Here is a 72,089-nt window from a genome sequence, read left to right on the forward strand (position 1 = left end):
CAACAACTATCTCCACTCACTATGTCCACATCTCTACCCAACAACTATCTCCACTCACTATGTCCACATCTCTACCCAACAACTGTCTCCACTCACTATGTCCACATCTCTACCCAACAACTCTCTCCACTCACTATGTCCACATCTCTACCCAACAACTATCTCCACTCACTATGTCCACATCTCTACCCAACAACTATCTCCACTCACTATGTCCACATCTCTACACAACTATCTCCACTCACTATGTCCACATCTCTACCCAACAACTATCTCCACTCACTATGTCCATATCTCTACCCAACAACTGTCTCCACTCACTATGTCCACATCTCTACCCAACAACTATCTCCACTCACTATGTCCACATCTCTACCCAACAACTATCTCCACTCACTATGTCCACATCTCTACCCAACAACTATCTCCACTCACTATGTCCACATCTCTACCCAACAACTGTCTCCACTCACTATGTCTACATCTCTACCCAACAACTGTCTCCACTCACTATGTCTACATCTCTACCCAACAACTGTCTCCACTCACTATGTCCACATCTCTACCCAACAACTGTCTCCACTCACTATGTCCACATCTCTACCCAACAACTGTCTCCACTCACTATGTCCACATCTCTACCCAACAACTGTCTCCACTCACTATGTCCACATCTCTACCCAACAACTCTCTCCACTATGTCTACATCTCTACCCAACAACTCTCTCCACTATGTCCACATCTCTACCCAACAACTATCTCCACTCACTATGTCCACATCTCTACCCAACAACTCTCTCCACTATGTCTACATCTCTACCGACGGCCATCTAGCTCCACCGTGCTGTGTGCATGCCACACACAGTTGGCCCCCGGGGTGTGTCTACCCATGCATGCGAAGTCTGGATCCGGTAGAATCTGCGGAAGAAACCTAACGGTTCAACGGAGAGGAAGGCGGATACAGCAACGCACTGTGGAGTGCAGAGAGCAAGATGAGACACCGAAAGGATATCTTGGTCATCCACTGCATCCGTGCTCATCCTCCAGTTGTCTCGACTTAGTCTTGCCACTGGAAATTGGTGGACCCGGACGAGAGAGTGAGGTCGACGTTGCGCAACTCCTCTTCACTTTAAACAAACTCATCGCGCAAGTCATCAGTCATCCATACTGACCTTTCATCCTTCATCATTTCATCACCCCCAAGTCCTGTGGCGACAGGCGAGCGACGAAACGACAGGTGTGGGTACACTGGCAGTCGCAGCCGCAGACCTGCACGCAGGCGGTTCAGGCCATAGGGTCGTTCTTCATCGACAGGAGCAGTGATGGAGCTCGGCAGCCGTCTGAGCGTCTGAGCAGCCCTCTTTAGGAATGCACTGCTCACCTCCCTGGCATGAGGAAGGGGCTAGAAAAGGTGCCCTAAAAATTGCCTGCTCCATATCGCCCTGGCCAGCATACCGCGGCTGGCGGGGACCCTACATCAGCGGTCGAAACAAAGAGAAAGAAAAGAAAAAAACAAGGATCGTTCCTCTCACCATTGGTGCTTGGAACATAAGGACTCTCCTGGACAGAGATAACGTGGACAGACCCCAAAGGAGAACGGCACTAGTTGCATCCGAACTCGCCAGATACAACATCGACATCGCAGCCTTGAGTGAGACTCGGCTTGCAGGCGAAGGTGAGCTCTGTGAACGGGGATCTGGTTACACCTTCTTCTGGAGTGGACGAGGAAGCGAAGAGCGACGTGAGGCTGGCGTTGGTTTTGCAGTAAAAACAGCACTTATCAGCAAGCTAGCAGGAATCCCAAAGGGAGTCAACGATAGGCTTATGACCATGAAACTCCCACTGGCATCTGGCCAGAAGCACCTCACCATTGTCAGTGCCTACGCCCCAACCATGACCAACCCGGATGAAGTGAAGGCGAAGTTCTACGAGGACCTTCACTCTGTCATTGCTGCTATCCCTAAAGCAGACAAGCTCATCATTCTTGGGGACTTCAATGCTAGAGTTGGCTCTGACTACATCTCCTGGGATGGAGTGATTGGAAAGCATGGTGTGGGCCACTGTAACCCAAATGGATTGCTTTTGCTTCAGACCTGTGCAGAGCACGAACTGCTGATAACCAACACAGTTTTCTGCCTCCCTACCCGTAACAGGACGTCATGGATGCATCCTCGCTCAAAGCATTGGCATCTCATCGATTACGTCATCGTCAGGAAAAGGGATAGGCAAGATGTACGTGTGACAAAGACCATGTGCGGCGCCGAGTGTTGGACAGACCATCGCCTTGTAGTCTCGAAGCTGAATATTCGAATCCAGCCCAAGAGACGCCCCCAAGGCCAGAAGGCTCCAAAACGGCTCAACATTGCTCAGCTGAAAAACATCACCATCAAACAGACCTTTGTGGAGCTGCTGGAAGATCGTCTGGAATCCGCCTCTCTGGACAACCAGAATGTGGAGTCTGACTGGAGGACCCTGCGCGAGATGATCTATAGTACAGCTTCAGAGACCCTGGGACCCATGACCAGAAAGCACAAAGACTGGTTTGATGAAAACTGTGAGGAAATCAAGCAGCTTCTGGATGAGAAACGCCGTCTGCATCAAGACCACCTGAGCAACCCAAAGTCCACATCAAAAAAGGATGCGTACAATGCCATCCGCAGGACTGTTCAGCAAAAGTTACGTCAGATGCAGGATAAGTGGTTGAGCGACAAAGCCGATGAGATCCAGGGATATGCTGACAGGCACGATATGAAGAGGTTCTATGATGCCTTAAAAGAAGTCTACGGTCCCACATCCTCAGGATCATCCCCCCTCCTCAGTGCAGATGGGAATACCTTGATCACCGAGAAGGAGAAAATTCTCAAACGCTGGGCTGAGCACTTCAACAGGGTCTTAAATCGCCCTTCCTCCATAAATGATGAAGCCATAGACCGGCTCCCACAAGTCCCCATCAATGAAGCACTGGACGATCCGCCAACACTTCTTGAGACCCAGAAAGCAATCCGTCTGCTATCCAGTGGCAAAGCACCTGGCTCAGACTCCATACCAGCAGAGGTCTACAAGGATGGAGGCACTGTGCTGACTGAGAAGCTCCATCAGCTGTACTCACTCATGTGGAAAGAAGAGACGATCCCCCAGGATTTCAAAGATGCATCTATCATTCACCTGTACAAGCGAAAGGGGAACCGGCAAGCCTGTGATAACCATCGGGGCATTTCCTTGCTCTCTATCGCAGGCAAGATACTTGCCAGGATCTTACTAAACCGCCTCACAGCACACCTTGACCAAGGTCATTTGCCTGAGAGCCAATGTGGATTCCGGAAAGAGCGCGGAACCACCGACATGGTGTTTGCTGCAAGGCAGCTGCAAGAGAAATGTCAGGAGCAAAATGCTGCTCTGTTCTCCACCTATGTTGACCTCACTAAAGCCTTCGACACCGTGAGTAGAGAGGGACTGTGGAAGATCATGGCCAAGTATGGATGCCCTCGGAAATTTATTTCCTTGGTCAGCCAATTCCATGAAGGCATGCAGGCTCGAGTCCAGGACAATGGTGAAACATCTGCTGCTTTTCCTGTCACAAATGGTGTCAAGCAAGGCTGCGTCCTGGCTCCAACACTGTTCAGCCTCATGTTCTCTGCAATGCTTACTGATGCCTTCAGAGATGGCGATGTTGGAATTGGCCTAAAGTACCGAACAGATGGCAAGCTGTTTAACCTCAGAAGGCTTCAAGCAAAAACGAAGGTCATGACAGACATCATCAGAGACTTTTTGTTTGCTGATGATTGTGCCCTCAACGCTGGATCTGAAGCTGACATGCAACTCAGCGTGGACAAATTTGCCACTGCCAGCAGGAACTTCGGCCTTACCATCAGCACGAGGAAAACTGAAGTTCTCCATCAGCCAGCCCCAGGGAAACCCCACGTTGAGCCCAACATCACAGTCAACGGTCAGAGACTCAGTGTGGTGGAGCGGTTCACATACCTTGGCAGCACATTGTCACAAAATGCGACCATTGACGATGAAGTGAACGTCAGGATTGCAAGAGCAAGCGCAACTTTTGGTAGACTCTATGCAAATGTCTGGAACAGAAGAGGCATTGGTCTTGAGACCAAACTAAAGGTGTACAGAGCAGTAGTTCTCCCCACACTACTGTATGCCTGCGAAACTTGGACAGTGTACCAACGACATGCCAAGAAGCTGAACCACTTCCACACAACATGCCTAAGGAAGCTACTGAACATCAAGTGGCAAGACAGGACCCCAGACACGGAGGTGCTTGCAAAAGCCACCCTTCCCAGCATCTTCACCATCCTGATGCAGTCCCAGCTTCGCTGGGCTGGACACGTGGCGCGCATGCCAGACCATCGGCTGCCCAAAAGGCTCTTCTATGGCGAGCTGCAACAAGGGAAGAGATCACACGGAGGTCAGAAGAAGCGCTTCAGAGATACTCTGAAAGTCTCTCTGAAAGCGTTTGATATCAACCCTGACTCCTGGGAGGAATCTGCAGCGGACCGTGACAAATGGCGCACTGCTGTGCACAAAGGTGCCAAGTTGTGCGAGGCCAACAGGACTGCTGCAGCTGTTCAGAAGAGGCAGGCCAGAAAGTCACGGGCAAACAAGCTCCCTGACAATGATATGCCTGTTCTTGTCTGCCCCAACTGTCAGCGAACATTTCGTGCGCAGATTGGACTATTCAGCCATCTGCGCACTCACAGATAGATTCATGAGCATCCCCCCCCCCACCACCCTCCCCCCATCCCCCAGCTGGATGACAACGATGGTCATCATCGATCTCGATGGACACACACCACCACATCTCTACCCAACAACTATCTCCACTCACTATGTCCACATCTCTACCCAACAACTATCTCCACTCACTATGTCCACATCTCTACCCAACAACTATCTCCACTCACTATGTCCACATCTCTACCCAACAACTACCTCCACTCACTATGTCTACATCTCTACCCAACAACTCTCTCCACTATGTCTACATCTCTACCCAACAACTATCTCCACTCACTATGTCCACATCTCTACCCAACAACTATCTCCACTCACTATGTCTACATCTCTACCCAACAACTATCTCCACTCACTATGTCTAATCTCTACAACTCTCCATGCTGCTGTCTGCACTCTGTCTGCTTCCTGTCACACAGAAAAAAAAAATAAGCGTCAACAAGACGGGCTCTGTCAACCAGGGCTCCAGGAGAGAAGAAACAGTGATGGGATTTCTACATCTTTTCAGAGCACAACTAGAACCACCTGCTTTTGGCTGAGTGAGACCGCTTCTGATACCGCTGGACTGGGATTACCCAAGGCATCAGTCTGTACAAAACAAAACAAACAAGAAAGGCAAGGCCTTCAAGACTCACTTGTGATACACTTTTTAAAAAAATCCAAGCTTTTTATGTATTGAGTATAATGCATTTACTGTTATATTTATATTTTTTGTATTATCTAAACTTGGCACTTTGATCTGCTATTCTACCCAACCAAAGATCTATCATTATTATCATTTTTTGTTCAAACAGGAACTTCTTTTGCTAAGCGTGGAAGTTTTATTTATTGCAAACGTTTTGGTGTAGGCAGTAAAACAAGGGAAATTACTCTGCTGGGGAACTTAGTTTGCTTTAAACTGATCTTTCTCATCTTAAACATTACATTTTGAAATTATACTCAATACATAAAAAGCTTGCATTTTTTTTTAAAAAGTGCATTACAAGTGAGTCTTGAAGGCCTTGCCTCTCTTGTTTCAAAATGTAATGTTTAAGATGAGAAAGATCAGTTTAAAGCAAATTAACTCCACTAGCATTACATAGTAATTTCCGTTTTTTTCTATCTGCACCAAAACGTTTGCAAAATAAATAAAGCTTCCATGCTTAGCAAAAGAAGTTCCTGTTTGAGCCAAAAATGATAATAATGACTGCTCTAGCTGTTGGGTCAGAATATCAGATCAAAGTGCCAAGTTTAGAGAATACAAAAAATATAAATATAACAGTAAATGCAGTTTGCATATAATTAGGCTTCATTCTTTATTTTTTTGTGCCCATCCCAGAAGCGCAATATTGTTTTAAACAAGATGACTGGAAAGAACTGAATTTTTCCTATTTTTATGCCAAATTTGGTGTCAACTGACAAAGTAGTTGCAGAGAAAATGTCAATGTTAAAGTTTACCACGGACACACAGACACACACACACACACACACAGACAACCGAACACCGGGTTAAAACATAGACTCACTTTGTTTACACAAGTGAGTCAAAAAAAAAGTTCTACCGGGAACGTCACTGGCACATCAGGTAATATTGGTGACAGATCAAACTGTGTCGCTTAAGAGCCAAGCTGACCACAAGGGGGACATGTCAAGTCTGCTCACTGGTGACACTGTGAGCACATAAACATTGGAAAGAATTAGGCAGCAAAGAAAAATAGAATCACATATATGCATGCAACAAAACAGCTCAACAACAACAACAACAAAAACATGTATGTACATAACAAAGCAGCTAGTATCAATGAGTATATAAACGATTAAAAAAAAGTTGTCAGTCACCATTGCCATCACGATAACAAAATCAGTCAATAAATCAAGAAGGCTCCCTCCGATATCAAAAACCAGGCTTGCCCACAATATATGGGAAAAAAAAAAAAAAAAAAAAAAAATCTGCACATTATCTTCAATGTGAAAACATACAACACCTGTGCATCTACTTCAACCCAAGGAGAACACCTCCGTGTGTAGTGACACTGTGGCCAGTTTGCTCCTGTTCCACCTACCTACCCAACTACACTGCTCACTGTCTGTGTGTTTCACAGGTTACACAGACGTCAGCGTACCCAGCAATGCATCCCCGGTGGAAAGTGGAGCCACTGACATGATGTAGCTAGGGTAAACAAGGACGAACGAATGCTATCTGTTGTCCACCTTCAGTCATCAATACATTTCAACATGCTGGTGACAAGAAAAATGCATAAACACTGATGCCTCCGTCACTCAGCTGGGGGTGGGGGGGGGGGGGGGGGGGGGGGGGGGAAGAGGGGGGGACATGTGTGTAGTGTTTCAATGCCTCCCTGGGAGCACATAAAAAATATTTCTTGTCTTGCCTTGCCAGGATTTATTTGTTTAACTTTTTCTTTTCTTTTTTTTTGTCTCAAGGCCTTACTAAGCATGCTGGGTTACGCTGCAGGTCAGGCATCTGCTTAGCAGATGTGGTGTAGTATATATGGATTTGTCCGAACTCAGTGACGCCTCCTTGAGAAACTGATACTGATGCTGCCAGGATGGTGAAGACAGACCACCACAACTGTCTCTGGTGTTTTTTTCAACATGGGCCAAATGAAATCTCTTTTTGTTTTTAACCCAGTCAATAAGACAGTCACCCCCCCCTTTCCACATGGTGATGCATGCTGAGCATGCTGACGTCTTCATTATTCAGTTCACACTAAATGGTTGTCTTCAACAAGTGTGTTCAATACTCGGCACGTGTGTGCACACACAAAGAGGATCACGGCACCAGTAAGTCTGCCCATCTGATGCACATTTGAAATTTTGAGGCCAATTCTTTTCAGCTGTTCGATGCACCTAGAGCCTATAGGGCAAATCAAATTACGATGAATGCACACCCCAACCCCAAATCCACAGCACACTTCGTGTTTTAAACAGAAAAAAAGTCAGCAATGACACCCTGCCCTTTGGTGTCACAACGTACCACCTGACAATGAAACCAGCACCTACCACCAGTCTTCATTTCAAACTGAATGGGTGGTTGTTTTTTTTTGTTCTTTTTTTAAAGAGTCCTTGAGGTAAAGTTTTCTGTTTCCAAGTTACCACAGCATCTTGGAGAGGTGGGGGGAGGGGGCAGTGCATGTGTGTGTGCATGTGTGTGCGTGTATGTGTGTGTGTGTGTTGGGGGGGGGGGGAGGGGGGGGGGGGTAGGAGAGGGGAATGAAGGTAATCCATCTGCATGTGTAACTATATGTGTGTTTTCACATGTATGCTTCTGTGTGTGTGTGTGTGTGTGTGTGTTCACACATGTTTCCCTGTGTGTCTGTCTGTATACACATGAATGTCTCCCTGAATGTGTGTATATACATATCTGTGTGTACACATATATGTTTCTATCTGTGTGTGTACACATGTGTTTCCGTCTGTGTGTGTACATGTATGCTTCTCTGTGTGTGTGTATACATGTATGTTTCCCTGTTTGTGTGTTTACATATGTTTCCATCTGTGTGTGTATACATGTATGTTTCTGTCTCTGTGTGTATACACATGTATGTTTCCGTCTCTGTGTGTGTACACATGTATGTTTCCCTGTGTGTGTGTATACAAGTGTGCAAAAGGGGGAAGGGGACTGCAGAAGAGGACATCATCAGTTCCACACCTGAAGTGCACTTGGTGAAGTCAATAAATACATGGGCTTCACTCACACCACACACACACACACACACACACTTCTTCTGTCAAACAGGATCTGGACTTTCCAACCAACCACGCATGATTTTACACTCAACCACAACACACAAATCTACAAGCTGCTACAGCAGAAAAAATAATCAGTTCAATTCTGTCACTTCTCTTCAACGGATTGCTGGGGAACATGAACACATGAGGCTTCCATGGTATTTCCCAACTACTCTCAAGGTCAACAAAGCTATCTGCTGACTGACGCCTGACACAGGAGAGATCAAACAGAACTACCAGCACCAAAGTTTGTGCGCCTGCCTCCCCTTGGGACAGGTGCGGTCTGCAGACAGCGACGACAACATGTACAGAACGTGCAGGGGAAGCGACAAGAAGAAGAATACAATAACAAGTGTCATTATTCCCTTAGTTATAATCCAAGGAAAAGGAGACAGAGAGATCAGCTGGGCCTGAGCGTAAGAAACCAGAAGCTTTCTTCTCAATTTTTAACTTGACTGCTCTGCACGGTAATGTTACCAGCAACCCGAAACACAGCTTGCGTGGTTGCGACGATACTGGGTTTGCCAGTGGTGAATCGACAAGCCTTCCACACCTTGTGATGTTCAGATGTGAAACAATCTTCGCCTGTATCCACACACCAACCACTGCCAAGACACCCATAAACAACGTTGGCACCTCCCATAAACAATGCTGGCAAAAAAAACGGCTAAACATATATATATATATATATATATATATATATATATATATATGCGCATATAGACACAAACATTACGCATGCATCTGCATTCCAATAAATCAAACAGTGACTTGGAAGGCGTAGAACACAAAAGGGCAGAGAAGCCAATGTTATAAAAAAAAAGATGGCAGAATACACCTTGGTACTTTGGGACCAGAGCGTCCATCTATACTTCCCACATTTGTTCTCACAACTGCTGAACAGATACATTTCAAGCATATCACCATAATATTTGACAACGATGTATGTTTGGTAGTTAGCCATGTTCAACTAAGACCGTCAGAACAGCAGAGGAGGCAACTGCTGTTCCAGCTATCTGGCCTAGAATTTCATTACAGCAGACAATGTCTTGCTCAGGTTACATACCCACTCTCTCGGTCAAGAGAAGAAGGCTTAAGGACATTGGCTTTGGGAAGGTTCCTAAAGGCCAGCTTGCCCCCAAGGCTGCAGAACTAAGAGCAAGTGCAATCTTGCCTCCTAGTTTGAGAGTCACAGCCTTCAGAAAAGTCTTAGCTGTAAATGACTTTCCATTGCAGTGGAGAATGCACTGACAGCTCTCACTGTGCTGTTGGCCCCACTGTAAGCTTCAGTCAATCTGTGATATAAGCTGAGCATAGACTATGATACTTCACAGCAAATATTGTGATAAATCAGGGCCATAAGTCAGTCTTCATGTCATGTGCACTTTAGCTGCATGCATCCATGTCTGACTGGATGCCTGTGGGAAGGTATGCTGTTGTGCGTACATGGTGTGTCACTGTGCAAGCCTGCACACAAGCACCAGTTTGTGTTGTTCACCGGTTTCAAGCTGATGCTGTAGTCTAAATAGTGGTGATGCATGCATGAGATCACGCATATCTACATGCACACATACATGTGTGAGTGTGAGTTAGTCTTCATGGATGTGTGCATGTGAGGTTTAGTCTTCAAATTTTATGTCTCTACACTGCAAGTGATATAAGATGGATAAAATAAAATCAAAAAAGGGTTTGGGTTTGGGTTTGTGTGTGTGTGTATGTGTGTGTGTACGTCTGCATGTAAGTTTGCATGTATGAGTGTGATACCAGTTGCATGTATATGTGTGATACCACTTTTACTAAACCTCTTCATGCCAAAAAAAAACAAAAACAAAAACACACGCACACACACACAAAAAAAAAGCCCTTTCAAACAATGACCACCAAATCATGCGTAGAAGAACATGCCCAGTCAAGAGCCTGAACACAAGTACTGAATAAATAACAGTCAATCTGTGCAGACTGGACACAGGCATTTCAGCATATTGGTATCAACTATCAAACCTGCAGCCGGGGTCTCCTCTGGTGTGTGGCCTGCTGACGCTAAGACTGCAATAGACAAACCCGGGCGTGTCTGTGTATGGAGGACTCAAAATGGCCCATCATGGGACTAATGTCATTCATATGATGGGAGAGCAAAAAACAAACACACAAAAAACAAAAAAAAACAAAAATAAAACGCAGTAGGCAAACACCAGTTACACTTCACTTGCATCGGATCATGTGTAACCTCACCCCAGCTGGTGACAGGAACATTTACAGGTCATGGTTTTGTCAGTCCATTGCAAGGTGGGACAGAGGGAAGTCAGGGGGAAACCCAACACCCACATTTCTATTCAACAACACACAAAAAAGGTTCTGTTACATGTGTTCGTTATGTACTTTGGAGATGTGTGACACCATGTGCTATTTTGTGACCAGCATTAAATATTGCACCCACTGTTGGCTCCACTGACACAGTGGTTTGTCGTAAATATCACTGGTTTGTTGGTTGACTGGCGTGCATGTGCGTATGTGTGAGTGAGGGAGTGTGTGTGCACGTATGTTGTGTGTGTATATATGTGTGTGTGCGTGTGTGTGCGTTGTGTGCATGTGTATGTGAGTGTGAGTGTGAATGTCAGTATGTGTGTTGTGTTGGTTTTTGCATGAGTATGTACAATCGTTTCTCCTCACAAGCAAACTTCAAACTGTGATTACACACAACTGCTAAAAATAGCCCGCAAACATCATCACATTACTGCCCTAACACATCACAATCCCAAACACAAAAGCACACTTGAACATCTACATTTCCACGCTCTCTACCTCATGTAGGGGTATGCGCACTTCAAGGCAGAAGCAATCCCAAGCATAACAACACTACCCATCTGACCTACACACTTACAAAAGACACACACACACACACACACACACAAAACCAAAACCAAAGGGAGAACCAGCAAGCCTCTAGGATGCAGGGCGACTGTCTGTCTGTGCTGCTGGTTCTCCTGACTGCTGATCCACAGCGGTCGTTGCATCCCTCCCAGTCTCCTGACTCCCAGAGGGGGTCGGATCCGGGGCGTCAGTTCCGTTGAGAGCAGGGGTGGAGTCTGACAGAGGAGGCTTTGGACTGGACTCGCTGTCACTGGCGCTGCCACGAGGCGTCTTCGCCGTCCCTGTCCTCCGCCGCTGAGACCTTGCTTCCGCTGGTCGTGCCTGCAGGGTTTTGGTGACAGTGCCATAATACAGTGCTTTCAAAACCTCTCTGAGCCATTCACAATGACACGTTAGTCAGACACAGAGCACATAAGAACACACAACATACACATACGCACACACACACCTACACAACACACACACACACACACATGCAAACACATACAAACACACTAACTCACACACACAAACAAGAAATAGATAATGAAAGACAAAAATAATAATAATATGTAGTACTTATATGGCATTAACTCCCCATATAATGGTCTCTAAGCGCCTTACATGGAAACAATACATATACAATAGTGCAAAATAACATACAACAGCACATAAAGACAAGAAAAAACAACAGCATATAAATCTATATACACCAAGACAATAGTACAAACTGCAGGTATGAATACAAATATGGAATGGAGAGTTTAAATTATCCAGGGACTGCTTGACACGGAATGTTTCCAGATCTGCTTGAAAGGATGTGAGTGAGGGACTGTGATGGACTGAAAAAGGCAGTGAATTCCAGGTTTGTACAACTGAACAACTATTCTATTTGTACACTTGTATTTGTATCACTCTTTGTATCACAACAGATTTCTCCGTGTGAAATTCGGGCTGCTCTCCCCAGGGAGAGCACGTCACTACACTGACAGTGCCACCCATTTTTCTGTCTTTTTTCCTGCCTGCAATTTTATTTGTTTTCCTATCCAATTGGATTTTTCTACATAAGTTTGCCAGGGGCAAACCTTTTGTTGCCATGGGTTCTTTTACCTGCACTAAATGCATGCTGCACACGGGCCCTCGGTTTATCATCTCATCCGATTGACTAGAGTCCAGACCATCACTCCAGGTCTAATGGAGGGGAAGAAAATACTGGCGACTGCCCATATGATCCCAACCAGTGCGCTCAGATTCTCTCACTTCCTAGGCAGACACGTTACCTCCAGGCAAACACATCACAACTAAACAGCTCTCCTAGTGTTTTTCCGTTTCTCTCCAGTAATAATGAAAAAGTTACGCACGCACTGTATCAAACACACACAAACACACATTCCGTAATTAGTGACGAAGATTTGTTCACACTAAATTTCGTTTTCCTCTTTTTTCTTCTTTTTTTGAGTGCATTTGCTAAAAAAAAAAACACCTGATTATCTTCCCTTGATTGTGAGTTATCTCATCATACCAACACTGAACATAATTATGACAATCATATTATCCATTCATTTTCCTCAAAAAACAAAAACAAAAAGCACACAAAAAAGAAATATATTATTATTATCATTATTATTATAAGCATTTACGCCTCATCTTGAAAATAAGCCCTAGGCTTTTACAAATAGAACATATATGTAAATATCAAAAAGGAAAAATTGAACACAAGATACCAAAAATCATAAAAATTATTCATCCCCCCCCTCCCCCCCCCAAAGACACACACCGCCACCCACAATACACACAAGCACACACACACACACTAGTCATAGCACAAAATCGTAAATAGTACGCAATCAAAAATACTACCAACAAATTATGAAACTATCAAACTCACTATACTAATATATACTTATAAACGTCCGAGCATTATTTCAAATTTGGGAGTTTTATTAAGAGATTGGTCATCAGGGACTCAAAAGGTTTACCTTCTTCTTCTTCTTCTGCGTTCACTCGTATGCACACGAGTGGGCTTTTACGTGTATGACCGTTTTTACCCCGCCATGTAGGCAGCCAAAATCCGTTTTCAGGGGTGTGCATGCTGGGTATGTTCTTGTTTCCATAACCCACTGAACGCTGACATGGATTACAGGATCTTTAACGTGAGTATTTGATCTTCTGCTTGCATATACACACGAAGGGGGTTCAGGCACTAGCAGGTCTGCACATATATTGACCTGGGAGATCGTAAAAATCTCCACCCTTTACCCACCAAGCGCCGTCACCGTGATTCGAACCCGGGACCCTCATATTGACAGTCCAACGCTTTAACCACTCGGCTATTGTGCCCGTCAAAAGGTTTACCAACATCCGACACTTCATCTGCTGACTATTCAACCCACTCAGGACGGCCAGTCTTCACCCTTTCTTTCCCCCACAGACCCCATGTGATGTCCAGTGGGTGTCTGAATGGCCCAGCCTATAGCTTTCGTCGTTAATGTAAAATGCGGTGTTCTTTGTCTTCATTCACCTTTTCTTCTTCTTCTTCTTCTGTGGTTGTGGGCTGTACCTTCCACGTTCATTCGTATGTACACGAGTGGGCTTTTACATGTATGACCGTTTTTACCCTGCCATGTAGGCAGCCATACTCCGTTTTCCGGGGTGTGTATGCTGGGTATGTTCTGGTTTCCATAACCCACCAAACGCTGACATGGATTGCAGGATTTTTAACATGCGTATTTTATCTTCTGTTTGCGTATACACACGAAGGGGGTTCAGGAACAAGAAGGTCTGCACATACGTTGACGTGGGACATTGGAAAAATCTCCACCCTTTACTCACCAGGCGCCGTTACCGAGATTCGAACCCGGGCCCCTCAGACTGAAAGCCCAACACTTTTTCCACTCGACTATTGCACCTATCATCTGTCTTTTCAATGTGAGAACCTTCTGCTAGTAACATATTAATGACGTCAACAGCTGTGAAACGCCTCTTTAGTCGTTCACACGGAGAGTTCATTTACGAGAACACAAACAACACTGACAGAGAGCTCCCTGCCAGGTGAACATCCAGTGCACAAGGTCAGCTCACCTGAAGCAGCAGCAGGTGACTTGGCCGCCTGCGGCGGAACCTCTGGAAATTCCAGTCTGGGGGCAAAAGGTCGCATCTTCCTGGCTTGGTTCATGTTGTAGCAGTAGCAGCACCGGAAACCTGTGTGATCAAGGTAGTAACAACAACATCACCACAACCACCACCACCACCAACAACAACAGTAATAAGCACATGTTCTATTTGTTGTTACTTTATTTGCTTTATAAAAACATGGAAATATCAGAATTTCTGTCAAACTTAACAAGCATAACTGTGTGCTGCTAAAAGTGATTTTCCAATAAACAAACCAACCAAAAAGAGTAGTCACATCACTTTCACTCTCTGTCTCCCTTTCCTGCAGAGTTCCAACATTTGTGACCAAACAAAATTCTATACTTTTTCTGCACCAGACTGATTTTTTTCCACACCATGCACAAAGTCAAACTGAATATAAATATCTGTACGCTACACCGCTGACAAAGAGATCCATGGATGACCCAGCGTTAATATTCAGTGTGTGTGCGTCTAGGTGTCTGTCTCTGTGTGAGTGTGCATGTGTGTGTATGTCTGTGTATGTGTGCTTGTATGCATTTCTAAGTGTCTGTGTGTGTGTGTGTGCATGCACATGTGAATGCACGTGTGGATGCACGCCTCTGTGTGTCCACCCTCCCCCTTGTCCCTCCCACCCCCTGCACCCTCCCACCACCCCATCAGCAGCACTCACTGAGGTACTCAAACTCCTCGGGGAGGGCCATGCCGTTGTGGGACTGGCAGAAGCGGCAGATGAGGGCGAAACGGTTTTGGGGGCCGTCCCCCACCACAAAGTCGATCAGCTTCTCCATGGTGCCGCGGTCCTTGGGCAGCACGGTGCGCGGCATGGGGGGCCCTGGAGGGGGACCTGCACACATAGCGTCAAACCTCACCACTGTCTCCTGTATTGTGTGTGTGTGTGTCTGTGTGTGTGTCTGGGGGGGCGTGGGGGGGGGGTGTAGGCAGGGGGATGGTTGGGGGAGGGTGCTGGGAGGGGGGAGCTGGGGGGACCTGCACACGTTGGGGGGCCACACCTGTCAAACATCACCACTGCCTCCTGTATTGTGTGGATGTGTGTCTGTCTGGGGGGGGATGAGGGGGGACAGTGTAGGGAGGGGGGACAGTGTAGGGAGGGGGATGGTGGGGGGGGAGGATCTGGGGGGGGACCTGCACACGTTGGGGGGGTGGGGGGGGGGCCACACCTGTCAAACATCACCACTGCCTCCTGTGTTGTGTGGATGTGTGGGGCCGGGCAGCACTACATAAAGTCACATTGTTGTCATTATCGATAATTTATTTATATATTTACTGCCTGCATCTGAGTGTGTGTTCTGCTCAACACTTTAGAAAAAAATATGTCTGATCTCAAAGACGCTGCAATGTTCCAGAAAGATGTAACAAAGAATTGTTTGCAGTGCAAACTTTTTATGAAAACAGATGCACATTTTTCTCCAAACTGATTTTTTTTTTTCAATCTGACAAAGATTCGACCAAGAAGGATAAGCGCACAAACACACACACATGTGCACACTGGTTACATCATGCACACACACACACACACACACACACAAACAGTTTCAGTAGCTCAAGGAGGCGTCACTGCGTTCGGACAAAACCATATACGCTACACCACATCTGCCATGCAGATGCCTGACCAGCAGCGTAACCCAACGCGCTTAGTCTGGCCTTGAGAAAAAAAAAAGGGGGGGGGGGGGGAATAAATAATAGATAAGCTTACATAAATAAATAAATAAATAAATAATAATTATAATATAGAAAAAGGTAGTAGTAGTAATAATAATAATAATAATAATAATAATAAAAAATAATAATAAAAAAATAAATAAATAAAATAAAAATAAAATAAAAATGAAAAAATAAAAAATAAGACAACAATGATGATAAATAAGCAAATAAATGTAAAACATGAAGACACACATTCACACATACACCCACACATGCACAACAGATATGCACCAAACATGCAGTTTCACATATATGAAAGCACAGTCAAATACATATAAACGTACATGAGCTCCAACACACACACACACACACACACACCACACACATTACCCTGCACCTCCTCTACCCCCCTCCTCCACACACTCATTTCTAGTCTACGTATCGCAGCTTCCACGGCACACACACACACACACAAACACACACACACACACACACTCACAGAGATGAACACTTACTTGTACAAGCACACACACATACGCCCATATCTCCTACCCCCAACCCCACACACATGTATACAAAGATATATATATATATATATATGTTCCAATATCCTGTTGACACAAACAAACAAACAGCACTGATTGTATCATGCACACACAAAAGACCTGCACACACACACGCACCTACACACTCTCTCCCACCCCCCCACACAGCACACTATATCACACACACATACACACTCTCCCCCCCCCAACCCACAGCACACTGTATCACACACACACACACACACACTCTCTCTCCAACCCCCCCCTCACCCCCACCCCCCCACACAGAGCACTGACTGTATCTCACACAAACACACACACAACTCTCTCCCACACCCATACACAGAGCACTGACTGTATCTCATACACACACTCTCTCCCAAACCCATACACAAAGCACTGACTGTATCTCTCTCACACACACACACACTCTCCCACACCCTACACAGAGCACTGACTGTATCTATCTCTCTCTCTCTCTCTCTCTCTCTCTCTCTCTCTCTCTCTCTCTCACACACACACACACACACTCTCCCAATATATGTATGTGGATGAATGTAACTATGAAACGGAATACATCCAAAAGGGCTTTAAACTATATCAAGAAAATATACCAACGAGAAATAGATAGATTAAATAGATATATTGCTGATAATGGTCTCACATTATCATCAGAAAAAACACATATTATGCTTTTTAACAATGGTACAAACCCAGAAGAGTTACCAACATTTAAGATTGAAAATGAGACAATTCAGTATAAAGATACTGTTAAGTTTTTAGGATTGATACTTACTTCAAAACTAACTTGGAACAGCCATATTGAATATATATTAACAAAAGCAAGAAAATCTTTAAACTTACTCAAAATTGTGAGTAAACAATACTGGGGACAAGATACAACGATTTTGAAACATTTATCATCATCACTTATTCGATCCAAACTATCCTATGGACAAGAAGTCTTTTTCAATGCTCCAAAATATTTGCTAAAGAAACTTCAAAGCATAGACTGCAAAGCATATAGACTTGCCCTTGGTGTACCTTTCCATGCATCGACCCTCGGAACATACAAAGAAATAGGAGTACTACCTTTAGATGAATACCGAAACCTCGCATGTGCTAAATACGTACTGAGAAGCTCAACAACTGAAAATTATACATCAGAGGAAGTAAAAATTACATCCGAAAACAACTTCCCCAAAAGAGCTAAAAACATATCTTATTTAACTCCCATTGGCACGTTTGTGTCAAACCTGTTCGAAAAATCTAAAATTAATTCAGATGACGTAGACACACAGAAGACCGTAAGTCCATACCCCATCTGGGAGATGAATAAAGCACATTTTGATGTTAATCATACTGACATTAATAAGAATGAAAATCCGAATATCATGGCAACGGAAGTCCGAGTACACCTTCAAAATAGATACCGTGATCATTTACAGATCTACACAGATGGCTCACTATTAGACAATGGCCAAGCAGGTTCAGCTTTCGTTATACCAGAACTGAAAACGGAAAGATCATACTATATTGGTAAAAATCGTTCAATATTCACTGCTGAACTTATTGCTGTTCTTATGGCTCTAAATCATATTCTTGATCTTCCAATTTGCCTTCTACAAGTCTTGTTTTGCGTTGATTCCAAATCTGTATTATGTGCTTTAAACTCACCAAATTGTAAGAACAAATCTAAAATCATACTAGAAATCAGCCACATTTTACATCTTTTAAGCTTGAAAGGAACACATATTACGTTTTTCTGGGTTCCTTCACATCTTGGTATTCTCTACAATGAATGGGCTGACAGGACAGCAAGAAAAGGTGCAAAGAACGAACAGGGAACCATAGAACTTTATGTGCCTCTATCTGTACAAGAGGGTTATCGAATACTAGAAAAAACATCGTGGAACAAAGTCAGAGAATTATACCAAGAAAACGGCAAAGCTTTAAACCATAGTGTAATTAATGGTCAACAACCGGGAACTATCAATCAGTCAAATACATACAGTAATTCAATAAAATTAAGGCAGATTCATACATTATCAAACAGGATAAAACTGAACGCTTTTGTAACAAAGTTCAGCAAAGATGTCAGATGTATATGTGGAGAACATATTTCTAGCAACCATGTAATATTCGAATGTCAGAATCTAAAATGTTTTTTGCCAGACTTCACCAAAAGTTCTTTTGAATGTGTTATTAACAATTCCAATATGTTATTTGTTATTGCAGAAGGTTTGCTGCATAGTCCTATAGGACATTTGTTATAGATGTTATATTTGTTTGATGTTGGCGTTTATAACGTTTCCATTTTTCCTAGCGTTGTCTCTTCCTATTCACCCTCCACACATACACACACTTTTACCCCTCCCCCTCTCACAGCCCCTACCCCCACGGTTTTTTTTTTTTTTTTTTTTTTTTTTTTTTTTTTTCCCGTCTAATATCACTTCAAGTGGAAAGACGTTAAACTGAAGACAACAACAACACTCTCCCAAACCCATACACAAAGCACTGACTGCATCTCTCACACACACACACTCTCCCACACCCATACACAGAGCACTGACTATATCTCTCACACACACACTCTCACAAACCCATACACAGAGCACTGACTGTATATCTCTCTCTCTCTCACACACACTCTCCCACACCCATACACAGAGCACTGACTGTATCTCTCGCACACACACACACACTTTCCCACACCCATACACAAAGCACTGACTGTATCTCACACACACACACTCTCCCACACCCACACACAAAGCACTGACTGTATCACACACACACACTCTCCCACACCCGCACAAAAAGCACTGACTGTATCTCCCCCCCCCCAACACACACACACCACCCCCACCCGCAGACACACACACACACACACACACATGCTGTATCAAACACACACACACACACACACATCTGCACACACACACACACTCTACACCCTCCACCCTCAGCACTGACTTTATCACACACACACACACATACACTCCACATTCTCCCACCCCCATACACACAGCACTGACTGTCACACACCCACACACACTCTCCAACACCCAGACACAGAGTACTGACTGTATCTCACACACACACACAAACACACACTCACACACACACACACACACTCTCTCACCCACCCCCACACACAACACTGACTGTATCACTCACACATACACACACACACATGCGCACACAGGCGCACACACACACACACACACACACACACACAGCACTGACTGTATCTCATAGGAGTCATGACAGGCGCAGGGGGCAGACCACGACCTCGGCCAGCAGGAGTGGCAGAGGGGGTGGGACGAGCCGACCACTGTGGGGTGGGGCCAGGGGTGGGCCCCGCGGGACGAGGACCCTGAGGGGTCATCACGGTCGGCGACACCGGCATCACTCGCTGTCGCACCACTGACGACACAAAGTTCACTGCGTTACGCATCGTTCATGACTCATCACTGACAACACAAAGTTCACTGCATTACAAACCTTTCAAGACACAACAATGACCACATACCCATCACTGCATTACACACCTTTCAAGACACAGCAATGACCACACACCCATCACTGCGTTACACATCTTTCGCGACGCACCACTGACAACACAAAGTTCACTGAGTTACATACCTTTCACAACACACAACTGACCAAACACTGTTACACCGTGCATTACAAGACACTCAGGACACACAACTGACGACACAAAGTTCACTGCGTTACACACCTTTCTTGACACAACACTGACCACACACCCTTCACTGCATTACACATCTTAGACAGAGCCAGCGCTGACAGTTATCGCCCCATCAGCCTCACCAACTACGTGGGCAAGCTCCTGGAGCATTATGATCAACCCGCTCCTAGTTTGGCACCTGGAGAAGAACAACATCATCACTCCAGAGCAGGCAGGCTTCTGCCAACATCATTCCACTGAGGACCAAGTGACCTACATAGCCCAGAAGATCGAGGATGGCTTCCAGGACAAACAGCATACACTGGCGGTGTGGCTAGACATGGAAAAGGCATACTACAAAGTCTGGAAGGATGGCCTCCGGAGGAAGCTCCAGAAGAGTGGTGTGACTGGCTGTATGTACCAGTGGATCTCGCAGTACCTGAACAATAGGAAGGCCCGAGTCCATGTCAATGGAGCATACAGTCGGAAGAAGACAATAAGAGAAGGAGTTCCTCAAGGAGGTGTCCTCAACCATACACTATTCCTCGTCTTTGTCAACGACATCGTCAAAGATGTGCCATGCAATGTTCAGGGAGCCATCTATGCACACAATCTTGTCCTATGGTGCTCGGAAAAACACCTCACAACTGCCAACTACAGACTACAGCAGGCGCTGAATGTTCTCGAAAGCTGGACAAAACAGTGGCTGGTGACAATTAATGCCAAAAAGACCACTTACATGTTTTCAGCCTCTCACCCAAAGAACAGAAGGCCAACCTGCACATCAATGGACAACATCTGCTTGCTGAGAACAACCCCACGTACTTGGGAGTCACTTTTGACAAACACCTGACATGGAAGAAGCAAACAGAGAAAGCAGAATCAAGAGCAAAAGTACGACTTGCCCTCATGAAGAAGCTGGCAGGAACAACATGGGGTGCAGGCAACACGACCCTCAGGAGGCTGTACACTGGTAGAGTCAAGCCAGTGTTGGAGTATGGCATGACTGCATGGGGCACTACAGCCAAGTCCAACTTTGAACGGATCAGCAAGGTTCAGAATCAAGCTACCCATATCATCACAGGGACCATGAGGTCTAAGCCAATTCAGGAGCTTGAAACCATAACAGAGCTCCAGCCCCTTGAGGACCACAGAGACGCCAACTCCTGACCCAGGCTGCCAAGTTCAAGAGGTTGCAAGGCCACCCCATGAAGGACAGACTGTCCCAGCCAACAAAAGGAGGGCTGAAGAGATGGAGCTTCATACACCAGAGCAGGATCCTAGAACGGCAACATCAAGATATCCTTGACCATGCCCCCAAAGTGATACCCCGGTGTCTTGCCATTCCTGCCTGGAGCAAAGGAACCCCTCTCCTCATCCAGTGCAGCATCACTGGTGTTGGCCCCAAAGATTCCCAAAGTGGCCCTGAAAGAAAGTCCCTCACCTGTGAACACCTCCACACCCAGTTCCTCAAAGAGTTCTGGACTCATGTCTACACTGAAGGCTCTGTGGCAGATGCCATTCGTAACGTAGGGGCAGGAGTCTATGTTCAGTATCCAGGAGGCAGAGAAGAAAAGATCTGCCTCGCTACTGGCCTGTACTCACCAATTACAGAGCTGAAGCAAAAGCCTTGAAAACGGCAGCAGCCCACATCGAGGTCAGCCCCTACGCCAGCCACAACATTGTCTTCCTGACCGACGCCCTGTCCATCTTGCAGGCCCTTTGGTCCAACAGAGATCCAGAACTCAACGATCTATCCTCCTCTCTTGCCTCCGTCTGCACTAGTCACACAGTCACCCTGCAGTGGATTCCCTCCCACTGCAACATGCTTGGCAACGAGACTGCTGACTCCCTGGCAAAGGAAGGCACTACGAAAGAGCAGATGGACAGGTTTACCAGCTACTCTGAATCCAGGACCATCATTAAGGCCAAGCTGCAGAACAAGTGGAATCAGCAGCATCCATGCCACAACAGAGCAGACCTGTACAACCTGCTGACTCGCTGAAAGCAGGTAGCCATTTTCAGGCTCAGGACAGGCCACAACCGCCTGAAACACCACCTATACACGAAACTCCGTATCGGCGACACAGAGCAGTGCCCCTGCAGAACAGGCAGCCAGACAACAGAACGTCTGCTGCAGTCCTGCCCGCTCCACCAAGCGCTCTGAGAGAAAACCTGGCCCAATCCAATCCCAGCAGCCCAGAAGCTCTACGGAGGACTGGAGGACCTGCGACGTACTGCTGCCTTCATCAATGAGATGGGGGAATCCATCTGATAAATGACAAATGAGACAACAACAACACATCTTTCAGGACACACTGCTGGTGACACACTGTTACATATTATGTTACACATCTTTCAGGGTGCACAACCAACGACACACCCTTCACTGTGCTGAACACCTCTAAGGACACACAACTGACCACACACCCGTCATTGCATTATACAATTTACAGTTTCAGAAACCACTTATTTCCGGCTGTAGAATCTCACACACACACACACACACACACACACACACACAAACACACACTCCTAAAAAAAAACAATCCCTAGCAACACCTTCCCCTCCCCTCCCCTACCTCCCCCTTTTTCCCCTCTGGAACCTTCCTCAGCCTTCTCACCTGTGCCAGGAGTGCCTGATGCTACCTGCGGCCCCTCAGACTTCTGCACACAGTGACAATCACGTGCAAAAAGACTAGTGTCCAGCAACCCCAAAATCTACAACCACAAAACTTTGGAGCATCGTGACGGAACAAAATACTGCATGACAGTTATGCTTTTCATATTTTATTTCTGCTTTACGGAGAAAAAGACAGCAAATCACTGGAACATAAATCAGCGACTGAAAAAAAAAACAGAAAAAAAAAACAAAAAAAAGCAGAAAGAGATGGAATGAACTCAATTTACAACCAACTTCAATTTATGTAACACAATCTTTTTCTTTTTTCAATTCTTTGCAATACATCACTCTGCAGATAATCTTTTCAATAAACAAACACCCCCTTCTCACAACCGTCCCTTCATCCACCCTCCCCACCCATCGTGAGGCTGTGTTTGTGTGTACTGCCAAATGAATGGATGCATGTCTAAATCACCTTGCAGCCAATAGACAATAAACCTATAAGAAGAAAATTTCATTAAACATAATCAGTTCACTGTCAAGAGTACAATAACATGAATACAAAACACGAACACACACTTTATTGTCTACACTTACACTGGAATTGCAAAAGAAAAAAAGTGACCAACCTCTAGTTTCTTGAACCTGGCAGGATCAAACTTCTCCAGGATTTCTCTGGCTTTCTTGTACGTCTCTTTCTCCATCACATCTTCCAGCTGAGCAACCCAAAACAACACGATTACGTCAATCATATTCATCAACACGATAACATCAATCATATTCATAACAACCCAATAAAGAAATGAATTCACCATGAAAGATGTCAACAAATGAAGAAATCAATACACACTGATCAGATTCACACTTTCTGTTTCAGTCTGACATCGCCTCATTATCTCTACCATTAAATACAGAACTTCAAAATTTGCCAATTTCCAATTCTTCCGTGACTGATCTGTTTTCAGACTCCAGTCTGAGGAATCTCCTGAAACATTAACTTCCAGCAGAGGATGTGTGCTGGTCAGAGAATCAACAGTTACAAAAAGCACTTCAAAAGTAAACAGCACACTGACAACAGACACAACCTGTGGTCCCCTACAAAGCTGAGCAGTCAGTTCACACAGCCCATGAAGTGAAACATCTGCCAGCTGGGGAAACACACAGGACTGCCTTCTATCATCATTACCAGCATTTTGACAGCTGCAGGCTTCACTGCAATTAACAGACAGGAAACCTGTGACTTCAATCGAAGCACTCTGACAAATAGGTTCGAGAATCAGAACAATTTCGTTTCTGTTTTTGACAGACTTTTTTTTTTTTTGCTTTCCTTTTTCAATTCCTCCAGAAAATGGATGTTCCATTTTTGATAAAAATTAAAAAAAAGGATTAAAAAAAAAAAAAAAAAAGGATATCCATCCCCTTCGGAAGAGTTGTACCCTGATAATAATAATATACATTTTTATACAGCCCTTTCTCTTTAACAGCTCATGGCACTTTACATGAAAGAAAAAGTTACAAATCACCTGAACCACTCATGACCACTCTCTTTGTCCCCCTCCACACCCCCACCTCCCACCCACCCACTCTTCCTTCATTTCTCATACATGCAAGGTGAGCTGGCAGGCATGAAGTGGTGTTGTAGAAACAGGAAGCAGAGAGTACTTCCAGATGAGTTCCTAGTGAAGAGCGAAAGGCAGAGACGGAGTCAGATGAACAAATATCATGTGGAACTGGAAGGTTGTGCCGGATATGAGCAGCAGCAAAGAGGAAAGAGCGTTCACCATAGGAAAACCTTTAATCCCAAGTGTGTTTCCCACGATCGACTGAGCCATGTAAGGCCACTTCAATCATCATCTCCATGCTTGTAAACAAACAGGAGTCTGAGAGGTCACTCAACCCCGAACAATGTGACAGGTGTGTGTACACAGATTAAAATACACCAACAAGAACAAAAGTCTGAGAGGTCAACCCTGGACAATGGGACAGGTGTGTGTACACAGACTAAAATACACCAACAAGAACAAAAGTCTGAGAGGTCAACCCTGGACAACGGGACAGGTGTGTATTATATATACAGACTAAAATACACCAACAAGAACAAAAGTCTGAGAGGTCAACCCTGGACAACGGGACAGGTGTGCGTACACAGACTAAAATACACCAACAAGAACAAAAGTCTGAGAGGTCAACCCTGGACAACGGGACAGGTGTGTATTATATATACAGACTAAAATACACCAACAAGAACAATAGTCTGAGAGGTCAACCCTGGACAACGGGACAGGTGTGTGTACACAGACTAAAATACACCAACAAGAACAAAAGTCTGAGAGATCAACCCTGGACAATGGGACAGGTGTGTGTACACAGACTAAAATACACCAACAAGAACAAAAGTCTGAGAGGTCAACCCTGGACAATGGGACAGGTGTGTGTACACAGACTAAAATACACCAACAAGAACAAAAGTCTGAGAGGTCAACCCTGGACAATGGGACAGGTGTGCATAGACAAGACTAAAATACACCAACAAGAACAAAAGCAAAAACACAGACCTAAATGTTTAAGTGTACTTGTTTTACAAACAATGGATACTCACAATCAGCTTTTTCTTTTCTCGCAGCTCATTCACGGCCAGATCTATGAAAAAGGAAGGAAAAAAACAGGATCACTTAGCCAGGTTTGTACCACACTTTGAAGATATATTTTGTCTCTGCTTTTTTTTTAATGAAAAATTGATGGGAAAAAACCCACCTTATGTATATATCATATATGAAGTTGTGTGTTTCTTTCAAAATACAAACCTAGATAACCAGCTGATGGGCAAGAGGTGAGAAATTCAAGCAGACATAAATTCATCAGGCAGACAAATGATAAACGTGCTCCAAGATAACTATACTGACACAGATCAGACAGACATGAAGACTATGGGTGCAAACAGCTGTGTCATTAAGATTTCCTGTGGCTCACTATGTTCTGCTGTGCTCTGTGCAGTGTTGTGTTGTGTTGTGCTGTGCCAAACAACTGTGCAGTGACGGCACCCCAGTGCCATTTTAATAACAACAGTAATGACAATAATTGATCAATATGCCATTATCTGCATCAAATAAACATGCAGTTATTCACACCACTCCATGCTTTTAATCTTGAGGAGGAAATAATTCATGATTTCCGGTAAACAAGATTAACTTTCGTTGATTACGTGAAGGTTACTTCAGAAGCATTGGATCTTCGACTGATGCAAAATAATTGATTAATTCTTTATTTACAGAAAAATGAAAAATTAAACATGAAAATATTTTGGGTCCTGTTTTCTGCCGACATTGTTTTTTTTGTTGTTTTTTGAGTTTTTTATTTTTTATTTTTTCTTATTATTATTGTTTTCTGTTATTGTTCTCTGTAGTCGTTCTTCACTTTATCTATACACTTTGTTTATATACAAGGTTGAAAAGCCTTGGTCACTTACCATTAGCAGTTAATCTTTTCACAAAATACCAGTGCAGTAATTTTCTTGTTAACCACACTCTGAAACAGGATGAAAACAGAACATATAGGCTACAGCTGGTGCTGTGCTGTGGTTTGCTGTGCACCACTGCGCTGTGCTGTGTATACACACACACTCACACACACACACACACACACACATGCATGAATAAACACAAATGCGCCAACTCACTTTCATATTGTCTATATATATATACCAGCCATCTCTCTGAGCACACACACACACACACACACACACACACACACACACACAATTATTTGTTGATCTGATGCCTTGTGCATGTTACAAAGCAGGCAATAACACACACACACACACACACACACACTCCTAACCTCCCCCACACAGCTGTTTGATTCCAGTTCTAACAGCACACGCTAATCTCTCATTGCGCATTTCAATACTTTTTTTCATAATTTTCTGTCAAAAGTTTAGCTTTCTTTCATACTTTTTTCTGTGTTTTTGTTTGTTTGTTTGTTTCTAATTTTTCATATAACTTTATCAGGAAAAAAACCCACCTAAATAACACTCACACACACACACACACACACACACACACACACAAACACATGCACACACACACACATACACACACACACATATAACTGCATTCATTTGACTGGGGACAAGACTGGTATGGAAAAGATAAGGAACAACATCAGTCTCGCCATAACATTTCAGCACTCAGCTGGCATCAATACTATGAGCTGCCACAAAAAATCTGCCACTTTTAAACAGTGAGTCAAAATGATAGGATAATAATAATAATAATAATAATAATAATAACAATGACAATAATAAGACTGAAGCAGAACATAAATCTCTAAAATCTCTTCAGACATCAGTGAATGAATGATAATAAATGTTTGCTGAAGTACTCAATCTGCACAGCAATACATCACCACAGAAGAACACATCTAGTGTTAAAAAAAAATGTCAAACATCACAGATCATAAATGTGCCCAACTCACACGCAGTCCCAACAGAAAGAAATAAGAACGAGTGGATCACTGTAAGACAGACGGTACACACAAAGAGACAGAAAAACAAACAGAATCTCACACTCACACGTACACAAGCATGCACACATGTGTGCATGCACAACCACACACACACACACACCAAAAAAAAAAAAAAAAAAAAAAAAAAAAAAAAAAAAAAATCAAGGAAAACAAAAGAAAATTTAAAAAAAGACAGCAGCAGAAAAGGAAAAAAAAAAGATGACAGGAAACAAAACTAAAAAGACTTGCAGGCCTTCATACATAAAGGGGAAGACGATGAGAGGCAGAGAGTAGAGCGCCTGACGCTGCCAGGTGTCGGGCCAGTAGAAGAAGTAGAAGAGCACAGCGGCCAGGATGTAGAGGATGACAGAGTACAGCAGGAGACTGGCCGCCACTCGCTTCTGCTGCTCCTGGTTCTGCCGCCTGTTCCTCTGCAGACTTTTCAGGTCCTGAAACACAGCGTGCTCAGGTGGTGTGGTCAACATCTCAGCTTCAGTTTCATGTTTTATTTCCTGAGACATTTCAAAAGCTGATGAGCTTAAGATTCGCCATTAAACTTCGCCTTTTCTACTCTTATACATTACATGCTGATGTGCTTTACACCAGTACTTAAATTTCAAGTTTTATATTAACAACTGTCTACATGCTGATGAGCTTTGTTTGAACTTGCTATTTCCTAGACATTCGTCATTTTGCTTGCAATTTGCAGTTGAATTTCACAAGCACTTGAATCTAGCATTCTCTAGTATTCTGACTATTCAAATTCTGATTTTTTCTAACATGCTATTGTTCATCATAGAGTATCAAATGCACAAGCATTGCATATACTCTTCTTTCTTTCTTTTTTAACCCAATTTGTGCTGTTCTGTTTGTCGTTGCACCAATGTAAATTGAAATACAAAAAATGTTGCTTATCTTCTATTCTCTCTTCATGTGTGTGTGTGTGTGTGTGTGTGTGTGTGTGTGTGTGTGTGTGTGTGTGTGTGTGTGTGTGTGTTGATCCTTTAACTGTTCACTGCCTACATGATCGGTTAACCTGTCATCCCATGGCCGTGTTGTCTACAGGACAGGTTAACCCATCACTTGGCTTTGCCAAATATTAATTCCGACACAAACAGAAATGGCATCATAACTGCTGTCACACCCACAAAGAAGATTACGTTTCAATCATAAATACACATGAACACCTTCCTAATATGGTGTGTTGCATGATCTGTGGCTCAAAGCGAGAACCAACTGCCAACTCAATCAGAGTGCAAAGTGAACAAGCACTGCTCGTGGCCATGGTCACGTTCAAGCAAATCACTGGCTGTTTACCATGACCCGGGTTATGCAGCATACACTGACTGTTCCGAGTCTGACACACAACTGACAGATGAAGCAAACCAATCCATGTGTTGCATGGGGGCACCTGGGGGGCGTGGTCAAGGGAGTGGGCATGGGATGGAGAAAAGGCGAGCTCAATCACCAAGAGGGGGTTTGGGGACTTTGATTATAGCACACAGTTTATACCAAATGAAATGCTTCAACAGAAAGCTCAGTCAATTTCCTTTCAGGAATACATATGGCTTGTCAGTTGTCTACTTGCCTAATGCATGCTCATCATGAATTGCATATGGTATATATTCATTCCTAACACTGATCACTCATCCATACTGAATGAGCCAAAACAGCTTTGCATTCTAATTTTCTCGAACTGTCAAAGCAGTCTTATGGAATGAATGTGAATCACGGCAGTTTACCCTCTTCCAAATCTGACAATTAAGTTCAACTGATAATGGGCGCAATAGCCGAGTGGTTTGAGCATTGGACTTTCAATCTGAGGGTCCCGGGTTTGAATCACGGTAACGGCACCTGGGGGGGAAAGGGTGGAGATTTTTCCGATCTCCCAGGTCAACATATGTGCAGACCTGCTAGTGCCTGAACCCCCTTCGTGTGTATACACACGCAGGAAGATCAAATACGCACGCGCACGTTAAAGATCCTGTAACCCATGTCAGTGTTCGGTGGGTTACGGAGACACGAAAATTCCCAGCATACATCAACCACGACAGAGTCATCGGCAGGTCGATGTTGGTCGTGTAATGGAAAGAAGAAGAACTGTTCTCTGGCACTACTAAAGCTGGCTTGTGCCAGACTTTGTACCACTTACGGCCTCTTTCTCCCTTCCTGTTGCTTCTTTCCCACACTTTCACACTGTGCTGTTGTGTGTGTATCGAGCAGGCATGCTGTGTTTAGAGGTTTTAAAACTGATGTAATTTTTTACATCAAGTTTTCAGAGTCTAGATATTTCTGAGTATTGTTGCTTAATGTGTCTTGTGTAAGCTGGAAAAATTTGGTACAAACTATAGGTCTGTGAGTAAAGATTTTACTTGTTATTTCAAGTGTGTGTAACTGATGTGTGCGGGGGTTCCAGTTTTCTCACCTGCGGTGCACTGGTGAGTGTTGATACTGACACGCTTTGGAAAGGGAGGGGTGGCCGGGGCTGGGGGCATAATATCTCTTCAGTTTTAATCTGAGACCGTATATTATTTAATGATAATAACAATACAATTAATAATAATAAAGTGGTGTAAGTTGTTGAAGTAACAGATGGTTGTATGCCATTTGGAATAAGGAAGAAGTAGAATAAATATGTTACTGTTGTATCAATTAATTGTTTAAAAATCAGCGTTACTTTTGTATAAATGGAGATAACTGATAAGTCGTGGAAACAATTAGTCGTAGCAACAAGCAGTTTGTCATTCTTATTTATGGAAAGTAGTAGTTGTAGCGATACCATCTTTGCGCCATGTGCAGCCACCTGTGGCGATGTGTGGTGTGTGTGTGTGTTTGGGGGTGGGTGGGTGGGTGGGGGGGGTGCAGAGAAAGGGAAGGGTAGGGGGAGGAGGGCAAGCGAGGGGGGTGGGGGCGGGGGGGGGGGGGCTGACTCTGGTGCTATGTAAATAATACTATGTGGTTTGTGGGAGGTGGCAGCTGTGCTTTTCTCTCACTAAACATGCTTCCAGATGGACACTTGCAGACACAGCGGGCTCAGTTTAGAATACTGGTCAGACAGTGAGATTGCGCTCATTTTGATTTCTCACCCTCCGACATCATGAAGTACAGGATTCTGAACTAAATGTCTTAGATGGAACTGCGTGAAGTGTGCATTTAAATTTATGGTAATATACACTTTCATCACTTCTGACAAAAGTCTTATGCACAACAACTGGAATCCATTATCCATCAAGCACACACTCTATATCAAGAACAAATCAAGCCTCATGATGTTACATCAATTTTATATATAAAGCAGACATACACATGGAAAATATGCTAACTATGTTTACGAAACAAAACATTCAAAAATAAATTAGAATGAAAACTTTAATCATGTCAATTGGACCTCACCTTGTCAATTGTTTCCAGAATTTCAATAGTAGATTTGCTCTCCTGCAGACAAATATAAACATTCATAATTAATTCCAATCTGAAAAGATGATGATTGTCACAGTGGGATTCACTGATATCTTAAACAGAGTTTATTTTATATATATATATATATATATTGTCCCGAAAAAAGTGAACCACTTTTTGACAATTATTTTCTCAGTGATAGAGAAAATGCATTCGCTGAAAATTTTCACACAGTAACCTTAGGGTATCATCAACAACTCTGCAAAATATCTAAAAGTTTGGACGATCCTTCTTCGACCCTAGCCTTTCTTCTTGAAACAGTTTTCAATGGTAACCTTATCACTTTAAGTGTTCACTCAAAGGCATGGTTGATCCTTCCAAACTGAAACTTTGGACAGAACTGATTTTGGATACAGACGACAATAAAAAAAATCAATAGACTTGACACCCAAAAATGGCTGCTCTGACACTGTTGGAGGATACGGGCACTGCGTCTGCCCCAGTCTACGGCAAACGACCACCACCCCACAGCCGCCTGCGTGCAGAGTCGTGACTAGGAACTGCCAGCAGCATCCTCTGCCTGTCCCCGTTACCATTTCTTCATCACCGCAGTGCTTGGGAAATCTGGGTGTTGAAGGACTAGCTCGGCGTTCTGACATTCGCCTGGTAGCCTGACCAGCACAAGACACGTTTTTTAGTGAGGAGGAGTTGTGCAGTCCCTTCCCACTCTCTCGCCTACCAATGCTCACAGTCCGAAAGATGCAGATACTGCCATGTGTAGGATGGCCTCGGCAGGTGCGGGTTTTTTCTTCAGAGTTCCATCTCCTAGGAGAACTTCCAGCCAAGGATGAGCTCTCCCTGCCCTTTGGTCATCCTCTTCCGCCTTCACAGCCGTTGGGAAAGGTTTCCTCCTCCGCCTGGTCCATCATTGGGAGACTTCACATGCGGCAGGTAGTACTGGGTACCAGTAGCAAGGGCTATGCCCCTGAACTGACCTAATCTAGTATCATGAAAAACAATTTTATCTTTTTAAAGGTTGAAGTTGTACTAGTACTACTTGTTGTGTGGTTTCATTATTGCCAGAATGCACAGCCTAATAAACGTCCCTTCATTGACATGCTTTGTATAGTTCAAGTTTTGCATGCCTTCAGGATTCTTTATTTTCCAGATCAGTCATAATTATGAAATAATTCTATGAATTTGGGTTTATTTGTCAAGAAGATTCTTGAAATCAATAGTATTTTCAGCAAATTCAGTATGGTAAGGTAATGAATTCCATGGGTTATAAAATCTGCTGGAAAAAGAGAATTTTCTGTTTGCTTTGGAATGCTTAATAAATTTTACCCACCCAGTTTCAAGCAAAATTAACATGTGCAAGAGAAACAAATTGTGCAAATTAATGTCTTCAAGACTGTTATAGTGTTAAATATTTCATACCCTTGAATCAAATCCCATCTTAAATGTCCTCCTTTTAGAAACTGAAGATTTAAATAATGTAGCTTTCAACTAGATAACATGCCATTATGATTATATTCCATAAATAATCTTGTTGCTCGACATTGGACATTTTCAGTCTAAGCAGATTGTCACTTTCAGTGATAAGACAATATCACATTGGCGTAGTCCAGATGTCAACAGACAAATGATTTATACTTTTTTCTTAAAGTGTCTTTATTCAAAAATGTGAAGTCTCTTTTCATCATACCAAATATCTGATTTACCTTCCCAAACATTCTCTGGATGTGGGAATCAAAGGACAGGTTATTGTCCAATGTGACTCCCAAGTCTTTTTACCCATCACAAGATGATAACATTTGACCATCATTATTGAGTGTCATAAAATAATCATTACATCGATTTTTATTATCAATACTAGATGTAATTATATGCCACTCTGAAAAATTCCATACTTCAGACCATTGTTGTGGTCTATGTCACTTTGTATAGTCGTGTGATACAGCATTGTGCAAGCGGAAGCCTGTAAACCAGAGGCAAATTAGAGCAACAATCTGACGCAGCACTGATTAAAAACCCCGAACAATATGCTACTCTGTTGTCTGTTGCGAAGAAGGCGTCAACGTGTTCTTCCGTTTGGAAAAAAAACAACAACAAAATAATTATAACAAACAAGACTCAAAGTAATAACGACTTACCCGAAAACGAGATGTTATTAAACCCATTGTATCTCTTCTTTATGGTATTTTTCAACTCCACTCCCAACGAAAAAAGATGTTTCGGTTCAGTCACGACCAAGATAAGACGATCGTGTGAATTCAGCGTCGTCTGCCTTGACCGCTGTCAGGACAATTTCGTGTTGAATGGCAAAGGGGAATCACTCACGTCAAAATAACGTTTTTCTTTCATTCTTAATATACACGACGCATCTGCGTCGGTCCGAGGGAAGAGTGGATAGGAGGATGGGTGGAAGTGCGGATATATTTTCTGAAAAGCGTGGCCTCCAGAAAACATTGATTTTAAACTGAAAGTAAGAATGATATACAGATACAGGCGTTTCCCCCCAAAAAATTAAAGACCCGCCCCCCACCCCTCCCCCCCCAAAAATACAACAAAAAAGGGGGAGAAGAAAAAACAAAACATGTAATGTTTGCACATATGCACACGAGCAAGTGCGCGCGCACTGCACGCACAAACCGTGGCGCGCGCGCGCACACACACACACACACATTGGCCAATACCAGCATGCACATTGGCCAACACACACACACACAAAGTCTCAAATCCCTGAACTGAAATCATCTTCAGTGTTGACCATCTTCAGCAGTCCATTGCTAATGTATGACTTTTTCAACTCCTTGTTAAACAGTCCAGTTGGTTCGCTGTTATAGTTGTTAGTTTTTCATTAGAAATATGTTACATTGTTATGATTTTTTGTTTATTTTTAAACAAAACTTAAATCAATAATTTTCACACACACACACACACACACACACACACACACACACACACACACACACACACACACTTTCACTTACTCGTATACGTACACAGTAATTCCCCCCCCCCCCACCCCCCCACGCCCCCTCCTCCCACTCGATTTTTTTCCTTCCCTCGTCTAATATCACTTACAGTGAAAAGACGTTAAACTAAAGAACGAACACACACACACACACACACACACACACACACACACACACACACACACACACACACACACACACACACACACACACACACACACTCACCGTCACTCACTCACACACTGACACACACTTTACGGTTTTCATGACAAATAGATATGATTCTGACTCTGATTTACAAACCTGTACACACACGCACACACACACACACACACACACACACACACACACACACACACACACACACACACACACACACACATATCCAGACAGACAAACAGGCAGGCAGGCAGGCTGACAGACAGGCTCCGATTTAGGAAAACAGACAGGCGTCTGAATATAAAGTAGATATACAATGCTGAGTGCATGTTTTGTTTGACAGAAGCATAAAATTATTCAACATCATCAAGCATATCCGCTTCGCTTAGAAATGATTTTGTGCATAGATGCTTTTCAGATGATCAAGCCATCTGGACGAAAATCAACATCAGACGAAATTACGAGAAAAAGACCACTGCAGGTTTGTTCCGTGTTCTAACATATGTGTTGTGTTTGATATTTCGTTCTTTGTAATTTTCGACATTATATATTTATAGCAGTAAATTCAAAGTTAGTTCTTTTCTTATTCGTGAATTAGAATGCGTCGTTGATTATGCACGCATTTTGTCTGTGTTTTGATATTTTGTAGTTATTTTCACATGACCACGATCGTTGAACAACGGTAAGCGAATGAAAACTAAGTGCGCAGTCACGAACTCCGTCAAAGCCTGGCCAACTCTGCCTGTCGGCTACTCAGTCAGTCTGTCTGTCTGTCTGTCTGTCTCCATCTATCTTCTCTGTCTTCTCTTCTGGAGACATACGTCGCAGAAGCCATCCTAGCTATTGACTGGAGGTGAATTAGCATGGGTGTCAAATTTCCGGAAAGATAGGATCAAAAGGATTAGAATTGGAAATACTTACTCCTCAGCCCCATTCTATTTACAACGTATATTAATGACCTAATACTTACTCCTCAGCCCCATTCTATTTACAACGTATATTAATGACCTACAGGACATAGTCATTTGCACATGCAAAATCTTTGCTGATGACACAAACATTTATAACTTGAGCAGCCATAAATATACATTACATTTACAGACAGATATAGATAAGCTAATAGAATGGACAAACCCTTGGAACCTATATTTTGATGTAGATAAGTGTAAAGTATTACATGTTGGAAAGAACAACCTCCAGAATGATTACATTATGAGACTCACAGATGGACAGAAGAGTCTTAAGTAAATGTTCAGAAGAAAAAGACTTGGGAGTTATCTTTGGTGATGATTTAAATTTTTGATCGACACATTATTAATTATGTAATATTAAAGACAAACAGAGAACTCAGGATTATTAAAAGAACTATCTCATATAATGATATATTGACAGTGACACTTTTGTTAGATTATTTAAGACACTAGTAAGACCACTCCTTGAATGTGGAAATGTTATTTGGTACCCGCTATACAAAAAGCAAATCTGTTGCAGTTGAAAAAGGGGCGGTGGGGGGGGGGGGGGGGGAGGCGAAAGGCTTATAAACGTCCCAAAATACTGAACCGAACTTAACTGTCTGTCATCGTGATAGGACTAAGATAACGTGCAGCTGTAGGGGAAAAGAAGGAAGCGGGGAAGAAAAAATTAAGTAACTGGTTAAAAATGTAATAATAGTAATAAAGCATTGAATGGAATGGAAACCCTCAGCATTATTTTATTTGGAAACGACCGGTAGATGCATCTCAGAAGAGCCGGTGTGACACGAGAATTTAACCCCATAAGAAATTTACACCAGAGTTGATTTTGCGAACAAGGAAGTAAAAATCTCCCAGTGAAAGTTTTACTCCCCCAGCTATCAAAATTTGGCCTGCATGATTTTACTCCAGAGTAAATTGCTGGGATGTAATTTTATTCCCCAATGCATCCAGGCTAACCCTATCCTCCTGTGTGAGATTTAAGTATTGCAGTGATTGAATTCCAATGTGCACACACACAAACATGCATATTTGCTCACGCGCATGTGCAGACACACATAAATTATACATGTATACACACATAAGGGTTGAAGCTCTCCTCTCAGCATGGCGGAAAATAGGACCCTGGCAGTGATCTCAATAACAGTCACTTGATCCTTTCTTGGAAAGAACTTTTAAGTGATCTCTTTGAACTGGCTATCAAAGGAAATGTAGCAGGGGCCCAGACATTAGTGTGAGGAATTTGGTTGTAATGTGTGGGTGTCCAGTGGATTTGTTTCCAGTATGTCAGCAAGGGGATGTGCAGATTCATACACAGACACATGCACATAAATGTGCATGCACACACATACACATGCACACAAATGAGCATACACACGCACCATGAGCATACACACATGTATATATGTGAACATATGCACACTGTATGCACACTATGCACACACACACACACACACACACACACACACACACACACACACACACACATACACCAATAATAATAATTGTTATTATATTAAGACAGCGCTGAATCTTGTGCAGAGACAAATCAAAGCCTACACATGTATTTAAGCATTACGAACATTCACACACAGACATACCTCCAAACATACAGTGATACTCATATGTGCACATGCATACCAAGTTCTGCATACTATAGCAATCTTGCACTTGCACACATGCAAGGGGAGGGTGCATTACTTGTAAAGGAAGTAAGATTTTTAGAAAATATGGAAAATAAGAAATTACCTCTGTGGTAAAATCATCTTGCAAGAGTTTTATTTCAGAGTAAATTTCTTGTAGGGAGAAACATTCTTGTGTTACACCAGGGTTGCAGAAGCCCGCCCCCAAGCAAAAGTATATGACACAATGCACACATGCATGCACACACACACACACATACACACACACACACAGAGAGAAATATAAAAAGTTTAAATATTGCCTACTCAAATTATTTTGTTCTAAGCGTTTTACAAGTACAAGTTCTACAACAGTCCCAATTTGTATCCATCAAGACATGCAGGTTGGTCCAACTAAGGAAGCAAACATGAATTACGACAAGATATTGCATCAAAAGTATGTGCTAAACTCAATGTCCATAATAAACGGGAGGGGAGGAGTAGGCATGATGTTAGGTAGGGAGTATTGGCTGTAATGATTTTGTTACTTAAATTCAATGTTTAATTACACATACTTAACCGTGACCCACTAGTGCAGATTCCGGCAAGGGTCTGACATTTTTTTTAATTTTTTTTTTTTAATGATTTTGTGATTTAAATTCAGTGATTTCCTTAGTGGTGTTTTATGTGCTACGTGTGCAAGCATGTGTTCAACAAAACCCAAAATGTTTTATTCATCTCTTTCGTGGCGTTTTAGGAGAAGGAATTGAAAACCAAGGGGAAAGAGCAAAAAGAAAAGAGACAGACAGACCTGCAGTCACTGATCTAGATCATGGCGTAGCAGTGATAGCTGATGAGGCATGACACAGTTAAACTGAAATTTGTGATGATTCATTCTGATAAGAGACCCATGAGTAGTGGAGTGGAGTTGCCTGTTTTACTACATCGTATTTTGATAACCCTGCCACAGCCAGCTGTTGCGCTGTGGAGCATATGGACAGGCAGACCTCGTGTCATTGCACACCAGGTCACACATAGAACATATGTTCATAGTCAACAATCCATTCAAGTTTCTGACCTCATGTTCAGGCTGTTCTCTCGTTCTGTCACCAACCTGTGAGACATCTATGGAGTTCTGTGTGATTGTTATGCATCTACTTCTTTTTGATTAGTTTGTAAATTATGGAGATTTTTGTTGTTTTCTGTTGTTGCTGGTGGTTTGTTGTTGTTGTTTTTTTGAGGGGGGGTTGGGGTTTGGGGGGGTTTCATTCATGATTTTTTTTTTTTTTTTTTTTCAGAGAAGTAATGTTCAATGTTCAGGGTCTTTTTTCTTTTCAGTCAGTTACACTTGAAGTGTGTGTATGTCTGTTGGTTTTCCTGTGTTTGTGGTCAGCAATTCCCATGATCAAGTAGATAATTTATGAGCTGATGGGCTGCAGTTCCCATGATCAAAGGTAGGATTTATGAGTTGATGGGCTGCAGTTCCCATGATCAAAGGTATGATTTATGAGTTGATGGGCTGCAGTTCCCATGATCAAAGGTAGAATTTATGAGCTGATGGGCTGCAGTTCCCATGATCAAAGGTATGATTTATGAGCTGATGGGCTGCAGTTCCCATGATCAAAGGTATGATTTATGAGCTGATGGGCTGCAGTTCCCATGATCAAAGGTATGATTTATGAGCTGATGGGCTGCAGTTCCCATGATCAAAGGTATGATTTATGAGTTGATGGGCTGCAGTTCCCATGATCAAAGGTATGATTTATGAGTTGATGGGCTGCAGTTCCCATGATCAAAGGTATGATTTATGAGTTGATTGGCTGCAATTCCCATGATCAGTCGTATGATCTATGAGTTGATGGGCTGCAGTTTCTCTGGTCAAGCGTATCATTTATGAGTTGATGGGCTGCAGTTTCTCTGGTCAAGCGTATCATTTATGAGTTGATGGACTGCAATTCCCATGTATTATCATCATTGGTTTTATCTATTGTCATGACATGATAAGTGTGCCATGTGTGCAGGAGATGATATCACCTTGAATCTCACCATCACCATCATGTATTATTGTTGTTGTTTAAACTGACACTCCTGACATGTTGTTGCTGGTACACGTGCCGCATGTGCAGGAGAAGGTGAGGCAGTGACAGTGACAGCATGTACGGCTCAGACCCCGAAATGGGACCCTCCGAGGAGGGCTTCTTCAACACTGACAGCTTCAATGAGAAATCTGTCCGACTAGGTAACTGGTCATGAATAATGATGTGAATTTATACAGCACACATTCTGTGAATAGAGATCTAAGCACTTTTCAAAAACAGGTAAACATATGCGCGCACAAACACACACACACACACACACACACACACACACGCATACATGCATGCATGCATGCACACGCACACGCACACGCTCACAGTCACACACATGCTTGCTTGCACACACACTTACAAATACACTTACCACACACTCATGCACACACACACTCATGCACACACATGCACGCATATGCACACACACACACACACACACACACATGTACACACGCACACTCACGCATACACTTACCACACATGCACAGACACACTCATGCACACACGCATGCACGCACACACATGCATGCATGCACGCACACGCGCGCACACACACACACACATATACACACGCATGCACACACATACACCCTCATACACACACGTACACACAGTCTGCATGTGTGTGCTGAAAAGAATGAATGTATACTTGTTTAAATCTCCATATAATCAAGAGACAATAAACCAGTGATGAGAAGAAGAAACACATACACACACACACACACACACACACACACACACACACACACACACACACTTCATACAAACGTATATGATGTAACACACACATATACTGACACAGTAAACCATACTCGTCCATAGTCTCAGATATACCTGGACACATCAATAATCCATGAAGTGTGTGTGAGAGAGAGAGAGAGAGAGAGAGCATTACTGCATGTATTATTCATTAGAAATTTGAGGGTTGACGAAATGAATAGCAGTTGAGAAATGCAACGGATGATGGTTGTGTTGCAGGGTTCATCCGCAAGGTGTATGGCATCCTGTTTGTTCAGATTCTGATCACAGCACTCATGATCGCCCTTTTCCTCTATGTGTAAGTATTGCTGTACACCGATTGCTTTGGTACAGTGGTTACTATCACTTCCATTGTATGTAAGTATTGCTGAACAACAGCTGTGGTACAGTGGTTAGTATTACTTCCTCTGTGTAGGTATTGCTCTACAACCTCTTTGGTACAGTGGTCAGTATCACTTCCTCTGTGTGTAAGTATTGCTGTACAACAGCTGTGGTACAGTGGTCAGTATCACTTCCTCTGTGTGTTAGTATTGCTGTACAACAGCTGTGGTACAGTGGTCATTATCACTTCCTCTGTGTGTAAGTATTGCTGTACAACAGCTGTGGTACAGTGGTCAGTATCACTTCCTCTATGTGTAAGTATTGCTGTACAACAGCTGTGGTACAGTGGTCAGTATCACTTCCTCTATGTGTAAGTATTGCTGTACAACAGCTGTGGTACAGTGGTCAGTATCACTTCCTCTGTGTGTAAGTATTGCTGTACAACAGCTGTGGTACAGTGGTCAGTATCACTTCATCTATGTGTAAGTATAGCAGTCAAAATGACTGTTTTTATCTCTTGACAGGGAACCAATACAGGACTATTCTCAAAATGACTGTTTTTATCTCTTGACAGGGTACCCATATAGGACTATTCTCAAAGTGACTGTTTTTATCTCTTGACAGGGAACCAATACAGGACTATTCTCAAAATGACTGTTTTTATCTCTTGACAGGGAACCAATACAGGACTATTCTCAACAGAACCCATGGCTGTTCATTGTGGGAATGTAAGTGTTCTGTTGAATAATGATAGTGACCATGTTGTATGTATGTGAGAGAGAGAGAGAGAGAGAGAGTGGGTGTGCACTTATGTGTTTATTCATGAAAGAGTGAGTGTGTGTGTGTGTGTATGTGTGTGTGTGTGTGTGTAATAAAATGTTTGCATGTTGTGTTCCTTTGTGTGTGTGGAGGGAGGAGGGGATTGGGTAGGGGGTCTTTAGTGTGTGTGCAACCATGTATGTATGTATGTGCGCATTTATGGATGTGTGTGTGTGTTTGCATATGCCTGACCATATTAACCAATAACAAAGTGAAATAAACTGGAGGCATGTTATTTCCCCACAACCTTTACGGCCATTCAGGCAGTGACTGAATTCATAGCAAGGCCAGGGCCCAGTCCTCCCCTTCCTCTCTTTAAAACTTTCTCGGCCGAAGTCAGGTAACCCATTCTCACCTGGGCGGAGTGAGGAAAAATCAGAGTCAAGTGCCTTTTAATTACACATACTTAACTCTCTCCGGACGAAGGAATGCCTGAGCATTCCTACATAAAATGTATTCGGTTTCAGACGATGGAATGGAATAGCGTTTTCAAGAAATAAAAATCCATCACGCGCTATACACGTGATTTTGTGATTAGCCAAGCAGAGTGCGCTATTCTGGGTCACTCCACAATCGAATGGTATGATTGGCCAGCCTGCCATGTGTGGCCCATCTCGCACACACGCTGACAAAGTCACTGACCGGTCGTCTGCTCGCGTGCCAGCCTGTTAGCAAAGCAGGCTCTTCTCAAATGTTGTGGAGCGAACAAGGCAGCAACGGCAATGTTTTAGTGTTGCCGAAGTACTTGAAATGCTACAAACTGAAGGGTCTGACATTGAAAAGGTGGATGATGACGAAGAAGAAAGCGAATTTAATGCAGAAAGCGAGCATGTGTATGGTGATTCGGGGTGAAAAATTGGCATTATTTTCTACATACGGCAAAACTGTAAAAATAAGATGAGAAATTTGATTTTTTTGTTGTTGTTTTTTTTTGTAATAGCTCAACGCGTAATAAACCAGTTCTGAAAGTTTCCTTTTCTTACTCTGTATTTTGTATTTTTTGTAATTTTTTTTCCAAACCCTTACAAATGGGCCGTCTGTGGGGAAAAGCAAGGGAGAAAACTTGTCGTCCCGAGTGAGTTAACGCGCCCGGTGCCTTTTCCAAGGACACAACACCGTGCTGTAACGGGGGGGGCCTCAAACCCTGATCACTGGTGAACACTTTGAAAGTCCAACGGCGCCTAACCGATTTCTGCCATGGATCTTCGGAGGCATGGCAAAAATGTGATCATATTTGTTGTGGGCTGGCCACCACTGTAGCTGTGCTGATGTGTTCTCTTTGTTGTTGTTGTTGTTGTTGTTTTCTTATGTGTGTGTGTGTGTGTAATGTGTAAGAGTGTGGAATGTCAGTACACTGTTATAGGGTATGTGTTGTTGCCATGCAGGGTGGTAACATTTGTCATCCTCATCATCTTGGCATGTTGTCCCAACGTGCGTCGGAGCTACCCCTCCAACTTGATCCTGCTGGCTGTGTTTGTGAGTGCTGCTCTGTGTGTGTGTGTGTGTGTGTGTGTGTCGAGTGTGTGTGTGAGTGAGAGTGTGTGTGTGTGTGTGTGGACCCAGTCGAGATGGAAGTTTGTGTGTGTGTGTGTGTATGTGTGTGTGTGTGTGTGTGAGTGAGAGTGTATGTTTGTTTGTGTGTGAGTTATTGAGTGTGTGTGAGTGTGTGTCTATGTCTGTGTCTGTGTGTGTGTACCTGTATGTGTGTGTGTGTGAGTGAGAGTGTGTGAGTGTGAGTGTGTGTGTGATTGAGTGTGCGTGTGTGTGTGTGTGTGTGTATTGAGTGTGCATGAGTGTGCATGTGTGAGTGTCTGTGTGTGTGTGAGTGTGGGTGGTGGGTGTTGGTGTGTGTGTGTGCCTATATGTGTGAGTGTGTGTGTGTTTGTGTGTGAGTGATTGAGTGTGTGTGTATGAGAGAGAGTGAGTGAGAGTGTGTGTGTGTGTCAGTGATTGAGTGTGTGTGAGTGTGTGTGTGTGTGTGTGAGTGATTGAGTGTGAGTATGTGTGTGTGTCTGTGTCTGTGTGTGTAATGAGGTGGATTGAAATTGTTTACCTTCTTATGTTTCTGAGTTAAGTGTGTTCTTTATAATTGTTGATAAATATATGATGCTGATGATTCAGCACTGATGTAATGTGCACACTTTGACTTTCAATGAAAGTGAAACTGTTTTGATGTGCACACTTTGACTCTTGCTTGACATTAATGAAAGTGAAACTGGTTTTATGTGCAACACTTTGATTTTTGGGGAGTGGTAAAAAAACAAAACAACACCTGTTGGTTTTGTGTTGCAGACTATTTTCGAAGGCTTCCTGCTTGGTGCTGTGTCCAGGTGAGTGACTTATTGTTGGGTACATTCATGATAATAATAATAAAGATGATAATAATGATAATAGTAATGATGATGATAATGATAATAATACTAATAATAATGGATACTTATATGGTATACTATCCAGAAATCTGCTGTTGGTGCTTTACAAAAACACTTTTGTTTACATAACACAATACATCAGTGTTACATACACACACCAACATGTGACTAAACACACACACACACGCACACGCACACGCACATACAATGCATACATACATTTTAACATGCATATGCTTTACAAAAACACTTTTGTTTACATAACACATGACATCAATGTTACATACACACACCAACATGTGACTAAACACACACACACACACACACTCGCACACACAAACCACACACACACCACACACACACACACACACACACACACACACACAAATGCATACATACATTTTAACATACATGTGTACCTAACAGCTACCCTCAACACATACGCACACATAGGCACACACAAACATACATAAATAGATGTGTGCGTGCGCATGCGCGTGCACACACACACACACACACTACACATTCATATACATGCATGTAGTTATGTACACATACATATGTATACATTCATAGTCAAGCGCTAAGTCAAGCATTCTTGATGGGATCGGTCTGATATATAACTTTGTTCTTGTTTTCTTTTCTCTTTTTTGGTGGTTACATTCAAGAATGGGATCAGTCAGATATATAACTTTGTTCTTTTTTTTCTTTTTTTTTTCTTTTCTTCTGTGGGGCATTTTATTTTTAAACATGTGGGCTACAATACCAGAAGCCACTTACGAGTTTAGTTTCGACCAACTATCTTCTCTTTTTCAGTTGTTGTGTTTATTGCTTTAATGTATATGTGAAAAAGACTTAATGTGGTGACTGTTTGAAGTATAATGCATATGAAGGACTGTGAAAAACACATGCTATTTTTTATCATACGTTTCTGGCCAGCTGTCATTTTCTGAGCTTTGTCTTGCTTCTGACGTGTGTGTGTGTGTGTTTTGCCATTAGACGGGAGATGTGGGTGTTGGAGGGTGAGGGAGGGTTCAGTGGGGCGGGGGTGGGGGCGGGGCATCTCATCAAGTTTCCCAGTCTGTCAGAATCCTCCGTTGATTGAAAAGCAGGGTATGCTTCTTCTTGTTGAGTTTTTGTTTGGTTGGTTGGTTGTGTTTTTTGGCTTTGTTTTTTGTTGTTGTTTTCATACTTTACTGTTTGAATTGATTTTAATCCACACCACCATTTAAATCGATTGTTTTGAGGTAAGATTTTGATCACCATGTATTGGTCAGTGTTTCTTTTGCCATACCAACAACTGTCGCAGAACATTTGAAAACGCGCATCCCCTGCCCCTCCCCACTACTCCGTTCTCCACACCCACACCCCCAAAAGAGAAAGACAACAAGGAAAAGGTGTTAGAGAGTGATGCTGAGATTTTCCTCCAAACACTGCCCTACATTGTCTGTTTTTAATAGTTCATTCCAATGTGAATGATGTATGATACATTGATCACATAACATGGATTCCATGTATTAGCAGTCACAAAATGAACATGGCTGGAGTGTATTGAATCTGTTTTTAAAAAGAAATTCTTTTCATTAGTTGTTCTTGCTTTTCATTTGTTTTCAGTCACTATGAAAAGGATGAAGTCCTGATGGCGGTTGGAATCACAGCGGTAAGTAGCTTTCAAGTGTGTTGAAATATCAGTCTGTATTCTTTTATGAGGAAACAAACCAAGGTCCCATTTTGCAGCATGCTTTCAGGGCATTTGAAACAACCCGCAGCAAGGAAGGGGTTGTTCATCTGGTAAAATTCTGTAGAAAAATCCAATTTGACAATAAAACAAATACACTTGCAGACAGATTACCCCCCCCCCCCCCCCCCCCCCCCAAATAGGCGACACTGCACTTCAGTGATACACTTTCCCAAGGGAGAGCAGTCCGAATTTCATGCAGATGAGTCGATTTGTGACAAAAATGTAATACTAAAGCAGGATATGGTGGACATGTCTTTCCTTACATAGCAGCAGTTGATAGAACTTTGGTGGCAGTGAAGGAAAGCAAAGGAGGAATGTAAACAGTGTGACGGGCGCCATAGCCGAATGGTTAAAGTGTTGGACTTTCGATCTGAGGGTCCCGGGGTTCGAATCACGGTGACGGCGCTTGGTGGGTAAAGGGTGGAGATTTTTACGATCTCCCAGGTCAACATATGTGCAGACCTGCCAGTGCCTGAACCCCCTTCATGTGTATACGCAAGCATAAGATCAAATACGCACGTTAAAGATCCTGTAATCCATGTCAGCGTTCGGTGGGTTATGGAAACAAGAACATACCCAGCATGCACAGCCCCGAAAGCGGAGTATGGCTGCCTATATGGCGGGGTAAAAACGGTCATACACGTAAAAAGCCCACTCGCGTATATACGAGTGAATGTGGGAGTTGAAGCCCACGAACGCAGAAGAAGAAGAGTAAACAGTGTGCTGCAGAATTTTCGGACATTTAGGTATTACATGTGTCACGTTGATAACTTGCAGGTCATGAAAATAACATGCTCAGTCTTCAAAAAAAAATCACGGTGAACTAGATAATTTTGTTTGCATAACAGGAGCAGCAGCAAAGAAACACCCATAAACAAACAATCAAACAAAGTTAAATTTGTTGCTTACATCTGCCAAACACACACACACACACACACACACACACAAAAAGAAAAAAAAAAGCTTAATGTATTTTCAAGTATTTCATGAACAACTGTTTATGTTCAAGTACTGCATGGATAAACATTTTTTATTTTCAATCATTTCATGGAAAAATGCTATTATTTTCAATGACAAACATTCTTATGCTCAAGTGTTTCATAGAAAAACAGTTTTATTTTCAAGTATTTCATCAACAAACAATTATATTTTCAAGTATTTCATAGTCTAACGTTTTTATTCACAAGGTTGAGCATTTTTATGCTCAAGTGTTTCATGGAAAAGTATTTTTATTTTCAAGTATTTCATGGTGAAACATTTTTAATCTCATGGACAGACGTTTTTATTTTCAAGTATATCATGGACAAATGTTTTTTATGTTCAAGCATTATATGGATAAATGTTTTTCATGTTCAGTTATTTCATGGACAGAATGTTTTCATATTTCATGGACAAATGTTTGTTATTTTCAAGTTGTTCACGTTTTACCTTGAAGTACCTTACGTGGACAGATGTTTTCAGGTTCAAGTATTCCTTGGGCAAATGTCTTTTAGGTTCAGGTATTCCATGGACAAATGTTTTTCTGGTTCAGGTAATTCATGGACAGACATTTTCTGTGTTCAGGTGGTGTCACTGGCCCTGACCATCTTCGCTTTCCAGACAAAGGTGAGTTGTGTTGAAGTGCAGTTTGGGATGTGGTTTGTCTTGTGTTGGTTCTGTGTGTTGAAGTGCAGTTTGGGATGCGGTTTGTCTTGTGTTTGTTCTGTGTGTTGAGGTGCAGTTTGGGATGTGGTTTGTCTTGTGTTTGTTCTGTGTGTTGAAGTGCAGTTTGGGATGTGGTTTGTCTTGTGTTTGTTCTGTGTGTTGAAGTGCAGTTTGGGATGTGGTTTGTCTTGTGTTTGTTCTGTGTTGGAGTGGATTTTGGGATGTGGTTTGTCTTGTGTTTGTTCTGTGTTGAAGTGCAGTTTAGGATGTGGTTTGTCTTGTGTTTGTTCTGTGTGTTGAAGTGCAGTTTGGGATGAGGTTTGTCTTGTGTTTGTTCTGTGTTGAAGTGCAGTTTAGGATGTGGTTTGTCTTGTGTTTGTTCTGTGTTGAAGTGCAGTTAGGGATGTGGTTTGTCTTGTCTTTGTTCTGTATTGAAGTGCAGTTTGGGATGTGGTTTGTCTTGTGTTTATTCTGTGTTGCAGTGCAGTTTGGGATGTGGTTTGTCTTGTGCTTGTTCTGTGTGTTGAGGTGCAGTTTGGGATGTGGTTTGTCTTGTGTTGGTACTGTGTGTTGAAGTGCAGTTTGGGATGTGGTTTGTCTTGTGTTTGTTCTGTGTGTTGAAGTACAGTTTGGGATGTGGTTTGTCTTGTGCTTGTTCTGTGTGTTGAGGTGCAGTTTGGGATGTGGTTTGTCTTGTGTTGGTTCTGTGTGTTGAGGTGCAGTTTGGGATGTGGTTTGTCTTGTGTTGGTTCTGTGTGTTGAAGTGCAGTTTGGGATGCGGTTTGTCTTGTGTTTGTTCTGTGTGTTGAGGTGCAGTTTGGGATGTGGTTTGTCTTGTGTTTGTTCTGTGTGTTGAAGTGCAGTTTGGGATGTGGTTTGTCTTGTGTTTGTTCTGTGTTGGAGTGCAGTTTGGGATGTGGTTTGTCTTGTCTTTGTTCTGTGTTGAAGTGCAGTTTGGGATGTGGTTTGTCTTGTGTTTGTTCTGTGTTGAAGTGCAGTTTGGGATGTGGTTTGTCTTGTGTTTGTTCTGTGTGTTGAAGTGCAGTTTGGGATGTGGTTTGTCTTGTGTTTGTTCTGTGTTGGAGTGCAGTTTGGGATGTGGTTTGTCTTGTGTTTGTTCTATGTTGAAGTGCAGTTTGGGATGTGGTTTGTCTTGTGTTTGTTCTGTGTGTTGAAGTACAGTTTGGGATGTGGTTTGTCTTGTGCTTGTTCTGTGTGTTGAGGTGCAGTTTGGGATGTGGTTTGTCTTGTGTTGGTTCTGTGTGTTGAGGTGCAGTTTGGGATGTGGTTTGTCTTGTGTTGGTTCTGTGTGTTGAAGTGCAGTTTGGGATGCGGTTTGTCTTGTGTTTGTTCTGTGTGTTGAGGTGCAGTTTGGGATGTGGTTTGTCTTGTGTTTGTTCTGTGTGTTGAGGTGCAGTTTGGGATGTGGTTTGTCTTGTGTTTGTTCTGTGTGTTGAAGTGCAGTTTGGGATGTGGTTTGTCTTGTGTTTGTTCTGTGTGTTGAAGTGCAGTTTGGGATGTGGTTTGTCTTGTGTTTGTTCTGTGTGTTGAGGTGCAGTTTGGGATGTGGTTTGTCTTGTGTTTGTTCTGTGTGTTGAAGTGCAGTTTGGGATGTGGTTTGTCTTTGTTCTGTGTGTTGAAGTACAGTTTGGGATGTGGTTTGTCTTGTGTTTATTCTGTGTTGCAGTGCAGTTTGGGATGTGGTTTGTCTTGTGCTTGTTCTGTGTTGCAGTGCAGTTTGGGATGTGGTTTGTCTTGTGCTTGTTCTGTGTGTTGAAGTACAGTTTGGGATGTGGTTTGTCTTGTGCTTGTTCTGTGTGTTGAAGTGCAGTTTGGGATGTGGTTTGTCTTGTGTTTATTCTGTGTTGAAGTGCAGTTTGGGATGTGGTTTGTCTTGTCTTTGTTCTGTGTTGAAGTGCAGTTTGGGATGTGGTTTGTCTTGTGTTTATTCTGTGTTGCAGTGCAGTTTGGGATGTGGTTTGTCTTGTGCTTGTTCTGTGTGTTGCAGTGCAGTTTGGGATGTGGTTTGTCTTGTCTTTGTTCTGTGTGTTGAAGTGCAGTGTTCACACCGTATTGGGAAAGCCACAAACCACTATGGAAAAAAAATGAGAGGACAGACTCAGCTGTGAATGTTAGTCACTAAAATAAACAATTTCAATGGAGATGGTAGGATCTGAGGCTAAGAAGAAAAGAAAAAAGATTGAAACTAACCATCTTCTGTTTATAAACTTGTGAATGGTAAAGCTTTTTATTGTTGATTACTTGATTTGTAGAAATTGCTTTCCCCAATGGATTTTATTTCTAGAAACCGTGGTTTGGGTCTCTGCTCACTCATTGGATTTCCTTATATCATATTTTAACCTGTAAAGAACTGGGTGGCAGCCACAGTTCCTAAGTATTGCCGTTGACAGCGTGATACTGGGGAGCATAAAGAGGTGCTCCTTTGTAAAGGTTTTTGTAAAGACTGTGGCAGAAATGAATTTGGTGATGAATTTCGTTTTGTGAAGGAATGCCCCAAATGCGATGAAATCAGAAACAGGTCTGTTCAAAGAAATATACATGCATTCATTAAGCATGCAATTATTGTAAACTGTTCTTAAGGAGCAAAAATGATCTGTTTGATTTGAGCAGATTTATGAAGAAATTTTGCAGTTGTGGCTTCATGATTTCAGTATGGAATGAAATCTCGGTGATCCCTTGTGCTGGTTGCATTGTTGAGCATTTCTACGATTTTCTGCATGTTTGGTGCATATCTGTTATGCCTATGTGTATGAATGTGTGTCTGCATGTTACGTTTATTTGCTTATTTATCATCATTGTCATCTTTTGTTTTTTTTTGTTTTTTTTTTTTTGTTTTTGTTTTTTTTTAAATTAATTTTTTTGTACGCTGATACTTGACTTCATCAAGTTTTTGCGCCTTATAAATATTATTATTAGTAGTAGTAGTTCTTTTTTATGTATTTATCTATTTTTTATTTATTTACTTATTTCTTTTTATTCTATTTTATTTTATTCTTATTTTTATTTTTTTTTTTTTTGTTTGTTTGTGGGTTGTTTTTTTGTTTTGTTTGTTTGTTTTTCTCAAGGCCTGACTAAGCGCGTTGGGTTACGCTGCTGGTCAGGCATCTGCTTGGCAGATGTGGTGTAGCGTATATGGATTTGTCCCAACGCAGTGACGCCTCCTTGAGCTACTGATACTGATACTGATACGATTCTCTTTTGTTATGGCCTCCATGCCCCAAAAGGGATTACAGGATTAAAAGGAAAATTTCCTTTGAACCTTTGAATCTTTACGTTGTGGTTTCAGTGGGATTTCACCATGTTCGGCGGCCTCCTGTTTGTCTTCATCATCGTTCTGATCTGTTTGGGCTTCCTCTGCCTCATCATTCAGAACAGGGTGAGCAGTCAGCACCACCGCCATAGTGGTGATGATGATAGTACATTTATACAGTGATTTCAAACCTCTCAAAGCGCTTTACAGTGTTAGTCAGCACACAACACACATGCAAACAAACACACAGGCAAACAAGCACGCACACGCGCGCATGCTCACGCACGTACCCACGCACACGCACTTGCACGCATGCACACTTACACACACACACACACACACACACACACACTGTGCCAGTGTAATTCTTTCAAAGAGTGTGCACAATGTTGAGACGAATGTGCCTTGAACATTAGTTTTAGTGGCAGAAATTTGAACTTGTTGGGGAGGTTTGAGGTGCTTCAGTGGAAAGCCATCAAGAAAGGTGTAGCAACAGTCTGACCTTGATAAAATACTTGCACAGCCTTTTGTTTCGGTTGCATCCTGTATTTCTCCCAACAAAAGTCAGATTATAGTTTAGTTTAATTTATGTGTACATCAGTGTGTATCGGAGATATACTGACGTACGTAAGGAATGTGTATACTGAAATGTGGATGTTGTCTATGTGTGTTAAGAGATACACTGCAAAAGGAACATGTAGACTGAAACGTGCATGTTGTCTGCGCGTATCAGAGATACACTGAGAGACACAAGGAACATGTACACTGACATTTAGAATGTTGTCTGTGCGCATTAGACATACACTGATGCACATAAGGAACATGTATACCGACATTTTTGAGTTGTCTGTGTGTTTTAGACATACACTGATTTACGTGTATACTCAAAAGGAACATGTATACTGATACTTATATGTTGTCTGTGTGTATTAGACATACACTGACGTACATAAAGGAACATGTACACTCACACATATATGTCTGTGTGTGTCATTGAATTATCGATGTTCATAATGGACTTGTATACTGACACGGGTATGTCTGTGTATCATAGACGCATTGATATACATAAGGAACATGTATACTCATAAGGAACATGTATACTGACATTTACATGTTGTCTGTGTGTACTAGACATACACTGATGCACATAAGGAACATGTATACTGACAACATGTACGTCTTCTTGCAGTACCTCAGCCTGGTATACGCCTCCCTGGGAGCTCTCCTGTTCTCGGCAGTAAGTAGAGTGGCTGTCCCTGACTGATGCTGATTTGTACATGCTCTGAGTGAGATGTGGGTGAAGGGGTCTTTTTGATGTTGTTATCGTTGACCTTCAGCATTGTTTTGGTTTCTGCCTGACTGGTCTTGGGGAAACTGATGGGCATTGAGCCCTGAAATGGCTCTTTAGTGGCTGGGTGGGCTGAAAGCAACATGATTTGATTTGATGCGTTTTTGTCCATGAAGGGGTGTTTGAAATAATCAACAGCATATCATCTGGTTGATGTGCCTGTATCAGCCTACTATTATCAGAAGGCTTGTTGTGCCAGTGAAAAATAGTTTATGAAAAAATATTTGAAAAAAAAAAAAGCAGTGAAAATTTCAAGTCTGAGTGTAGCACTGCTGATGATGTATGATGTTTTTTTATTTCTAGTATGTGTTTTTTTTTCTTTTTGTTATTGTTGTTGTCTTTTTTATTAACTATGTGTTATATGGACATGCGTTGTTGTGTGTTTGGCAGCAAGTGATTGATTGATTGATATGGATGCTTATATAACGCCTATCCTCAGTCGGAGACCAAGCTCTAAGCACTTTACAAACGCGGGGTCATTTACACAACAGGCTGCCTACCTGGGTAGAGCCGACTGATGGCTGCCACTGGGCGCTCATCATTCGTTTCCTGTGTCATTGAATCAGATTTCAGGCACACACACTTACACACTCAGACAGTCATATAACATTTTACGTGTATGCCTGTTTTGTATTTATTTCCCGCGCCACATAGGCAGCCATACTCCATTTTCGGGGGTGTGCATGCTGAGTATGTTTTTGTTTCCATAACCCACCGAACGTGCGTATTTGATCTTCAGCATGCATATACACACAAAGGGGGTTCAGGCACAAGCAGGTCTACACATATGTTGACCTGGGAGATCAGAAAAATCTCCACACTTTACCCACCAGGCACTGTCACCAAGATTTGAACCTGCAACCCTCATATTGAAAGTCCCACGCTTTAACCATTCGGCTATTGCGCCCTATGGCCACTAGATCGATCGGAGTGCAACAGACTGCAACAGTGTTGTTGAGTGCAGCAGACTATAGCAATGTTGTTGAGTGCAACAGACTGTAGCAATGTTGTTGAGTGCAACAGATTGTAGCGATGTTGTTGAGTGCAACAGACTGCAACAGTGTTGTTGAGTGCAGCAGATTGTTGCAATGTTGTTGAGTGCAACAGACTGTAACAATGTGGCATTGTTGCTGAATGCAACAGACTGTAACAATGTTGCTGAGTGCAACAGACTGTAACAGTGATGTTTTTCTGCTCTTTCCTGTGGCAGTACCTGGTGTTTGACACGCAGCTGATGCTGGGCGGGAAGCACAAGTACTCCCTGTCCCCTGAGGAGTACATCTTCGCTGCCCTCAACCTGTACCTGGACATAATCAACCTCTTCCTCTACATCCTCTCCATCATCGGCCTGGCCCGTGACTAGTTCATCCAGGTCATCATCTGGCTGAGGACTAGATCATCCACCTCTTCCTCTGCATCCTCTCCATCATCAGCATGGCCCCTGACTAGTTCATCCTTCCAGGACACCGCCAGGTCATCGTCTGGCCCAAGGAATAGATCATCTGGATATCGTCCACCGCTTGCTCTTCATCCTCTTCATCACTGGCTTGGTTTGCTACTCGATCATTGTCTGACCAAGGACTAGATCGACTGGATGTCATCAACCTCTTGCTCTTCATCCTCTTCATTATTGGCTTGGCCTGTGACAAGATCATCAGCTGGTTATAGTCAACCTCTTCCTCTTCATCCTCTTTACCATGGGCTTGGTTCGCTAACAAATCAGTAGTCTGACCAAGGACTAGATCGACTGGATGTCATCGACCTCTTGCTCTTCATCCTATCACCAGCCTGGCCCAGGACTAGATCATCTGGCCCTGAACTAGATCATCTGGCCCAGGACTAGATCGTTTGGCCCAGGACTAGATCATCTGGCCCTGAACTAGATTGTCTGACCCTGAACTAGATTGTCTGGCCCTGAACTAGATCATCTGACCCAGAACTAGATCGTTTGGCCCAGGACTAGATCATCTGGCCCTGAACTAGATCATCTGGCCCAGGACTAGATCGTTTGGCCCAGGACTAGATTGTCTGGCCCTGCACTAGATCGTCTGGCCCGGGACTAGATCGTCTGGCCCAGGACTAGATCGTCTGGCCCTGGACTCCCATCATCTTGTCAGGAGTAGATAATTTGGACATCATTTGCCATTTGCTCTACATCATGTCCATCATTTTAGGCCTGGGATCAGATGGTTTCCTTGGAGGGATTGCTTTTGTGTCATCCGAAATCCTGAAGCAAAGTTTGAACAGTTTAGGAAAGTCTGACAGAGCAGGCAAGGAAGTGAGAATGATGTTTCACACTGTGGAAGTTACTGTGTCATTGGAAAACTGTGTTCTGTTGCTGTCTGCATTGTTTAGGACATGGCTGTTCAGTGTTTTTGTGCATGTTCAGCCATGTGATTATGCGTCGTTTCACGCAGTTTGTTTTTCTTTTTCTGTCCTGCACACACCTAGAGGCTGGTCTGAAATTGGCATCAGCTACACAACAAAGGACATGCCCATACACATATGTGCACATGTATGTTTATACACACATGCGCCTACACACACACACATACACACATACACACACACACACACACATCTAAACACGTATGCTACTTAGTTTTCTGTCCTTTATAACCTGGTGTGTTTATTTTGCTTCCATTTTGTTTGTCCTCTTCCCTGTCTGCTCTCAAGCTTTACAATTGTCCCTGGTTTCAGGTTGTTCACTTATTCATCCACGGTGACAGCCTGTTTGTTTGTGTATTCTTTCTTGGTTACACATTCTTGTTTGGTGCATTGTGGGATAGGTTGCTTCCTGATAGTATTAGCATTGATGACAGTACAACAGAATGCACACACACGTTCAAGTTAACTCCTGCGACAAACAAACGGCAAGACTTACCAATATAAATCATTACGGTGACGCCATCCAGTAAGCACCGGTGGCTGAATGGACACCGAGTCCCTGCAATTTCTCAGTCAGGAAGTCAGGATGTGGATGGTGTTGACAGTTTTCAAGAACATGATTTTGATTTGAAAGGAGGCCACTGAGTGTGATTTGCAAAATTCCTTGTGGGAAACGCCCACCACTCAGTGCGTTATGTTCATGAACAACCATGCAGATAAACTGACCTTCCTTGCCTTATGGGTGGAGGCTTGTCACAAGTATGGACAATTCATATGCTTGTGATGGTGGTGGTTGTGTTTTTTGTTTGTGAAGGGAATATTCACTGAAATTATAGTTATTTTAAGACATCATTTGGAGGGATGACTTACAAAACAAACAAAATGATTAAAACAGACAACTATGTAATGTCATAACTGAATATCATATATATATATATATATATATATATATATATATATATATATATATATATATATACACGTAGTAACAGATGTCATGTAAGGTCCAAAAGATGACATAAAATAACATTACGTCACCTATTATGAGCGAAGTCTGTGACTAAGCTGCTGGGTAGCAATGAAAATTCAGATTTTCTGTTTTTTTGTTTAATAAAATAGGTGTTGGTTTTCAACTTTGTTTTATTCATATATATGAATCTAGGGATCATCATCCACCACCTTGCCAGTATGTTGGTTTCTGTGTGGTTTGTTCAGCAAGTGTTTGGGGTTATGTTATGAAATATCCAACCCAGGTAAACGGTGATGAAGTCAGATCAAGATTAAAGCATCAATGGATTTGATTCTGACATTGGCCAGCACATCAAAACAGTGAAATGTCAGTCAGTGTTGACAAAACTAGCTGACTTTGGTGGAAATATTTACATTCCTGAAAAAAAAACTATTCAGTTAGAATCACTCCTAAGCCATGAAGGTTTTGCTTCTTGTTATCTTGTCTCTGGGACTTTAATTCAGAATTTATTACACACAAGCACTGTGTCGAAATTGCCAGGCAATCGTGTTTGCAGTATTTGGTCTATTGATCAGTGAGATATTTTTCTCTTCGTTGTCTTGTCATTAAATATCTTGTTTTGTTCTTATCAAATCTGATTGATGCAGACATCAATACTAAGATAAGAGCAAATGTTTCTACAACTGATGAGCATGTATACAGAAAAAGAGTTAACTCTCTGGACATGCATGGATCTTTTATCCACGGATGTGATGCATTGAGTTGCCATTTGTCAGCAGAACAGTATTTTACAAGTGCAGTGTCCACAGACAAAAATGTGTGGCACTTACCGGTAAGTGTCATCTGTCAGCTTTAAAAAAAAAAAAAAAAAAAGCATAATAAATCCTTGCTCAGTTTGAGACATGGTGGCTGTATCTGGTATTGTTGCGAGTCCTCTTTTCATATTTTATGTAAGTCCTTTCTTTTTATCATACTAATTGATGGTTGGTTCTAAACACACTGTCAGATCTGGTATACCAATTCATCTTTGTGATCATGTTAATTGTTAGTCTGCCCAGGCAAGTTTCAAGATTGTATGTTCCAGTGAATTGATTGTGGACAAAACTTTAGTTCAGCGCAGAGCAAAGCAGTTCATCAGAGTGTATGTGGAGGTGGTCACTTTTAGGTGCAGAGAAACACACTGACTGGCTTAGCATCTGAAAAGCTTCAGCAATAATCATGAACTTTGTTTTCATCACTTTAAAAAGAAATATCTCCAGCATGTTAAGGCTGAAGGGATGGTTATTTAAGCTTCTTTTTTTTTTTCTTTTTCTTTTTTTTTTGTTTTTTTTTTTTTTGCATTATATATCATCATTATAGTGAACTCATACACAGCATGACATCGTTGGAGAAATGTTTTGCAGTTCGCTGAGTTGGAGATTTGTCCATTTTCTTTGGATGGGATTGATTCTGTCAATACTTGTTTTCTTGTTTTCTCATTTTAGCAGACTGAGCATTCATGTTGTCATTGTCATCACTCGTGTTTCACCTGCATGTATGCATCAATAGACTGACATAATTTCTGGGGGATATCACGAGGTGGTCCAGATTCTTTGTCATCTGTAAAGCACTGCCTTTCTCTTGTTTGTACGCAGCTGTGTTTTGTTTTTGTTTTATTTTGTAATGTGTTTCTTTTCAGATATCATAGTTTTGTGTCAGCACTTTTTTTTTTTTTTTCTTTTTTTTTTGTTGTTGTTGTTGTTGTTTTTTGTTAGTTACAAGACAACTGAAAAATGTTAAACCCTTAGTTCTGACTGACTTCAGTATTTCATTTTGATGCCAGACTGTGTAGGAAGTGGTGTGGCCACTGATGGTGATAGCAGTGTGATACCAAGAGTTGATTGACATGGGTATGTAGAGTATGTTGAAGGTCTTCTGTAAAGTGTAAGCAAAACAAATCCATGTGCTGCAGCCACTAAACCTTTTTTTTTTTTTTTGTCATAAACTTAACAGATTTTGTTTTAAAATTATGCATTTATTTAGATGATAGGCTACTTGTTGTGGTTTCATATCAGTATGACGGATTCACAGGAAGCCGTGCCATAAGAGGTTAAGGGTTATGTTGAGGCATCCCGTAGCAAAGTGAGATAAATTGGACTTGTGGAACTGATCCAGTGTTCACCAGTGATGAGGGTTCGAGGCCTTGATTCGGCATGGTGTGGAGTCCTCGGGAAGGGCACTCTGCTTTGATTTTCCTCACTCCATTCAGTTGTAAATGTGCACCGGACTTCAATTTGGGTAGATTAAAATGGAAGGAGAAGATTAGGCCCAGCTTCCCCATGCTAAGCCCCAGGCATAGTGTATATGTATTGATGGCCCATTGGCCATGGAAAGGTTATGGGGCTGTTAATCTTTTAACCTTAAATGTCACAGAACTGTGCTTTTCCCTTCATAATTGTAGGGGTGTCTTTACTCTTTTTTTTTTTTTTTTTTTACTTTGAAGACAAGATGGCAGCCTGCAAAAGCATACCATGTAGCAAAAAAAAAAAAAAAAAAGAAAGAAAAAAAAGAAAAACAGTACAAATTAAGATTTTCATGCCTTCCTTAAGAAAACAACAACAAAGAACCGAGAGAAACCAGGGAATGGTTGTTGATTTCTGTTTTGCAGTGTGTTTATAAGATGCTGACAAAATGTGGCATCATTATTGGTATCATTTTGGCAGTGTTACATCCTGCTCTGAGACTGGAGGGTTGGGAGAGTCTGTTACACTGCTTGACTTGCAAGTAGATTGCCCTCTACCTGATTTACAGGAGTGGAAGGGTTAACTGTAGTATTTAGTTGTCATACATATCCTGTATCTTGAACTTGTATAGCATGAATGTGCTGTTCATTCTAATGTATGTCATGAAGATTTTTTTTTTCTGTTTGTTCCGGAGAATGTGATGTGTTCTGGAGAATGTCGTGTGGCTTGACCCTTTTGTTGTTTTCTGCTGGGTTGTGATAAATGAATACAAAAGCTTGTATTGCTTGAGCCAGTTTGTGTCTTTTTTTTCTGGTTGTTTTCATCTTCCACTTCTTTCATTGTTCATTTTCTTGTCTTTTTTTTTTTTCCAATTTAACTTCATTGTGATTCTGCTTATGTTGAATGCGGTTTGCTACACCAAACGATCCCTTTTCTTTGAAATGATTCTGTATAAATGTGAATAGCACTGTACTTCAGTGGTTATAGTGCACCAGCTATTGGTGATGTTAATGTTGTTTGTTATTGTTTTTTCACCATTTTTGTTGATGATGGTGATGTGTTTTTTTTTTTGTGTTATTTTCTGGTTTGTCTACTCTCTTTTCACAATGAGATTGTTTTTGGACTTGATGGTATGATGTACATCTTCATGATTATTGTGTAAAAGTAAAAATTGTGGGATATATTAAAGCACGTAAACACGGCATACTGGTTCTGTGGTGGGGGCATGCATTGTGCGACTGACAGGCTGACAAACAGACTGACAGACAGGTTGATAAAGAGACTGACAGACTGTAAACAGCTGGCTTGGTATTTCATGGGGGGTATTTTTGGTTCGCTAGTCATGGTTATGCATAACCTGCTGTTGGGATGTGTTCAATTTGTTGTCAGTTGTTATGGCTTGTGGCATTGAGTCTGAAACAAGTGAATTTTATGCTGTATTTCTTCTTTATTTTGTTTTTCCCTTAATTATACTCCCACACTTTGAATCCTGTTGTTTTCCCTCTAACTATATATCCACAATGTAAGTACTGTTGTACTGGGCAATGTGGCATTTGCCTGAGAGCCAATGTGGATTCCGGAAAGAGCGCGGAACCACCGACATGGTGTTTGCTGCAAGGCAGCTGCAAGAGAAATGTCAGGAGCAAAATGCTGATCTGTTCTCCACCTATGTCGACCTCACTAAGGCCTTCGACACTGTGAGTAGAGAGGGACTGTGGAAGATCATGGCCAAGTACGGATGCCCTCGGAAATTTATTTCCTTGGTCAGCCAATTCCATGAAGGCATGCAGGCTCGAGTCCAGGACAATGGCGAAACATCTGCTCCTTTTGCTGTCACAAATGGTGTCAAGCAAGGCTGCGTCCTGGCTCCAACGCTGTTCAGCCTCATGTTCTCTGCAATGCTTACTGATGCCTTCAGAGATGGCGATGTTGGAATCGGCCTAAAGTACCGAACAGATGGCAAGTTGTTTAACCTCAGAAGGCTTCAAGCAAAAACGAAGGTCACGACAGACATCATCAGAGACTTTTTGTTTGCTGATGATTGTGCCCTCAACGCTGGATCTGAAGCCGACATGCAACTCAGCGTCGACAAGTTTGCCACTGCCAGCAGGAACTTCGGCCTTACCATCAGCACGAGGAAAACTGAAGTTCTCCATCAGCCAGCCCCAGGGAAACCCTACATTGAGCCCAACATCACAGTCAACGGTCAGAGACTCAGTGCGGTGGAGCGGTTCACATACCTTGGCAGCACACTGTCACGAAATGCGACCATCGATGATGAAGTGAACGTCAGGATTGCAAGAGCAAGCGCAACTTTTGGCAGACTGAGTGCAAATGTCTGGAACAGAAGAGGCATTAGTCTTGAGACCAAGCTAAAGGTCTACAGAGCAGTAGTTCTCCCCACACTACTGTATGCCTGCGAAACTTGGACAGTGTACCAACGACATGCCAAGAAGCTGAACCACTTCCACACAACATGCCTCAGGAAGTTACTGAACATCAAGTGGCAAGACAGGACCCCAGACACAGAGGTGCTCGCAAAAGCCACCCTTCCCAGCATCTTCACCATCCTGATGCAGTCCCAGCTTCGCTGGGCTGGACACGTGGCGCGCATGCCAGACCATCGGCTGCCCAAAAGACTCTTCTATGGCGAGCTGCAACAAGGGAAGAGATCACACGGAGGTCAGAAGAAGCGCTTCAGAGATACTCTGAAAGTCTCTCTTAAAGCGTTTGATATCAACCCTGACTCCTGGGAGGAATCTGCAGTGGACCGTGACAAATGGCGCGCTGCTGTGCACAAAGGCGCCAAGTTGTGCGAGGCCAACAGGACTGCTGCAGCTGTTCAGAAGAGGCAGGCCAGAAAGTCACGGGCAAACAAGCTCCCTGACAATGATATGCCTGTCTTTGTCTGCCCCAACTGTCAGCGAACATTTCATGCGCAGATTGGACTATTCAGCCATCTGCGCACTCACAGATAGATTCATGAGCATCCTCCCACCCACCCCACCACCATCCTCCCCCCATCCCCCAGTTGGATGACAACGATGGTCATCATCGATCTCGATGGACGCACCACCACCACTGTTGTACTGGGCATGGTGGCCAGGTGGTTAGCACTTCAGACTGTCTTCCCCACAGTATGACAGTCCATGGTTCGTCTCCTGCAGGGTGCACTTGGTGGACAAAGGGTGGGGATACTTCATGTCATCTGTATGTGCAGATATGCCACTGCCTTCACACTGTTTGTGGGTGTACGCATGCAGAAGATCAAGAATGCACATGAAAATATTCTGGATATCAAGTATGCACATGAAAAGATTCTGCAGTCAATGTAACCATTGGGTGAAGGAGTGAGAATGGTGAGACATAACACTGTGAACTTAAAGAGGCTTACAACAGATGGAGGAAGGTGGCAGAATGGTTGAGACGCTTATCTGTCAATGCAGTGTCCATGATCATGAGGGTCTGGGCTCAATTCCTGCTCTTGACTGGAAAATGAAACTGTCTAATAATTGGGATGAGATTCTTCTTCTTCTTCTGCATTCGTGGGCTGCAACTCCCACGTTCACTCGCATGTACACGAGTGGGCTTTTACGTGCATGACCGTTTTTACCCCGCCATGTAGGCAGCCATACTCCGCTTTCGGGGGGTGTGCATGCTGGGTATGTTCTTGTTTCCATAACCCACCGAACGCTGACATGGATTACAGGATCTTTAACGTGCGTATTAGATCTTCTGCATGCGTTTACACACGAAGGGGGTTCAGGCACTAAGCAGGTCTGCACATATGTTGACCTGGGAAATCGTGAAAATCTCCACCCTTTACCCACCAGGCGCCGTCACCGTGATTGGAACCCGGGACCCTCAGATTGACAGTCCAACGCTTTAACCACTCGGCTATTGTGCCCGTCATTGGGATGAGATGATAAACCATCCTGTGTGCAGCACACATTTGGCACACTGAAAAAGAGCCCATGGCAACAAAAGTGTTGTCCTGTGGCAAAATTCTGAAAAAGAAATCCACTGTGGTAGGTACACAAATAAATCTGCATGCCCTGAAGGCCTGGCAGTTGTGCTCCTGTCAGGCATCTGCTTTGCAGATGGGGGTGTAACATATATGGATTTGTCCGAAGGAAGTGATGCCTTTTTTGAGAAACTGAAGGAAGCTGGGATTTCAGTGTCGAGAAAAAGATTCCTGTTTGTGATTTACTTATTATCCAGTGTGATGAAGTGGAGCAGGTGCTAACTTAAAACACAGTGTTTTGGGTTGTTCGGCTTGTTCATTTTCCCGATAGTGCCATGGATTCTCCATGGAAAAAATGGTTTGCTAAAGAATGTTCAGCTAGTTCATTATTATACATTGGTGATGTTCAGTTGGTAAATTATTGTTCATTGGTAATGTTTAGCTTGTTCATTACTGTACATGGGTAATGTTCAACAGGTTTATTGATAATGGGTAATGTTCCCTCTGTTCATAATTGTGCATGGGTAATGTTCAGCTGGTCCACTATTTTTTATGGGTGATGATCAGTTAGTTCATTATTGTACATTGGTCAACTTCAAGAAGATTAAGTATTTGCTTACTGGTGATACAGCATTCCTTTCACCAGAGGGTGTCAACTTTGTAGTCAATGATGAATGGCCAAATGTTTATCTAATCGATGTTGTTAACTGAAAGTTCTGTTCTTTTCTTTTCTTTAATTTTCCCTCATTTTTTGTTCTTTTTAACAAATGTTTATCTCACTAACTTAACTGAACGCTGTCTCTCATTTTTTTCCCCTTTAGATTAAGATAGGGAGTATCTCATTGTTCTTGTTAAAAAAAAAGTCTTTCTTTTCTTTCTTCTTTTTGTGTGTGATGAAGTTCATGGGCTCCAGTTCCCATGCCACTTGTATCTACGGTTTGGCTTTACATGCATTACTGTTTTTACCCCACAATGAAGGCAGCCATACTCTGTTTTTGGGGGGGTGCATGGTGGGTATATTTGTGTTTCCAGAACCCACCAAACACTGATGTGGATTGTGGTATCTTTAATGTGCATATTTGATGCTCTTTACACACAAAAGGGGGCTCAGGCACTAGCAGATCTGCTTATATGTTGACCTGGGAGATTTAGAAAAATAAAGTTCTGCAGGAAAGACACTTTTTCTTTCTTTTTATTTCACTCTTTTGCAGTTTCTTTTCTTTTCTTTTTCTGGTATTCTCTCGTCTTTTGTTCCCCCTCTTTTTCTTTCATGCAGGTCTGTCTACACATGTGTTGATCTGGGAGGTCGGAAAATTCAAGTTCAAAAGTGATTTTTGTTTTTTCTTTTTCTTTCTTTTCCTTTTTACCTTTTTTCTTCTTTTCTTTTCTTTCTTTTTTTTTTTCTTTTTTTCCATTTCACATTTTTGTTTATCTGATTACCCCTTCCCCTCTCTTTATGTCTGGTCTTCTGACCCCCACCCACCCCCTCTTCCCTCCATTTTTTTCTCTCTTTTTTTTTTTTCTCTCTCTCTCTCTCTCTTCTTTTTCAGTATTGGGATAAAGTCAGTGGTGAGGCAGATTGAAATCCTGTGGTGGACAGTGCTTGTTTGGGGGTACCTTTGGCTTGAAAAGTTCTGTAACCAGTTTCGCCATATCTGTTTCTGTTGAAGTGATAACCGTTTATATTTTGTGATGATCAGTTTCAAGTTCCAAATCTGTGGCAAATTTTCAGTGTTTTGACACTTTTCTATGTAATAAATATTGGAATAATTATGATTTGGTGTGTGTTGTTAAATTGTTCATTTGTCTTTCCTTGGAAAAAATTAGGTATCGCACATACACACATACATGTGCACACACACATACAGACTTGCAAACACATTCATTCACACACAATCTCTCTCCAACATCTACATTATTAAATCACAAGACAATACACACAGATATTGCTTCTGAGTACAAAGAAGAATAACAGGTATTCACCTGTGGAATATGCAAACCAAAAACTTGTAACAATAGAACCTGTTACAAATGAAGCAGTTAAGTATATTTTTGTTATCTTTTTGTGTGTTTATTTGAATGGTACATGGAATGGGGACACTGCAGGCAAGAAAGTACTCTGTTTCAATGCTTACTAATTCCTCTTTGCTTCTGCAGGAGCATAAGGCACCAGCCAATCTTCTCCAGTCATTTCAGTCTTGAGAGAACCAGCTGATTTTGTTCCAGGTCTTGCCTACTGTTTTCATCCCCTCTTCCACAGTTCTCCATGTGCCTGGTGGTTTGTCTGTCTTTCTTTTCCCCGGTGGTGCCCTTCTGAGGGCAGCATATGGATTTCTGGTTTGGTTCAGAATCAGGACATGGCCATCCCCAGCCACCACTGATGTCTCTGTTTCACCTCATCCATGGTGTTGATGCCTGTGTGTGTGCTCAAATGTTTCAATGGATTGGGTGTCAAGACGTCTGCTGTCCCATGTTACCATACATTATCAGTATACAGTAATATATGTTACCGTATAGTGGACACACTGCGACACGGACCATGGTATGCTGCAAGATCAGACTGCAACCAAAGAAGTTCCACTGCTCAAAGAAACAAGGGAACTCTCGCATTGACGTCAGCAAGATGTCTCAGCCAGACCTTGTAGAACAGTTCGCAGAGGCCTTTGAGAGAGAATTCGATGCATTGCAGCCTAGAGACTCTGCCACAGAAAGATGGGAAACGCTACAAGACACCATGCACCGCATTGCTATGGCCACCTTTGGGAAGAAAACCACGAAGTGCCACGACTGGTTTGAGGCCAAATCATCAGAGATGACTCCCATTATTGAGGCCAAGCGTGCTGCACTCACTGAGTTCAAACGGTCACCCAGTGAGAAGAACCTGCAAATCCTCAGGGCCGCCAGGAGTAAGGTTCAGTTTAACGCCAGGCGATGTGCAAATGAGTACTGGACAGAGCTCAGCGAAGAGATACAGAATGCTGCTGGAAGAGGCAACATCCGAGGGATGTATGATGGCATCAAGAAGGCACTGGGACCAACACAGAGCAAGACTGCCCCCCTCAAATCCTCTACTGGGGAAGTAATCAACGATCCTAGCCAGCAGATGGAGAGATGGGCAGAACACTACTCCGACCTCTGCTCCACAGAAAACATGGTGTCCAACTCAGCCCTCGATGCCATCAAGTGCATGCCGGTCATGGAAGAACTTGACGCAGAGCCAACTGAGGACGAACTCAGCAAGGCCATTAACAGCCTGACATCAGACAAGGCACCTGGCAGTGACGGAATTCCCCCAGACCTCATTAAACACTGCAAGACTACTCTTTTGCATCCTTTGCACACAGTCCTCTGTCAGTGCTGGAATGAGGGAGCTGTACCGCAGGACATGAGGGACGCCATGATTATCACCCTCTACAAAAACAAGGGTGAAAGGAGCGACTGCACCAACTACAGAGGCATCTCACTTCTCAGCATTGTAGGCAAAGTCTATGCTCGGGTCCTCCTAATTCGCCTGCAGAAACTGGCCGAACGCGTTTACCCGGAATCACAATGCGATTTCCGAGCAGAGAGATCCACGGTAGACATGATCTTCTCCCTTCGCCAAATCCAGGAGAAGTGCAGAGAGCAGAGGATGCCCCTGTATGTCGCATTCATTGACCTCACCAAGGCCTTTGACCTAGTCAGCAGAGACGGCCTTTTCAGGGCTCTTCGAAAGATTGGCTGCCCCCCCCCCCCCCCCCCCCAAAAAAAAAAACTGCACAGCTTGATTGAGTCCTTCCACTCCAACATGAAAGGGATGGTGCAGTTTAATGGTAACCTCTCCAAGCCCTTCGACGTACGCAGTGGTGTCAAACAAGGTTGTGTCCTCGCCCCCACCCTATTTGGAATCTTCTTTGCTCTTCTCCTGAAACATGCGTTCAGAAGGGATCTACGTGCGGACCAGGTCAGATGGCAGGCTCTTCAATCTCGCCCGCCTCAGAGCAAGGACAAAAGTCCGCGAAGCCCTCATCAGAGACAAGCTCTTTGCTGACGATGCCGCAGTTGTGACCCACACCCAGCGGGACTTGCAGTCACTGATGGACCGCTTATCCCAGGCCTGCAAAGATTTCGGCCTGACCATTAGTCTCAAGAAGACAAATGTCCTATGCCAAGGCACGCCATCTCCACCAGCTATCACCATTGATGACTACGAGCTTGAAGCCATCCATCAATTCACTTACCTTGGGTCCACCATCACCAACAACCTCTCCCTTGACACCGAGATTGACAAGAGGATCGGAAAGGCAGCCACAACGCTAGCCCGCCTCACAAAAAGAGTGTGGACAAATCCCAAGCTGTCCACGAAGACAAAGATGGCTGTATACAACGCCTCTGTCCTCAGCACCGTGCTGTATGGCAGTGAGGTGTGGACCACACATGCTCGTCAGGAGAAAAGGCTCAATACCTTCCACATGAGAAGCCTACGGCGCATACTCGACATCTCCTGGCAAGACAAGGTGACAAACACCGAAGTCCTGACTCGCGCTGGCCTCCCGACCATGTATACCATGCTGAGACAGCGTCGGCTGCGCTGGCTGGGCCACGTTCGCCGCATGGAAGATGGTCACATCCCAAAAGACATCCTTTATGGAGAGCTCGCCACGGGGCAGAGAAGCATCGGCCGCCCACAGCTGAGATACAGAGACGTTTGCAAACGTGACATGAAGGCACTTGAGATCAACACTGAGTCCTGGGAGGACCTTGCAGATGACCGCAACAGATGGAGAAGCACTCTCAAGAGTCAGCTACGGATTGGTGAGGACAAACTGTCAGCTGCTGCAGCAGAAAAGCGAGCTCGCAGAAAAGGGACGGCAGCCAACAGACCAGCATCAGCTTACACATGTGACCGCTGCGACAGAGACTGTCTCTCTCGCATCGGTCTCTACAGTCACAGGCGACGCTGCTTGTCAAAGCAGACAGCCCAATTAGACATTAGGTTGGATATACTCTATCCATGGTCAGCCATGACCAAAGGAGGCCTACTACTACTATAGTGGAGTGATTGCCTTGAGGTAATGCGTCCGCCTAGGAAGCGAGAGAATCTGAGTGCGCTTGTTCGAATCACGGCTCAGCCGCAAATATTTTCTCCCCCTCCACTAGACCTTGAGTGGTGGTCTGGACGCTAGTCATTCGGATGAGACGATAAACCGAGGTCCCGTGTGCAGCATGGACTTAGCACACATAAAAGAACCCACAGCAACAAAAGGGTTGTTCCTGGCAAAATTCTGTAGAAAAATCCACTTTCATAGGAAAAACAAATAAAATTGCACGCAGGGGAAAATGCAAAAAAAAAAGGGTGGCGCTGTAGTGTAGTGATGCGCTCTCCCTGGGGAGAGCAGCCCGAATTTCACGCAGAGAAATCTGTTGTGATAAAAAGAAATACAAATACAAATACAATGGTTCTATGGATTGGATGTAAAGACGTTTGCTGTCCCATGTTACCAAACAGATTTTTCTATGGATTGGGTGTCAAGACGTCTGCTGTCCTGTGTTACCATACAGATGTTTCTATGGATTGGGTGTCAAGACGTCTGCTGTCCCGTGTTACCATACAGACATTTCTGTGGATTGGGTGTAAAGACGTCTGCTGTCCCATGTTACCAAACAGATGTTTCTGTGGATTGGGTGTAAAGACGTCTGCTGTCCCGTGTTACCATACAGATGTTTGTATGGATTGGGTGTCAAGACGTCTGCTGTCCCATGTTACCATACAGATATTTCTGTGGATTGGGTGTAAAGACGTCTGCTGTCCCATGTTACCAAACAGATGTTTCTGTGGATTGGGTGTAAAGACGTCTGCTGTCCCGTGTTACCATACAGATGTTTGTATGGATTGGGTGTAAAGACGTCTGCTGTCCCGTGTTACCAAACAGATGTTTGTATGGATTGGGTGTAAAGACGTCTGCTGTCCCGTGTTACCAAACAGATGTTTGTATGGATTGGGTGTAAAGACGTCTGCTGTCCCGTGTTACCAAACAGATGTTTCTATCGATTGGGTGTCAAGAGGTCTGCTGTCCCGTGTTACCAAACAGATGTTTCTATGGATTGGGTGTAAAGACGTCTGCTGTCCCATGTTACCATGCAGATGTTTCAATGGACTGGGTGTTGAGACGTCTGCTGTCCCGTGTTACAATACAGATGTTTCTATGGATTAGGCGTAAAGACGTCTGCTGTCCCGTGTTACCATACAGATGTTTCTATGGACTGGGTGTCAAGAGGTCTGCTGTCAGGTCCCATGTTACCATACAAATACATGTGAGCTCACTTTTTTCTGTTACTGTGCATCTCTTTCTGTCATTCCATCTGTCCCACAGCCCACTCCATCACACCCACTCTGTCTGTCTGTTGCTCTCTTGCCCTCAATGTGAGAAGTTACCACTCCAGTCAGAGAGAGAGATTCAAAAGTACACAGCACATGGTTCACATTTTATCGTGTGTAAGCAATGGCTCTCGCAAGAAACCAAGAAAGAGACAAGAGAGAGTGCATGCACACATACACACACACACACGCATACACAAACACATGCATGCACACACCGATGCACATATGTACGCACACATCCATGCACACATGTATGTATACACCAATCCACACATGCATATACACATGCACACATATATTCATGGACTTGCACGTGCATACACCCCCCACCCCCCCACCCCCCCACACACACATGACATGACCACTTCCCAGGAGGATCAGTTCTGTCTACAGGAAGACCTCAACCAGCTTGCTGAGTGGAGGGAGAGATGGGACATGACCTTCCACCCACCCGGGGAAGTGCTCCACACTATCAGTGACCTGCAACAGAAAAGTCCAAACTCATGACTATAAACTTAAGGGCATACTCTGGAAACAGTCATCAGCGTCAAGTACCTTGGAGTTACCATCACCCAAGATATGAACTGGAGCACGCACATTAACACCTTGTGCAAAAAAGCCAACAAGACCCTGGGCTTCCTGAAAAGAAATCCAAGATAGGCTCCAGAAGCATCAAAGAAATAACCCACAAATCCTATGTACGTCCCATCCTAGAATATGCATGCTCAGTCTGAGATCCTCATACTCAACAGAACATCGACAGACTTGAGGCCATCCAACGGACAGCAGCCTCATAATGAGGTGCTACAGACACACCTCCAGCCCCTCAGACATGATAGAGGATCCCAAGTGGCATAGTCTTCAGGACAGGAGACAGACAGCACACCTTGCCAGTACCCACAGTTCTCATTTCTCCTAAGGACCATCAGGGATTGGAACAGTTTACCTGAAAATGTAGTAGAGGCAAAAACCATCGACGCTTTCGTGTGAAGGGCCTCCAAGCTTCAACAGGGCAGCACCTTTTTTTCTTTTCTTTTTCTGGGGCCCGGGTTCCCATGGCTGAACTGGGGGTGCTTAACTGTCATGGTTCTGCTTTTTTTCTTCTTTTTTTTTCAGGTCAGATTTCCCCATTTTGAATGACAGAATGATCACAATGATGATCGTGGTCGCTAAAGTGGAAGAAGAAGAAGAACGGTCAATAAGATTACCCCGCCGGCGCTCAGGTAGAACTAAATTCTTTGGGGAAAAGTAGACAAGTTCGGGTTGATTTTTGTAAAAAGATGTGAAAGGGGAAGTAAGTGATATCAACAAACACACCATCTGCTGCTCGTGTTTGGTTATCACTGACTGCAAGAAGGAAAAAATCAGAGAGCGGCAAAAATATTGTCGAAAATGGCTGTTTCTGGTGTGTTTTCAGATTTTCAGCAGTATCTGGACCAAGACTTTGAGCGGAAAGAGGTTTGAAAATTCACCCGTTTGCGTATTGCAATCAGTGCAGACCCAGACTGATCAGAGTTCAATCAGATTCGATGCCTTGTGCCTAACATCGAACGGGTATCACCCACTCGCATAGCAGATTGCTGCGTGTGTGCATCCGTGCGAGCGTGCATTTGTGTGTGTCTGTGAGTGTGATTTTATATGTGTGTAGGGGTCGGAATAGCTCAGTTGGTAGAGTGCCAGACTGTTCGAATCTCCGCCGAGCCGTTCAGTTCAGGAGGATTTTCCCCATCTTAGTTAATTATGGTTCTTACTCGGATTTTCTCCATTCTATGTATAACAGGTCGTAAAGAATATAAACCGCGCTTCCATGCGTGAATGCACCATTGCATCTTTGGGACATTAAATCCCATTACCATCTTTCGGAAGAAGAGAGTTTGTCTTGCCATATGCCGATGGTATTCTTGACACATGACATATTTACACAGCATGCATATTAATCCCCAATGACAGAGTGTGGGTTAAAAACAGTTGCAACTTGCATCCACAAAAAGTCCCACCCAAAATTGCAGCTACCACCCAACCCTCACCCCCACCACACCCTTTCTTCTTGCAGTGCAGTGAATTCTACATCCATGATTCATGATGAAGCAGGTTGTCAGTCAGCAAGAATTTGTATGTGCCATAGTGTGTGATTTCATGAAGTTGTAAATTAATCAGACACTGGAAACGGGGGTGGTGTGTAACAGTTACACCAACCAACAAAGATATTATCCAACTAATGCTTGGCTGCGTGTGTTATCATTGATAACAAGAGCAGCTAAAGTGAAACATTAGTTGGAATTTCAAGACGTTTTTGCATTGTGCATATTTGTGACATGTTAGTTATGTTAGCAATACTAATTTGGTATACGTGTGTGTGCATGTATGTGCGCACATGCAATTGCAAACTTGTATGACTTCGTCACAGTTACAATGTATGCATTTGTGCATGTGCGTGTGTCCAGGAGATCCGTACTGTGGTACGAGATTTGGAGCAGACAGCACGGGAAATACAGAGTGTTATGCAGGCTATTCATCAAACAGCAGCCCCTGATCAAGGTAACAAATATTGATTAAATAGATTAAGATGTTTAAAACAGGAGCCAAATGTCAGTGTGATGATGATGATGATATATGGCAGCACGTATCCTTGGTCAGAGACCACACTCTTAGCGCTTTACAAACATGGAGTCATTTGCACAACAAGCTGGCTACCTGGGTAATGCCGACTGACAGCTGCCTTTGGGCGTTTATCACTCATTTCCTGTGGCATTCAATCAGGTTTCAGACACACATACATACACGCTCACACAGACATGTTACACACACAAAAAAAAAAGAAGAAAAAAAGAAGAAAAAGTGTGATACAACTTTGGAATGCTGGTAAACTTACTTCATGTGATAAGAAAACAGCACATAATTACTTATCACAAGTTCTGTGATCTTCATGCAAGATGACATCATGAATGGGAAAGTCAAAATAGAAAGATCTTGTCAGCAATTTTTCCTCACAGGAATAAATCAGTTCTTATACCAATGGGTAAGCAAGTGAACACATATGACATGCATTGCATGTATATCACTTGGAAAAACAAGTTGTGGTCTGTATGGTTATCTCCTTTCCTCTTGAACTTTAAAGAGCACCTTGAAGTTTTTGTTTTTTCCAGCTTCTTCTGACTATGCATCAACTGATCAAGTTATGTACTTTTTCTTTGTAGTTTGATTATGACTGACAATGGTATTGTGATGCAACTATATTGCAAGGTTATATCTTAACCTTTCCCGTACGTCGTGGGTGTGCACACACCCACACACTTTTTTTGCTCTGAAACTCCAGTAATTTTGAAGACACTTCCATTAAATTTCATGACTTTGTTTATAATGTATCATATTACATGTCAACCGAAAAATGTTTTGTTTTATCCATAAACAAAGAAATAAATATACAATAGACATCCCAGTACGTCATGGGTGTGTCCTCACCCATACTCTTAAAGAATAAATTTTGCACGCCGTACGTCGTGGGTGTGGATCCACCCATACTCAAAAAGAGCAGCCTTGCATACCACATGTTGTTTATGTGACGTCACTCGTGCCTGCTGGAGAGAGGGAGAGGGAGAGAGACAGAGTGCGGGGGTAGGGGGCGTTGGCATGAAAGTGCTTCTTGCCCACTGTTTGGATTTGGTGCCACCGAGATCAGGCCTTTTTGTCTGTTGTGAATGATGTACTAAGTACTTGTTCATGTCTGCTCATTTCAAAAATGGATATCGATTGTACTAGATAAAATAACTAATTTAAATACAATTTAGAATGAATTGTTTTTATTGTTAAAAAAAAAAAAAAAAAAAATCATCAGAACTGATTGGTAACGGCTAGTTTTATCTAGTTGGAAAAACCTTTGAGAACTAAATATTATTGTATGTCTCAAACCCACTGATCTACATCTAGTTGTTACAGAATTTTGTTCTTATTCCAATCAGTTTGAAACAAAAGAAACCTGACTATGAAGAAGAAAAAAAGCGCCAGGAATGCCAACATCTCAGTCAAGGGAAAGGGACTGCATGGTATCAGTGCCTCCGGCGTCAGTTGAACTCCATACAGTAAACACACCGTGCTCGTGTCTGTCATCGTATCATGCGATAAGGGAGGAGGGGAGGGAGGGGGGAAAGAAGGGGAAGGAGAAGAAAGAATCACTTACGCTCTTGTGGGCACTTTTACAATCCTTTCTCACAGCCTATGGAATAGACACGCCTGTGTTTGTGTATGTATGTGTGTGTGTAGGTCTGTGTGTGCAGAGGATGGGGTGTGGTGTGTGTGTGTGTGTGTGCACATAAACACAAAAACAAAAGAACAGTGTTTTCTATAAGCCTAAAATCTGATACAAAACAAAAAAAACATTTCTATTCATAATGGAGATGCATCTTTTGTACTTCGTCTATAGATCCCTGATCTAAATATCTGTAAGCTGCAGCCACTAAATGTACCACTGCATCATCATCTGATGTAATTTTGCCACACACACACACATGTACACACACACACACACACACACACACACACACACACACACACACAGAGCATTAGTCAAATGTTGCAGGGTTTTGTTCCACAAAGTGTAGCTGGACAGGGACAGAGATCTGTGCACACGTTTGTGTGTGTGTGTGTGTGAGTGTGTGCATCAACGTGTACGCGAGTGCATGTGTATGTGCAAGGGCGGTGTGTGTGTGTCTGTGTCTGTCTTTCTGTGTCTGTGTGGAGGTGTCTATGTACACACATATATCAGTGTGTGTATGTGTGTGTGTGTGTGTGTGTGTGTGTGTGTGTCTTGCTGGACCATGAGAACATTGGTACACTCCAAAAGGGCGGGAGTGAATCATTGTTTATTCGTTGTTATAAAGCGCGTTTGTTTTGTTTGTTGTCTTTAATTCAAAGCATGCTAGATTTCATCAAAACACTCAGAATTGACTCTCAGTCAGTTCTAAGTAATACATAATGTTTGGCACAAGAGAGCTGCCATCAACACGTACAGAACAGATCAGACTGAAATGGGCCTTTCATTATTATCAGTCGCGGGGACAGACGTAAAGAGTGTGGCTTTTTTCTTTCTTCGATTTTGTCGTCAAAATACATTGTCATTGGCGTTGGACACCATGTCCAGATGACATCATACCTAAGTTTCACCCCCTTCCCCCTCCCTCATTTTCTCTCCGAATTTGCA

General features: G+C 43.0%; 3 protein-coding genes across 4 annotated transcripts in view; 2 read left to right on the plus strand and 1 right to left on the minus strand.

Moving 5' to 3' along the window:
* Window positions 1-7,142: 7,142 nt before the first annotated feature.
* Window positions 7,143-33,197, minus strand: LOC143288513 (endoplasmic reticulum junction formation protein lunapark-like). Its single transcript, XM_076597092.1, has 11 exons — window positions 33,043-33,197; window positions 30,884-30,925; window positions 27,752-27,939; window positions 26,454-26,512; window positions 25,587-25,627; window positions 23,617-23,703; window positions 22,989-23,031; window positions 19,920-20,099; window positions 15,134-15,307; window positions 14,410-14,529; window positions 7,143-11,670 (listed from the first exon to the last, which is right to left on the minus strand). Exons 1-11 carry the CDS (start codon window positions 33,067-33,069, stop codon window positions 11,597-11,599), a joined length of 1,035 nt encoding a protein of 344 aa, XP_076453207.1. The 5' UTR covers window positions 33,070-33,197; the 3' UTR covers window positions 7,143-11,596.
* Window positions 33,198-34,450: 1,253 nt separating this feature from the next.
* LOC143288514 (protein lifeguard 1-like) lies at window positions 34,451-54,277 on the plus strand. 2 transcript variants are annotated; one of them, XM_076597093.1, is made up of 11 exons: window positions 34,451-34,507; window positions 38,746-38,858; window positions 39,688-39,766; window positions 40,464-40,517; window positions 41,994-42,084; window positions 42,901-42,938; window positions 44,595-44,640; window positions 46,285-46,326; window positions 49,673-49,762; window positions 50,829-50,876; window positions 52,198-54,276. In XM_076597093.1, the coding sequence occupies exons 2-11, from the start codon at window positions 38,774-38,776 to the stop codon at window positions 52,348-52,350; spliced, it is 726 nt and encodes a 241-aa protein (XP_076453208.1). In that variant the 5' UTR covers window positions 34,451-34,507; window positions 38,746-38,773; the 3' UTR covers window positions 52,351-54,276. The 2 variants fall into 2 exon arrangements, with proteins under 2 accessions (XP_076453208.1, XP_076453209.1); XM_076597094.1 differs by lacking the exon at window positions 34,451-34,507 and adding an exon at window positions 34,536-34,708 and having other exon boundaries at window positions 52,198-54,277.
* Window positions 54,278-68,195: 13,918 nt separating this feature from the next.
* Window positions 68,196-72,089, plus strand: part of LOC143288515 (translin-like) — a 24,185-nt gene continuing 20,291 nt past the window's right edge. The window contains exons 1-2 of the mRNA XM_076597095.1: window positions 68,196-68,350; window positions 69,337-69,430. Of these exons, the coding sequence (XP_076453210.1) occupies window positions 68,285-68,350; window positions 69,337-69,430 (160 nt within the window). The 5' untranslated portion in view covers window positions 68,196-68,284. The remainder of the gene's footprint in view (window positions 68,351-69,336; window positions 69,431-72,089) is intronic.

The sequence above is a fragment of the Babylonia areolata genome, chromosome 12, assembly GCF_041734735.1.
Source record: "Babylonia areolata isolate BAREFJ2019XMU chromosome 12, ASM4173473v1, whole genome shotgun sequence".
Classification (NCBI taxonomy): domain Eukaryota; kingdom Metazoa; phylum Mollusca; class Gastropoda; order Neogastropoda; family Buccinidae; genus Babylonia; species Babylonia areolata.

Bases quoted from the DNA above. Each gene is read 5' to 3' on its own strand.
- LOC143288513 (XM_076597092.1), bottom strand. From the start codon at position 33,069: ATGGGTTTAATAACATCTCGTTTTCGG. The intron at 30,926-33,042 runs GTAAGTCGTTAT...ATTTGTCTGCAG, and splicing joins TAATAACATCTCGTTTTCGG to GAGAGCAAATCTACTATTGA. The intron at 14,530-15,133 runs GTGAGTGCTGCT...TTGATCACACAG, and splicing joins CGAGGAGTTTGAGTACCTCA to GTTTCCGGTGCTGCTACTGC.
- LOC143288514 (XM_076597093.1), top strand. From the start codon at position 38,774: ATGTACGGCTCAGACCCCGAAATGGGACCCTCCGAGGAGGGCTTCTTC. The intron at 44,641-46,284 runs GTAAGTAGCTTT...TTCTGTGTTCAG, and splicing joins TGGCGGTTGGAATCACAGCG to GTGGTGTCACTGGCCCTGAC. The intron at 50,877-52,197 runs GTAAGTAGAGTG...TTCCTGTGGCAG, and splicing joins GAGCTCTCCTGTTCTCGGCA to TACCTGGTGTTTGACACGCA.